This window comes from Vipera berus (assembly GCF_964194415.1).
Source record: "Vipera berus genome assembly, chromosome: 3".
Lineage (NCBI taxonomy): Eukaryota > Metazoa > Chordata > Lepidosauria > Squamata > Viperidae > Vipera > Vipera berus.
This window is the reverse complement of record NC_138204.1, coordinates 25,627,110-25,689,046: the sequence shown is the minus strand read 5'-3', so window position 1 is coordinate 25,689,046 and position 61,937 is coordinate 25,627,110. Positions and strand designations below refer to the sequence as shown.

At 40.2% G+C, this 61,937-nt stretch overlaps 1 protein-coding gene across 1 annotated transcript; it reads right to left on the bottom strand.

Moving 5' to 3' along the window:
- Positions 1 to 4,118: 4,118 nt before the first annotated feature.
- Positions 4,119 to 43,249, bottom strand: EMILIN3 (elastin microfibril interfacer 3; the record flags this gene model as incomplete). Its single annotated transcript, XM_081323129.1, has 4 exons — positions 4,119 to 6,013; positions 8,400 to 8,650; positions 27,028 to 27,150; positions 43,044 to 43,249. The coding sequence occupies 4 exons, from the start codon at positions 43,247 to 43,249 to the stop codon at positions 4,119 to 4,121; spliced, it is 2,475 nt and encodes an 824-aa protein (XP_081179255.1).
- Positions 43,250 to 61,937: the final 18,688 nt, after the last annotated feature.

The following is a 61,937-nucleotide window of genomic DNA, read 5'->3' as shown; positions in this document are numbered from 1 at the left end:
TAAACCACTTTACCCAGAATATCCCTGTAATATTTAATGCAAGAGACTGTATAGGACAAATTGACAAATGGAAATATATCATGTACTGTAATAAGGGGCCTCTATTACTGTACTCTAATAGAAGCCACTTCCAACAGCATGTGACAGAAACTAATGTAATAATACTTCCAAGAAAAGGGGAGAGGTTATATAATAGTCAAATAGGTCTATTCATTGGCTTTAACGATAACAAACCAAATGCAGCCTCCACATTAGAATTGTTGTACTTCCAACATCTGGAAGTAAACAACTATAATTTCATCAGTGCCTCTAAATTTTTTGATAGAATGTGGATGCTTGAACTCAGAATGCTGAACTATACTTCATGTTCAAAATCTTAGATAACTTATGCGTAAGTTTAATTGAAACCAGTTACAGTTACGTCTGGTAAATGTATGTACAATAAGATCAATTGCCAGGCCCCAAAACATTGATTATGAAACCCACTAATAAGTTCCAACCTCTCCACAAAGCCACCCCGTGAGAATTCGTTACAATAAAGAGCGGGGGGGGGGAGTGAAACCCGTGCCTTTTTCACAGGGAACGCAGAATGTTCAGAAAAAGTGGATTGAGTTGAGGATATCACTCATAACAACTAATGCCACTAAATTCAAACACAAGAGAAGATTGGAGAAGTTGTCAGTGCCATTTGAGGGGAGGCCCAGAACATACTGCCCTTGTTCAATTGCTGGCTTGCCAATTTCTCCCTCCCATCTTATCAACACACTGTGCACTCTTCAACATCTTAGATTGCTGCCATAGTGATGTCACTCACATGCTACCTTCTGAATGTCCACTTTAATGTATGGGTCTGGCATATGCTCTGCAGGATTGCTGCTGCTGGAGGAAAGCCATTAGATGCCATATTGGGGCTTCTTAGAGCAAGGAACCAAGGCAACAAACCACACCATTGGATTGCAGTCTCACCTTTATCTGAGAAGCCCTCAGAAGAAAACACTGAGATAGTGGATTTCTCCTAGATTTGCATCAGGAGGGCATTGAATGAAGTCCTGAGATCAATACACTAATGCCCTGATCGGCTGTTTGAAGCAGCCATTGAATCTTCCTTGGAGATCCTGTTCTGTTTGCAGAATAACCTTGCAATGCGACACTTTTAATTGCTCTGTTGGGGGACTTGGAATTTGAGGACAAAGAACATAAAGGTTTCAAATCTCTTTCTGGGTGGGATATCTTTCAATACATATGTTTATACTGTCTGACATAATGTGATATATTTACCCAGTTTAATAAAAGCAACATTTACATAACTGATTTCAAGTATTCAAACCATTTCATGCACATTATCTTTACAACAACCCTGCAAGGTAAAAGAAAGAGAAAGATGAATATACTCTGGTTTAGAGCGAAGGTTTGGCTGGAAAGATTTTTTTTCTGATAAACATAAATTCCTATAGAGAAATACAAGATGCACTAGGATAATTTCTTCTCTTTCATTAAGAGTATTGGCTTTCTCCGATTTTTAATTTTGCTCTGATTCATTATTGAGAAGTGGCATAAAATTTTGTTATGGAATAAAATTACTAATTTGGATTAATTTCTTGGGTACTACTCATCAGTAAGAGTACGGTAGATCATTCCTGAGTGCCCACTGGGCTGCTAGACCAATAAAGAAAAATGTGCCACAACTATCATTTTGTTCCAGGGAAGAACAAGAAAAGGAACTGGCAGCTCAGCCATGAAGAATGATACAGCTATACTAGGAAAGCATCTCTTGATGCTCTTCATTAGCAGTTGACTAGGTTAAAGGTTATGAATTAGCTAAGAAAAGGGTTAGGAGGTGAGCAGGAAATGAAACGTTTTGCCCTGTTGTAGTAACTATGTACATTCTTGTTTACATTTTCATTTCTTCATATAAATTTAAGCATAGTATTCCATCCAGAGTTCTCACCTGAGGCACAAATGACCAGGTTCAAATGATATTTTGTACACTTTATGCAAGGACCTAGCTCACTTCAGAAATCTCTAATGGTGGGAAAAGTGGAAGGAAAGAGAACAACCAGTGATAAAGTGGGTGGACTTGATTATAGGTGTGATGTGTGAAAACCTTGAAGGACCAGGTCAGTGACAGCTCATTCTAGAGAATGTTAATTTATGTGTCTACTAACAGTTGAGGGCAGATTGATTTCACAAAATCAACCCACCAGATAGTTGCATATTGTGTGAAGAAGGTACATCTAGGAATTAGCTCTTTAGGAGTCACAAGTAGAAGAACAGCTTTTTGGATCCAAAGGAGGAAGGGCCCTTCAGACCTAGTGTGGGCTGTATGTATGCCATCAATTTCTTTAAAAAGTCACAATCACAGATACTATTTGAAAACCCCTGCTGGACCCAGAGTACTTTCCTACTCTGCATCCAATGTCCTGTAACTATCACATGCTCTATCTAACTTGCTCTTAATTACTGCATGGTGAGTCCTTCATATGTGCACCTGAAACATTTTCTCTAGCCACTATGTAAAGTTATGCGAATTGCCCAGTAATTTAATGTGGGAACAAAAATGTCAAAGTGGGTCCAATCATAGGAGAAAAGCATAGAAGAGACCTTCAGTTGCAGAACAGAATATTCTTATTGAGGTTTATCTGCAGCTAAGTTCTTCTGACATTCTCTTGAGCATCTAATGGTAGTCATACATACCAATGGATTAATACACTAAGTTTAACTTTTCTTATTTCTCAGTCTTAGATTTAGTTCAACATGATTCTGCTTCAGTTTGGGTCAAAACAAATTCCTTTTAAAATTAAATGTATTTTCATCAGTATTGCTTATAATTTTATATGACATTATGCATTAGAACTTAAAATATATTTGTGTGATAGTTTCACTAATGTATGCATTTTTATGCATGTTTCCCAAATACATATGTGTAGGTGATTACACACACACACACACACACACACACACACACACACACACACACACTGTATTGCTGAGTGGGGAATAATATGAATTTTGAAGTATATTTGCTTCTACTTGTAGACTGACTTGAAATAAATTAAATGTGAATTAAACAAATTTGGATTATTACATGCCATTTCTGTTATACTACCTTAAGAGCAATTCCCTTGAAAAGAAGGCTATCATTCTCAAAAATAAATAAGTGAGAATAAATAGAAGAATTGGTTGTTCAAGAGTGCCCAAGAAGTAATCAGATTAAAATATGTTGGGTACAATAATAATTATCTTGTGCAATTGAACTTCTTCCATTTTTACAAAAATAGGAAGCAACAGTATAGTAATGCTACAACGCTATATTATGCATGCTTTCTTTTCTTCTGTTCCTAGAATTGCAATAAGCTATCTGTTGGATCTAGCCCAGTGACCTGCTCCTTACCATCCTTCATGCAAAAGTCAGATTGCACAGTTTTTGAGAATATCAGCTTGAAAAATTCAGCTTGATCTCTGTGTAGGACAATGCAATAGGGAAAATAACTATGTTCTGTACTAGGGGATTCTTTTATTGGGTTCAGCTCTTATCATGCTGCTGAACTACATGAATACCCCATAAATTTGTATCAGTTGATGCTATCAGGTAGAATTCAAACTTGTATTTTGGAGATTTTATATAAAATGGGTGGAGGAAGTCTTATCTTAAATCAGAGCCATCATATGACTCTGACTATTGTATTATGGCCTCTGAAAATAATTTCCCTTCTAGTAGATGAATAAATCTGGCAGATATTGGGTTTCTTTGTTTCAGTCCTTAATTATTAGATTTTGATTTATTCCCAAAGCAAAGAACCATTTAAAAAAGATTGTCTCCAGTTTCCACTTGAACTGAACTATGTATTAGAAATGTAACCTAAATATGACCTGAAATTGGGAAGGCACTCTGCTATGTAAGTACAGTTGTTAAATATCTGTAGAAAGAACACTTAATGACAAACATACTTACATTGTAATAAAAAAAAATCATATCAAAGAAATCAGGGAAAGGACAATAGCAGCTTTTAAAGTTCAGTGCCCTTCCCCCTCTCAAAACCAAAATAAAACCAAATTCCTGGTACCATCTCTTTGGAGTCTGTACGACATAAGTTAGGTATACTTTGGACCCAATATAACTAATGTTGGTTGTTTTTCAGCTTGCCTTCTAGGAGACCAACATCTTCGGCTAGTTCTGTAATTTTTGCTTGGCAATCCAACAAGTTATTCTTGAGCACAGTTATTTCCTCAGAGTGTGTAGTTAAAGTTTTGTTAATATGATTCATGTAACCCCACATACTTCCTGCATTGTTCTCCAGTTCATTTCGGATGTGTTCTAGGCTTCCCGTTACTGTGCCCAGTCTGCCACACATATCTTCTATTTGGGCCACACGGTCATCGAATTGGAGCACTTCTTTCTGCAGGCCGAGAGCCAGACTTTTGCAGTTGCTCAAGTCATTGATGATCCTGGATCTCAGCCTTTCAAGGTCTCCCTTTAAATTCAAGACACGCTTGTTACTGAAGAGAAGCTGGGAGTCTTGATTACTGATCTTTTCTTGAAGTGAATGGACTTCATCTTCTATCTTGCGCTCATGATCATCCAAGGATGAGTTAACATGCACTACTGAGTCAGAGTACTGGGAAACAGAATCCTTCAGCCCAGTCAGAGATTTAGTCATGGTGTTCAAATTGATTTTTAATAATGTGATCTCACCTTGCAAGGTTCCAGCTGTTTCCTCCTCAATCCGTCTCTGCATCTCCAAGATAGTAATATTGAGTTTTTGCAGCAGATCTGAGTTGCTGTCCATTCTTAGCAGTAAATCTTGGTTCTTGTTTTGGCAGTCTTCTATCTCTGCACGGAAAATTTCTACATCTTTGGATTTGGAAGTGCAACCCAACAAGCAAGTGCTCTCCAAGTTAGTCAGTTGGCTCTGTAGTACTTCCAACTTCTCATCTGTTTCTCTTGTTATGGTAGCAAGCTCTCCTTCCAAGAAGGGCATTACAGCTCCATCTAGCCCCATTGCAGAACTGACATTATTCACATCTCCTACAATAGTTATGAGTCTCTCCTCCAAGGTTCTCATTTTGTTTTCAAAAAGAGCTTTTGTACCATCTAGCTCTGATCCCATCAAACCTCTCATGCTGTCCTCTATATTAGAACAACAACTTCCTATTTCCCTCTCTGTAAAATTCAGCCTAGCCTCAAGGTCCACAAAGTGTTCTTCAAAGAGACTCCCCAAAGTGTCGGGGGACAATTCAATATCTACCCTAGAGTTTAGATTTTTCTGAGACTCAGAAATACTATGTAGGCCTTTTTCCAAAATATCCATCCGTTCAGTGAGGTAGTTCAAGTTGCTACAGCAGTTTTCTACAACTGTCAGTCCTTGAATCTGTGTTTCCAGTTGAGAAATGTCTTTCTTGATTTCCAGTTCTTTGCCATCCAGGATCTGCTGAAGTCGGAGGTTGGCTGCTTTCTCTTCCTCACATTGCTGTTTTACTTCCTTGATCTGGTAATCACATGTTCCCTGAATATTTATCAGTTTTTTCTCAAAGCCATCCAAAAGCTCCACCCTTAGGTTGCTAAGCCTGTTGTCTATATATTCTTCTAACATATCAATTGAGGTGAGTGGTGAAGGCCGAGCTGATTCCATTAAGTGTTTGATCTGCCCGTCATGATCTAGGACCATGCCATGCACTTCTTCCAGTAGGTTATTCTTGATTTTCAGTGAATCACTCATTTCAGTCACTTTGCTTAATATCTCACCCACAGGTGGAAAAGGGGAGAGCTCAGCTTTGTCTGCAGCATCCACAATTCCATCAGGAATGATTCCGAATCCCATCGCTGAATCAGGAACAGTTGGACTATTCATGAGGGATCCAATCATTTTACTAGTATCTTCCTGGATGGCAAGTCGCAAGTGATCCCCCAAGCCACTCACCATATTGTATAAGGTATCATAAGACTGTGAGAGACGTCTGACCTCCTCTTCTAGGTGGTTCAGTCTGTCTCCAAACACATCAGGCATTTTTCGACCTAGGAGCAGGATATAAACAGAAATAATGTGACTATTACTCCTTTGTAGATACACTCAGATGATTATCGTCTGGATTCAGACCATGCTATCCATCAGGGGACCAAAGCTATGTGTGTGTAATGGTATGTTGGAATGACCTTGTAAGACAGATAGAAGAACCATAGATTAGACAATTGTTAAATAAGTGGCAACTGAGTATGCAGAAAAACTGGAAGTATGCTAAACAACTGAGAAGAGACTCTCTCTAGCTTTTAGGATTATAAAGATGGGAGGGGAGAGATGTACTTTCAGACTTGCAAGATTCTGTTAATGTAACCTTATCGTAATTTTAGAGCTAGTATTTCTGAGTGTGCTTCTTGCCTCGACTATCTCACAAGGCTGAGGAGGACTTTGAGTAGCTTTTACAACGCATATCTTATCACTGCATAATCTCAAGTAATAATCCAAAACAGGCTTCTGTGCATATGCCACATTCTTCTACCTTTCAATGATACCAGAAGAGGTTGAAATGAATGAGTAATGCAACATGCCCATTTCACTTTTAGAAGTAAGAGGGCACAGCTGCTTTACCAGCAGCTTTGGGGGCTTCCTTTGTTCAAGTCTTTGTCAAAATAACTCATCCATTTGCAGATCTGCACAGCATCCTGTGAAGAGACAGAGCAGCCAGCCCATTGTTATCAAGAGCAAAAGCAGCTAAAATGACTTTTTCTGTTGCTCTACAAACAATGCTCTGCCTGACTCCCAGTATAAGCCTCTTGAATTTATTTAGAGGTGGGTGAATCTGGCAATTTCAATTTATTTTACTTTTCCATTTTAATTTTGGTTTACTCCATTTCTGCTTTTCTTAGTTTTGTAAAAACAAAAATCGTATCAACATTTGAGCATATTTTCATTGACATTATTTCTAGTTAACACATTTGGTAGCCTCATATATGCATTCCCCCATTTCACCACATTCAGCATTCTTGCACATATTTCATTAATTCATCTACTGGAAAACCTTCCTGGAGTCAAATATTTGCATTGCTGAAGAGAGAGAAGTCTGCATTTTGAAGAATAATTGCATTTCAGTTTGTACAGTGATCTGAATATGTACTGAACAAATTTCTCTCTGTTTCTATGTATTGAATAGTCTGACTGGGTTCATACCACACAATGTTATAATATAGCTTGTTTGGGCTTTCAGAATGTGCAAAATATTTCATTTTGTTCTTTCTCCCAGCTGTGCTGTTTAGTTTTTTTCAGGGCTAGTATTTTTTCACTAGTAAATCGTTTATAAAAGAAAAAAAGTTGTGATAACCTGGATGTTATATGAGCATACAACAGAACGTTTATCTAAGGGTTTTAATTTAATATGATACATGAACCCAACTATAATTAAACCATATCATATCTTTGCACACTCCATGACTTCATAAAACTTATGGTTTTTTTCAGAGTTTGGAGAACAGCCATTACCTGGGTACTAAATGTTCAGCAAAACCTGACATTAATTAACTGTATTTAGCACCTAGTCTCTATACTGAGATTAACTTTACATTATAGATATTCTGTAATTTTTTAGATGTAATTATTTGCCCCCCATTCTTGCTTTTTCCTTTGATCTTATCTGGTGATTTCTGCAAAAATCAAAAGCTCAGCATTATTTTGAGTCATATCAGTGGAAGTTTTTAAAAAGACACAACTATCCAAATATGCTTTTTTTAAGTTTTAACCACAACTATGATTACTTTTATAAAAATATAATATAATAGTGTATGGGCACTATTGGGGGCATGATGGCTCAGATGTTAAAATGCTGGGCTTGCTGGTTTAAAGTCACCAGCCGAGGTTCGAGACCTGAGCGCTGCCCAATGGGTTGAGCTCCCGGTACTTGCCCCAGCTCCTGCACACCTAGAAGTTTGAAAGCATGCAAATGTGAGTAGTAAATAGGTACCAATTTCGTGGAAAGGTAACAGCATTCTGTGCGCCTTCACATATAGTCATGCTGGCCACAGGACCAGGGAAGTGTCTTCAGACAATGCTGGCTCCCTCAGCTAAAAATAGAGATGAGCACCACCCCTTGAGTTGGACACAATTGGACAGGGAAACCTTTACCCTTACATTTATGGGCACTATAGAGGCATCACATAGAATGAATTACTATGCATGATAGATGTCCTGTCTTAATTTTTCTCGTCAGCCAGACTTTGACTTATGTAGCCATGTATGAACATGTGAATGTGTAATGTGTTTCGTTTAGAGGGTGAGCGATAAAAGTTGTAAGCCTGTGCTTGTTTCTGCATGTCCAACAGATCTGGATAAAAAAGAACAAGGAGCTCTGGCAAGATAATAAAGGCCGTCTTTATGATCCTTGGTGTGACAAAGTCAGATTTGGATCCTCACCATAATTATTCTTTTTTGGTATAGGAAATGAGTCCACAGGGATTTTGGGATGAGGCGGAGCTCTGGGACCTGGAAACAGCTTCTGAGTTTGAGGTATCTTGGGGATGGGATGCTGGGATGGAATTCCTGGTTGACTAGTGGGATTATCATGATGGCATCCTTCTCCCACAAGACCCGGGCAGCATTTCCATGCTATTTCAGTGATTGTCTTGTATCCAATCTTGTACCTGGGTCTGAAGAATGTGTGATACCTAATAGGCAGGAATAAAGAAAGGTAGAGAATTAAGAAATTAAGAATTAAAAATCTGGATACCAATGTCTGTAACACAGGGGTCATGGAAACCTAAAAGGGAAGGGTGATGGATTATGGAATCACATATAATTTTAGACTGAATTAATATTTTATGATATGTTAAGACTTCCAAGGAGGATTGGAAATGAATTCACATACTGAACATTTGCACAGTGTATAGAATAGTTTTAAAGTACATAATTATGTCTTGGAACACTTGACGAACTTCTGACTGGAAACAAGTGAAATGATGAGGCAAGAAGAATATCATGAAGGCGAGATACAAACAAACAAATCAATCAGTCCCAACTATAATTGTAAGAAGAAGGTAGGAAAACCCCAAAGGTGCTTTTCCAAAAGGCACCTGGACTTTCTTGGGTTTTTTCCCCTTGAAAATGTTTCACTTCTTATCCAAGAAGCTTCTTCAGTTCTCTTGGAAATTTGCTTCTTGGATGAGAAGCAAAATGTTTCAAGGAAAAAAAAATCAAGAAACTCCAGTTACCTTTTGGAAAAGCACCTTTGGCACAACCATGCTCTGGGTGATTAAGAATCTGCATACACTAGGTAAGAAAATCAATATGAATATTTTTTTACTATAACTTCAAAATGTATTTTAACACTAGAGGGCAGCAACTTCCATACATAGAGTGTGCAACCTTGATTTGCTCCTGTTGGAATACAGGTTCTCAAAGCCTCCCAGCTGACCCCATTCTCACCCCAGCTCTGCTACAACGGTATCAGGATAGTTAAACCATCTGTAGCTCATATTATACCAGAATTTGAAAAAAAAATATTTAAATGATCAAATGATCATATAGCGGTTAGGGGCTATTTATGTCTTTGTCCAGTGCAGAAATCCAAATTAAAGCACCCTAAGTGATGGCTAGCCAACCTTTACTTGAACACAGCAGGTAAAGAAGAGCCTGCCATCTTTCTGGTTAATTGATTCAGTTTTTGAACTGCTTGTACTTTTGGAGTTTTTCCTAAACTTCGAACAGAACAAATGAATTATGAAATGAACTTTATGCGGAAGTTATCCATGTTCCATATTACCTAATGACTGCAATGGTTAATCAGATTGCACAGATAAACACTTCCAAATCACCTGACATGACTTCAGCCAGCATTGTATTTTCCTCTAGAGACAGCTCGTGCAGTCTGCTACCAGCCATTGCGTGACAGATCACTGAGCACAATAATCCAGATATTTTGCTCAGAAATTCTGACGTAGCCAGGGAGACTTTGATAGAAACACTTAAAATTGCTATATCAGTGAGTTATATGAATGTATAAACGGATCCTTGGAGATGCTCAAATCTTTACATGCATCCATTATCATCCATATAATGACGCTCAGTCTTGAAATCCTTCAGACTGGTTGTAATAATATGTACCGAGGCCAATTATAGAAAGTCCTGGTGAGGTATAGACATGCCGGTTGAACACCACAGAGAAAGCCACAAGACTTTGGAATTAAGTGATTGTGTGAGCAGATGCCTGTAGCCATAATTCTCAATGCACAGCCTGATTATGCCATACTGTACCCCTTATTGTCACGTATACATACTTTACGCTATTAAGCTAATGTTCTACATATCTGCCAGGCTAAAGATAATCCTCAAGCAAATGCTATGGATTAGTTTAGATGTAGCCCTGATCTGAGGCACAGCCTGTCATTCTGTTCTGAAAGTTTCCTGTTGTTTTACGAAATAGCTAATAGTGTCATGAGTTGACTCCTGTTATTATATCTCATTGTCAGTTCTGTCATAAGACTCATCGGGCAAGCATCCTCTCTAATCAATGGGCTGGGTTACACTAAATATAATGAGGTTCCTGTACGCATGTACCTCTGATGAACAAATGTTTTTGGCAATTCCCCGGCTATTTTCTGGCATAGAGGATACTGGAAAAATCCTCAGCTTCTGGCAGCCTCTGTTTGGGATTCTGCCCTAAGTCTATGTGCTATTTGAACTTGCCATAAGCTTCTGTTTGCCTTTTATTTTGTTGAATGATATGTGGAAGATCTAAGAATGTAAGGCCTTGGGGAGATTTGCTCCCCAAAGGAATCTCTAGGTTGCTGTGATGAACAACTCTGGTGTGTGCACACGAACGTACACATGTGTGTGTACACACACACACACACACACACACACACACACACACACACCACAAAATAGCCTGGATGGGTTGGAGAATGTAGAAAAAAGCTGCTGTATTGAACCACTGCCAACTGCTTGCCTGGCACACAACCATAACTCTGGCTCCCCGCAGACATCTGGGCCACTGCCTGACTTTTTGTTTTGGCCAAAGGTCAGAGTTGTAAAAAGAGCAAATCATTGCACAGACCAAAGGAGGAAAACAGCTGGCATCAGATCTCTTCTAACAGGCTATGCTGCTCTTACTGCTGTTTCCAGTTAGAAGTGAGACTCTCCTTTTCAGGAGAAAAACAAAAAAAAAAACTTCTCAAAGTGCAAAACACCTCCACTTCACATAACAATAACAGGAAGGATTTATGGCAGCTGCAAAAACAGTTATCAGTGGCCCCCCATGTTGAAAAGAAAGCTCTATCTATTTCTTCATTTCCCAAGCTAGGTAGATATTGTGGTAGGGTTGCTTTGGCCCAGAAAACATTCCCTTTTTCTAGCCTTATTCTTAGTCTGAAGGACAGAAAAGGTAAGACTGCTACTTTCTCATTAAGCCTTGGATTATTAATTGAGAAGGTAACACTACTCAATCAAAAGTATCAGCAGTAGCCAGCCAAAATGTCTGCTTTTGACCAATGGCAGAATCAGGGGTGTCCTTGAAGGGGCTCAAAAAAGTTGAGAAGGCACCTGTGACCTCATGACTAAGGCTTGGGTTTTTGATCCCCTTTACCCTGAGAGATTGCTGAGCATAGCCTCATTTAGCCTGGCCTTCTACCCTACTCGAAAGAGGATAATCCTTGATTTGAAGGGATTTCCTGATGAAATTTAAGATTTATTTATTTATTTCAAGTTAAATTCCACCCAAGTACAAAATCCAAACTCATTTATTAGTTATTATGGTTGTTGTTGCTATTTTCTTGACAGCTTTAACTAAAAAGAATGAAAAAGGCATGAGAAGCAGCTGAATAATGCTGTACCATTCACTGTCTCTCAGCCCAACCCACTTCAGAAGATTGTTCTGGAGAAAATGGAAGGAGGAAAGGGGATTATGTATATCAGACATGTCAAACACAAGGCCCGGGGGCCAGATCCGGCCCACGAAGTGGTTTTATGTGGCCTGTGAAGCCATCCTGGAAACAGTGATGGAACGGCCCCTGCTGCCTTGGCTCTGGCCCAGGCCGGCCAGGAGCCAATGTACAATTTTGTGGTGGTCATCTATGCTGAAATACATTCAGTCTTAGCTCCACAAGGCCATCTGGAAACAGTGAGGGACTGGCCCCTGCCACATTGGCCCTGCCCCTTTGGTGCACGCTGGGGAGGTATCACCCTTTGTGAGGAATGAAGAAATGCACCATCACATGGAAGTGGCCAGCACATGGCCCTGCCTACTTCGGGCAGGCTAGGGGCTGGGCAGCGTTGTGCTTCTCTTCAGGTTTGTGCCACTGGCTCAGCCTCGGTGCTGTGAGGAGAGGGCCATGTGCTGGCCACTTCCAGGAGATGGTGCATTTCTTCATTCCTCATGAAGGATGACACTTCCCCAGCTGCGTTTCTTTCCTGTTTTTCTCCCTCCCTCATCTCAAATATTTTCCCATCACTGTTCTTAGGAAGGAAGGAAGGAAGGAAGGAAGGAAGGAAGGAAGGAAGGAAGGAAGGAAGGAAGGAAGGAGAGGGAGGGTCTGAGGGAAGTCCTGCCTTAGTCCTTCCCTGCTGCCCTTTCACCATCCCCTTGCCCCCTCCTCCTGGCCTAACCTGGGTGGTCTCCCATCCTATTGCTAAGGAAGCTTTGGATACAAAGCCAGGTCTCCTCACATGGAGAGGACCCATCATGAGCAACCTGGCTAAGGAGAGCAAGCACAGCAGCTGGGCACTCTCTTGGGGAAGTGGGGGTGGGCTTAGTGCTGTGGGTGCTTGAGGGCTAGGCTGAGCATTTGACCTCTGCACCACCACCGTCCAGCCTCCCCCCACGCATGGCCTGAGAGGATCAGTGAGGCTCCTCCAGTGGACCATGCCTTGGCACTTGCCCCAGTCCCATCTCCTTCTGCCAGAGATCCTCAGATCTGTCCCACTCCTGCCCAGCCCCCATAGGCACCCTTGATGCGAACGATGTAGAACTGGCCATGCCCACCCAGTAGGCCACGCCCAACCAGTAGGCCGCACCCACCCTGGCCACACCCATCTGGCCCCTCAAGGGTAACTGCAATGCTGATGTGGTCCTCAATGAAATTGAGTTTGACACCCCTGATGTATATTATGTTTGTTGCCTTAAGTTACTTACAGAGTAATAAAGGCAGAATGAAAAATCTAATTATTAAAATCTATAATAAACAAATATAAATTATGATTGATTACAGTCAGCCAAATATTTAGACTGGATTTGACATCTTTGTCCACTTACTGAGTCCTTTCCAAGGACTAGGGATAGGCAGGTGTTACTTAATGGTGTTAAAGGTACGGTACATTTGCAGGATGTAAGCTATTCCAGGTAGTGCTGCGTTTTGCAATTGAATGATGGTGATTTTGTCAAAGCTGATGGTGTTCCAATTGAGCTCCAGATGTTTTGGGATTGCATGCAAGGTGCCTATTATTATTGATATTGCCTTTGCTTTCTTTTGCCACAGACATTTTACTTTTATTTGAAGGTCTTTGTATTTCATGCTTTCCCAGTTCTTTCTTTTCTATTCTGCTGTCTCCAGATACTGCAACATCTTCTCCAGACTTCCTCCTCCTCCTCAAAACTCAAGGATGTCCTCCCAAAGAACACCCCTGTAAGGTGGATTGGGTTGAGAGAAAGACTAGCCAGCTTCCTAAGGGAAGCCTAGAACTCATTGTTTCCTGGTTTCTAGGCCAGTACCTTCACCACAACACAAAACTGATTTTCAGCAATAAACATGAGATGGAAATTGATTGCACCAGTTAAAAGCACTGCTGTTTATTATTATTATAAACAACTTGGTGCTGGCACCAATGATTCAGGCAAGGACTTAAGAATTATGGAGATACTGCAATAATAAGTGTGGCTTTTCCAAATAGATTTTTACAAAATGAGTGGTGTGACATCCAGTACTTATACAGTAATAATTTCTAACTATTTGATGAACCAAAATATTCAATTAGAATTGATATGGTGATCATAATCTTTCAACCCAAATTGCAAGTCACATTTTGTATTATTGCTGTTATTATTATTTATATACTGTATCCTTAACAAGGTGCAGAAACACAGAAAAACCACTATAGATACAAAGTGTTGTACAATAATAATAGCTGACAACTTGACAGCCACCTAGTAATAATATTTAAAACACATTAAACACATATCTGTCTAGAGGAATACCCTATGATAGTGTCCATACACCTATAATATACTTGCATATAATAGTTACTTTCTGTATACTAGGACAGACTCACCAGTTGGATTCAGTCATATTTAAAACTATGATTCATGGCATATTTACTTGGAATAAATCTTTTATATCTTTCTTCCAAAGAATCTTTTCAAGAGCCAAGCAAACATACTGAGGAAGTCATTAGTGAGGCTGCTGACAATAGTAAAATGTGCAAAGTTGGGTCAAATCTCATCAAGTGGTCACAAAATTCTGGTTGAAATTGGAATCTAGTTATTTTTCTAACAATAGTGCCAGAAATAAATGCACTCATCATAATTTGGGACATGCTCTGCCTGAATATGTTAAAGGTAGAATGATTTATAACAGGGGTCCCCAACCTGTGGGCACGGGACAAGCTGGCCAGTGTGTGCACATGTGTGCGCACCCCCCCACTTGCACTAGTGCCATGGCTATGGGGCTCAAAAACAGGACACTGTGCCACGGGGCACAAAAATGGGACGCTGTTGTGCCTCAGGGTGTGAAAATGGGATGCTATGGAAGAATGGGGCAGGGCTAGAAAGTATCACGTGGATACTAGCACCACCCCATTTGCATCACATGCATGCTTGTGGCCCTATTTGTGTCCGTATCCATGTGCACATGTAAAATGCTGTCCCCTCCCTTTCCCTCCAGTCTGCCAACTGAGAAAGGTTGGTAACCTCTGATTTATAAGAAAGATGTGATCAAGCCAGAGGTTACCTGGATTATAAGATCTATTAACAGCTTTAGCTCTCTCACTGAAATCTGTAAAATTTAGCAATAGCAATAGCACTTAGACTTATATACCGCTCCATTGTCTTTTACAGCACCCTATGAGCAGTTTACAAATGTCATCATATTGCCACCAACAATCTGGGTTTTCATTTTACCAACCTCGGAAGGATGGAAGGCTGAGTCAACCTTGAGCTGGTCAGGATTGAACTCCTGGCAGTGGACAGGGTTAGTTTGCAATATTGCATTCTAATCCCAGGACCAGCACAGCTCCCAAGATTTAGAACTGATTTTTTTTTCTATACTAAAGTAAGGAACAGTTTTATCTGAACTTTTATATCATCTTAAGAAGTCAGTGGCTAGAGAAGCAATTTATAAAGATGTCAGATAAATTAATGAACAGCTTTTCACTATGGTAATAAAAATAAGTCGATTTCCTAACTTTCCAAAGCTACATAAAAATTGCTTTATGGAAAACCCTCTTCCACATCAGGCTTTGTCATGGTTGATAACCACTCCAAACCAGTGTGGCTATACACTGGGTATTCTTGAAAACATTTTTTCCTGGATCTAAAGTGGCTTATTTGAACCTAGAACAAAGCTACTGTTATATGAAATGGCGCAGCAGTATAGAATTTGTAAGTAATCTGTTTTTCCCTTGGTCACAAACTCTTGGCTCTCCCCACTTTATGGCTCTTGAACTTAATCATTCTATTCTTACAACTTCCCACCCCCAAAATATACACCTCACTACAGAGCTTCAGCTTATTTTTTCTTTGGAATGGTAAGACTTAGAGGTCAGGGTTTTGACTCAATGTACAATATGTCTTGCATTTTTTCTCTTCCTCAGCTAGAGCAAACACGCACGGTGTCTCGTGGTCACTACACATTCTAAACATTTTAAGGTTGGCTAAACTGATGACAATCACAAATTTTTTGCAAAGTACTTTCTATGGTAAAGACTGGAAATACAAACAATAGACTGGAAATACAAACAATAATGTGGAACTAATTTTTAAATGTGGATAGGGCTCGCAACTTGGGAGTCCTCCTAGATTCACGGCTTACTCTGGAAGATCATATAGTGGCCGTGACTAGGGGGGCTTTCGCCCAGGTTCGCCTGGTGCGCCAGTTGCGGCCCTATCTGGACCGGGATGCTCTGTGTACAGTCACTCATGCGCTCGTGACCTCTCGCCTTGACTACTGTAATGCTCTCTACATGGGGCTTCCCTTGAAGACCACTCGGAGGCTCCAACTGGTACAGAATGCGGCCGCGAGAGTTGTCTTGGGAGTTTCCCGGTACTCCCATGTTACACCTTTGCTCCGCGAGCTGCATTGGCTACCAGTTGTCTTCCGTGTGAGGTTCAAGGTCCTGGTTATGATCTTTAAGTCCTTACATGGCATGGGTCCGGGCTACCTCGGGGACCACCTGCTGCCGGCGTCAACTTCCCTCCGCCCAGTACGTGCCCACAGAGAGGGCCTCCTCAGGGTGCCTCCGGTCAGGGAATGTCGACTGGTGGCCCTCAGGGGGAGGGCCTTCTCTGTGGGCGCTCCGGCATTATGTAACCAACTGCCGGTTGAGCTCCGGACGGCATCAGACCTCCGATCCTTCCGCCGCGGGCTGAAGACCCACTTATTTGAATTAGCTGGTCTGGCCTGATGGGGGAATATGGGTTTTTAAATTGATTTTTAGTATTATTATTGTTGTTTTTAACTGGGCACTGGTTTAATTTCCTTTTAACTTTTGTATCGTTATTTATATATGCCCTGTGAACCGCCCTGAGTCCCTAGGGAGAAGGGCGGTATAGAAATCAAATAAAACTAAACTAAACTAAAACTAAATAGTACTTACCATTTTTTTCAAGAAAGCTAGCAGAAGATCAAAATAGGGCTGATATCCATGGCCAGGAAACCAATATATCTTACAAGAGTGTATTGTCTGGCAATTTTCAAGTAAGCAAGCAGCTTACTTGAAAATCAGTTTCCCCATAAGGGAAAACTGATCATGGTTCATCACTGTGTGAATGATGAAAGTCAAACTAAAATACCCTACAAAAGTTGATTTTCTATTTTTTCCACCCTATCAAATTCATACATAAGCCTATTTTTTAGCCCAGGTTTTGCACTTCTCAACTTAGCAATACACTTTCAAAAGCCTCTCATTTACCCTCTCATCTTTATTTAGAAGGGGGGAAAAATCACACCTCTGCAAATCAGCTATTCTGCTACCAGATTTCAGAAGCATATTCTCAAGATTCTGGGTGAGCCTGTGTGATCTAAACAGGCCTCATATAGAATCCACATAGTGACTTTATAGACAAGACACTTTTGATTGTAGGTAACAGAACTAGGATGGTCATAGCAAACACTCTTTTCCAACAACCCAAGAGACGGCTCTACACATGGACATCACCAGACGGTCATCACAGAAATCAGATTGACTATATGCTCTGCAGCCAAAGATGGAGAAGCTCTATACAGTCAGTAAAAACAAGACCAGGAGCTGACTGTGGCTCAGACCATGAGCTTCTCCTTGCAAAGTTTAAGCTTAAACTGAAGAAAGTAGGGAAAAGCACTAGGCCACTCAGGTATGAATTAAATCATATCCCTGTTGAATATACAGTAGAGGTGACAAATAGATTTAAGGAATTAGATCTGATAGGCAGAGTGCCTGAAGAACTATGGACAGAGGTTCGCGACATTGTACAACAGGTAGCAACCAAAACCATCCCAAAGAAAAAGAAATGCAAGAAAGCAAAATGGCTGTCTGAGGAAGCTTTGCAAATAGCTAAGGAAAGGAGGGAAGCGAAAGGCAAGGGAGAAAAACATAGATATGCCCAATTGAATGCAGAATTCCAGAGAATAGCTAGAAGAGATAAGAATGCCTTCTTAAATGAACAGTGCAAAGAAATAGAAGAAAACAATAGAATAGGGAGGACCAGAGATCTTTTCAAGAAAATTGGAGAGATGAAGGGAACGTTCTGCCTAAAATCCTGTTTCTGTTTCAGAATATCCCAATTCAACTCGACTCTAAATTTTTTCGAAATTTGGATAAATTATCACTAAATTTTATTTGGCAGGGGAAAAAACCAAGAATTAAATTGAAATATTTACAAGACACGAAGGAAAATGGGGGTTTTGGATTGCCAGACTGGGAATTATATTACCACGCCGCGGCCCTGAGCTGGATTAGAGAATGGGTAATCTTGAGAAATAGAAGACTATTAACTTTAGAGGGTCACGATTTGCAATATGGCTGGCATGCTTTCCTATGGACGGAGAAACAAGGTCTTTTCTCGCATTTTCAAAGACACCGGATCAGGCAAGCGCTACTTAATACTTGGAAAAAAATTAGATCTCACAATTACACCAAAATACCGGTCTGGCTATCCACCCTTGAAGCGATAGTTTACCCAAATCTGTTTGATTTGGGTAACATAATCTCATACAAGGATATTCTGAATGAGGAGGGGGAATTGAAACTTAGGAATGAACTAGAATTACAAGGTATAAAACTCGATTGGTGGGCCTACTTACAAATCCAATCGAGATTTAGGAAGGATAAAAATGAATGGGGGATATATACCTCTGAAACAGCATTGGACAAAATATTATTGGGACCGGACTCTAAACAAATAAGGAATTTTTATAAATTACTTTTGGGATATAAGCTGTTTGAAGAGCAAGTGAAAGACCCCATGTTGACCTGGGCTAACAATTTAGGACATAACATCGACCTAGATACTTGGCAAACAATTTGGGATAGGAATAAAAGGATAACACTGGCCTCATCGTATAAAGAAAATTTATTTAAAATGTTTTACCGATGGCATCTTCCCCCAGCCCGCTTAGCAAAAATGTACACAACAGCATCTCCCAAATGTTGGAAGTGTTCTGAAGAGATAGGCACATACTTCCACACGTGGTGGTCTTGCAGTAAAACACAAAAATTTTGGAGAATGATTTGGATTTGGCTGAAAGAAATATTGAAACAAGATCTGGAGTTTAGTCCAGAACTTTTCTTGTTGGGAATCACGAAAGAGAAATATCCTAAAGATGTGCTATACTTAACGATCCATATTATCACAGCAGCTAGAATATCATTTGCGCAAAAATGGAAAAAGAATGAGATCCCAGGACAAAAAGAGGTTATTAGGAAAATTTGGGATTGCGCTGAAATGGACAAATTAACTTTGGAATTAAAGAATAAAGATCAATCAGACTATTATAGAATTTGGAACAAATTGTATCTTTGGATGGATAAAAAGAAAGGTCTCTATTAGGTTTTACAGACTAGCTCACTGTTTTAAATATTGTGGTATTTCACCGATTTGTAATCTAAGTGTATTTAAGTGTATTTTTGATGTACATATATACATGTATATATATATATTTAAACATTGTAGACAAAAAGGTTTGTCAGCTCGCTGGTACTGTGTCCAATGTTTTTAAATAATAAATTTAATAAAAAATTTAAAAAAAAAAAAAAAAAAAAAAAAGAAAATCAGTTTCCCCATAAGGGAAAACTGATCATGGTTCATCACTGTGTGAATGATGAAAGTCAAACTAAAATACCCTACAAAAGTTGATTTTCTATTTTTTCCACCCTATCAAATTCATACATAAGCCTATTTTTTAGCCCAGGTTTTGCACTTCTCAACTTAGCAATACACTTTCAAAAGCCTCTCATTTACCCTCTCATCTTTATTTAGAAGGGGGGAAAAATCACACCTCTGCAAATCAGCTATTCTGCTACCAGATTTCAGAAGCATATTCTCAAGATTCTGGGTGAGCCTGTGTGATCTAAACAGGCCTCATATAGAATCCACATAGTGACTTTATAGACAAGACACTTTTGATTGTAGGTAACAGAACTAGGATGGTCATAGCAAACACTCTTTTCCAACAACCCAAGAGACGGCTCTACACATGGACATCACCAGACGGTCATCACAGAAATCAGATTGACTATATGCTCTGCAGCCAAAGATGGAGAAGCTCTATACAGTCAGTAAAAACAAGACCAGGAGCTGACTGTGGCTCAGACCATGAGCTTCTCCTTGCAAAGTTTAAGCTTAAACTGAAGAAAGTAGGGAAAAGCACTAGGCCACTCAGGTATGAATTAAATCATATCCCTGTTGAATATACAGTAGAGGTGACAAATAGATTTAAGGAATTAGATCTGATAGGCAGAGTGCCTGAAGAACTATGGACAGAGGTTCGCGACATTGTACAACAGGTAGCAACCAAAACCATCCCAAAGAAAAAGAAATGCAAGAAAGCAAAATGGCTGTCTGAGGAAGCTTTGCAAATAGCTAAGGAAAGGAGGGAAGCGAAAGGCAAGGGAGAAAAACATAGATATGCCCAATTGAATGCAGAATTCCAGAGAATAGCTAGAAGAGATAAGAATGCCTTCTTAAATGAACAGTGCAAAGAAATAGAAGAAAACAATAGAATAGGGAGGACCAGAGATCTTTTCAAGAAAATTGGAGAGATGAAGGGAACGTTTAATGCAAAAATGGGCATGATAAAGGACCAAAATGGCAGGGACCTAACAGAGGCAGAAGAGATTAAGAAGAGGTGGCAAAATTACACAGAAGAACTATACAAGAATGAGCTTAATGTCCCTGATAATCACAATGAGGTGGTCACTGACCTCGAGCCAGACATCCTAGAATGTGAAGTGAAGTGGGCCTTAGAAAAGCTGAGCAACAACAAAGCTAGTGGAGGTGACAGTATTCCAGCTGAGCTATTCAAAATCTTAAAAGACAGTGCAGTAAAAGTGCTACACTCAATTTGCCAGCAAATTTGGAAAACTCAACAGTGGCCACAGGATTGGAAAAGATCAGTTTACATTCCAATTCCAAAGAAAGGCAGTGCCAAAGAATGTTCAAACTATCGCACCATTGCACTCATTTCTCATGCTAGTAAAGTCATGCTTAAAATCCTACAAGCTAGACTTCAGCAGTATGTGGATCGAGAACTACCAGAAGTACAGGCAGGATTTCGAAGAGGCAGAGGAACTAGAGATCAAATTGCCAACATACGCTGGATCATGGAGAAAGCTAGGGAGTTCCAGAAAAACATCTACTTCTGCTTCATTGACTATGCTAAAGCCTTTGATTGTGTGGATCATAACAAACTGTGGCAAGTTCTTAAAGAGATGGGAGTACCAGACCATCTTATTTGTCTCTTGAGAAACCTATATGCGGGCCAAGAAGCAACAGTGAGAACTGGACACGGAACCACTGATTGGTTCAAAATTGGGAAAGGAGTCCGGCAAGGCTGTATACTGTCGCCCTGCCTATTTAACTTATATGCAGAGCACATCATGAGAAAGGCAGGGCTAGATGAATCAAAAGTTGGAATTAAGATTGCTGGAAGAAATATCAACAACCTAAGATATGCAGATGATACCACTCTAATGGCAGAAAGTGAAGAAGAACTAAAGAGCCTCTTGTTGCGGGTGAAGAAGGAGAGTGCAAAAGTTGGGTTGAAACTTAACATTAAGAAAACCAAGATCATGGCATCTGGCCCTCTCAATTCCTGGCAAATAGATGGGGAAGAAATGGAGGTAGTGACAGATTTTATTTTCCTGGGCTCCAAGATCACTGCAGATGGGGACTGTAGCCAAGAAATTAAAAGACGCTTGCTCCTGGGGAGGAAAGCCATGACAAATCTAGACAGCACACTAAAAAGCAGAGACATCACCCTGTCAACAAAAGTGCGTATAGTCAAGGCTATGGTCTTCCCAGTTGCAATGTATGGCAGTGAAAGTTGGACCATAAGAAAGGCTGAGCGCCAAAGAATTGAGGCCTTTGAACTATGGTGCTGGAGAAGACTCCTGCGAGTCCCTTGGACTGCAAGGCGATCAAACCGGTCAGTCCTAGAGGAGATCAATCCTGACTGCTCTTTAGAAGGCCAGATCCTGAAGCTAAAACTCAAATACTTTGGCCACCTAATGAGAAGGAAGGACTCACTGGAGAAAAGCCTAATGCTGGGAAAGATCGAGGGCAATAGAAGAAGGGGACGACAGAGAATGAGGTGGCTGGATGGAGTCACTGAAGCAGTAGGCGTGAGCTTAAATGGACTCCAGAAGATGGTAGAGGACAGAAAGGCCTGGAGGAATGTTGTCCATAGGGTCGCGATGGGTCGGACACGACTTCGCAGCTAACAACAACAACAACAGAACTAGATTTGAAATTTAGGGAATCACCTTCTGTATACAAATTGGAAAAATGCAGAAATTCTACTGATCTTTTTTTAAAAAAAATTAACACATATTTTCTCTGGCATAGATTGCCTGGATTATATCCAAATCTTGTTCATTCATTATTCCGAGTGCACTTTTCTGCATAATCTTGGCACAATCGTCACCTTTCCCATTATTATATTGCAGAATTCCTTGATACTTTCTAGTATGTTAACTACAGCTCCCATCAGCTCCCGTGTAGTCTAATACAGGTAATCCCTGACATATGGCCACAATTGAGCCCCAAGTTTCTGTTGTTAAGTGAGATATTTGGTAAGTGAGGTTTGCCCCATTTTACAACATTTATTGCCACAGTTGTTAAGTGAATCACTGAAGTTGTTAAGTTAGTAACCCGATTGTTAAGTGAATCTGCCTTCTCCCATTGATTTTGCGTGTCAGAAGATCACAAAAGGTGATCACATGACCTTGGGACACAGCAATCATCATAAATATGAACCAGTTGCCAAGCATCTGAATTTTTGATCATATGACCATGGGAATGCTGCAAAGGTTGTAACTGTGAGAAAAGGTCATAAGTTACTTTATTCAGTGCTGTTGAAACCTTGAATGGTTACTAAATGAACTGTTGTAAGTCCCACATGTTTTTCCTTTTATCCCCTCTTTCTAAACTATAAGCTCTTTCTGCCTACATTTCTTCCTTCTTTCTAAAAATTGCATATATGGACAATATATAGTAAAGCAACATGAGCATCATGTATCTTTGTACCATTTCAGTGCCCAAATCACAAAGTACCATTGAAAAAATACAGAAAGTATCTAAAAACATTTGCTTTTCTGGCCCATAATGAAAGTAAAAGTTACCTCCAAAAATGTTAGCCTGGCTGCAGATCTACTGATTAGCTGTTATTGAATCCACTTCCAATAGCATCATATCAAAGGTCCTGTGCAAGCATCTATGGAATGGGGCTATTTTACTTTCACTCACAATTCTTTGGATCCAGTCCACAATACAAGAAAGATTTATGCTATATTTGGGTCAACTTCCAAAAAATACATGATCATGCTGAGCAGTTTTTGGACTCTTGGCTAGTGTGACTCTTTGTTGGAAGCAAGCAGGCATTACATCCATTCATTTTTTAAATACAACAGCACTTCTGTCACTTAAAATATGATGTAGGAAAGCAAAGGAGGCATGGGAAACTGATGCCTAAATTGTCCTCTAATAAGCATTACATTTATATATATGGAGAAAGTCTTATCTGTAAGGCCACACCTGGAATACTGCACCCAGTTTTGGTCACCACGATGTAAAAAAGATGTCAAGACACTAGAAAGGGTACAGAGAAGAGCAACAAAGATGATTGGGGGACTGGAGGCTAAAACATATAGGGAACGGTTGCTGGAATTGGGTATGTGTAGTTTAACGAAGAGAAGAGTGAGGGGTGACATGATAGCAGTGTTCCAATATCTCAGGGGCTGCCACTAAGAAGAGGGAGTCAAGCTATTCTCCAAAGCACCTGAGAGCAGGACAAGAAGCAACGGATGGAAACTAATCAAGGAGAGAAGCAACCTAGAACTAAGGAGAAACTTCCTGACAGTTAGAACAATTAACCAGTGGAACAACTTGCCTCCAGAGGTGGTGAATGCTCCAACACTGGAGGTTTTTAAGAAGAGACTGGACAGCCATTTGCCTGAAATGGTATAAGGTTTCCTGCCTGAGCAGGGGGTTGGACTAGATGACCTCCAAGGTCCCTTCCAACTTCAACTACTACTACTACTACTACTACTTCTTCTTCTTCTTCTTCTTCTTCTTCTTCTTCTTCTTCTTCTTCTTCTTCTTCTTCTTCTTCTTCTTCTTCTTCTTCTTCTTCTTCTTCTTCTTCTTCTTCTTATTATTATTATTATTATTATTATTATTATTATTATTATTATTATTATTATTATTATTATTATTATTATTATTATTATTATTATTATTATTATTATTATTTCTCTCTACTGAGTGGTTTTGCATCAGAAAACTCCCATTATTCATAGAGACAATATCTGGTGAAGTGAGAAGAACCAATCCCTGCAATTTTTTTTCAGGGGCATTAAGGTCAAATTGAGCATCTGGATGTACCAAAATTCTCTCTGGAAGGAAGAGAGAACTGGGGGTTGCCCACATGTACTTTGGACAGCTGATCTTTATGAGAAGACTACAGAAATGATTGTTTTTACAGCCACTCGGTTTGACCAAGCCTCATCTTTTTAATCACTTTGGAGTTTTATTTTTCTTGTTGTTTGTTTAAGACTGAAAAACTTTCAGAATCACAGGACTCCCAGTCACTAGGTAGGATTCTCTTCAATCCACTTAAAAAGAAAGAATATCACATCTTTCTAGGTTTATGAGATCATTATTTATTTATTTATTTGGTGATTTCTGCAGCAAAGAGGTGATTCCAGAGTTCTTTCTGGAAAACTTTACAAATGGTAAAGGCTTTATGAAATTGATTTAAAGAAAGGCTTTGAAGTTAATTAGAAAGGGCTTCTTGTGTGGGAAAAACATACTGTATCTTGTTTACAAACAAGACTTTAAAAATCTAGTGCACAAATTGGCTGCTTTAAAGGAATTGTTTGATCTATGGGCCTGTGAATTACTTGAACTCTATTGGAACAAATCCTTCTGGAGATAACTGAGGTGAATTCTAAGTTGGATTTAAAAATTACAATTTATAAGAAACAGATGTAAATATTAGATTTACAAATGCAATTGGAATCATTTAAACATTGAAAAAGACATTATGGACTACCCTTTTAAACTGAAATATAAGATATATACTGAAGTTACTTAATGAAAATTACAATTAGACTTGAAAGATGATAAGAATTTTGAGATACCAGGAAAAGATACTAGAAGAAAACAGGAGTTTCAAATTATATTTATGAGATTTAAGAAGGGCTAAGAGGAAGAAGGAAGAATCTAAAACTGGTTTATCTGACTATATTTAAAAGTGTTCTTATTTCTGGTCATGCTTATTGGTTATCTGGATTGGATAGTTTTTCTTTTCGAAATGTCTAATGTGTAATTTTTAAACTTGGCAACTTTATAATATGTGGACTACAGTTCCCAGAACTTTCTAACCAGTCACCCACTGAGTGCCAAGCAGTTTAACAACTGCAAGCAGCTGAAACTGAATATTGTTTAACATCTGACAAAATATACCTGATAATGAATGATCCAACAAAAGGGACAGCATCAGGCAACTACAAGCTAATTACTTGCTTACCAACAATTTTCAAATTGCTAAGTGGTATGATAGCTGATGCAGTCCAACAGCATCTAGTTAAAAACAAGCTCTTTCCACCTGAGGAAACTGCCCAAACAGAAGAGGAACAAAAGATCATTTCCTATAGGTAGTCATTGACTTATAATTGTTTAACAACAATTTGAAATTATAATGGCCTTGGAAAGAAGTGATTTATTATTTGTCCTCAAAGTTACAACCGTCATACAAACTCTGTGATGCAGTCATTTGGCAATCAGCTCGTATTTGTGATGGTTGCAGCATCTTGCAGCTACATAATCATGATTTGCAACCTTCCCAGTCAGCTTCTGACAAGCAAAGTCAATTGGGGAAGCTGGATTTCCTATGGTGATTCACTTAATGACCAGGGTAAATTGGTTGTAAAATTGGCTTTCATCACATCATTACTCGTTTTATGACCTCACCAACTTACAAAGGAATTTCCAGCCTATTGTGGTTGTAAGTTAAGGACTACCTACAATTGACAAGACGATTTTGGAAATCATCTTGCAAGACAAGGAAGATCAATTTGAGTGGAGTTTAGATTGATTACAAGAAGACATTTGAATACCTGCCACAATAATCAAGAGCCTAGAAATAATAGAATTCAGTAGAAATCTCAGAAGCTTTGTGCATGACCAATGGCAGAAGGAAAGATACAGTTGTAGTCAATGGTGATAGATTGAGAGAGGTTCATATCAAGAAAGAAGAGTCTTTCTTAACTCTACTATTTTTCATTGCATAGATTCCTCTGTGAACGATACTGAACACTGGCATTAACAAAATCACTACCAGTCAATTACTGCCTGGCAGATTTATTTGGAACACCTTACATATGACAATATCTTTAGCATCATCAAAAAATAATATCTGCCTATCCCAGGTTCTTGGGAAAAACGCAATAGATAAAAATGCCAAATTGAGTGTAAACATTTGGCCGACTTTGCATCAGCCATAGTAATAATAATATTTCACCTTTACTCTGTAAACTCAGAGCAGCTCTCAGGAATTGCAACTCCCTGTGGAATTGATTGGGCTGAGAGAAAGACAGATCTAGTCTTAAATCATCCAAGTGGCTCACTTCGTTAGGATGCTGAGTCAGAAGACCATGGAAAGGTTGACAGCTTGGCAGTTTGAAACCCAAGAGCGTGAGCCGCATAACAAAATGAGCTTCTGTTAAAATTTGTCCCAAAGTCTGCCAACCTAGCAGTTCGAAAGCATGCAAATGCAAGTAGATAAATAGGTACCAGTTTGGTGGGAAAATAACAGGAACATGAAAGGAGTCCCCTCAGGTGTCCCCTGGGCAATGGTGATGTCACCGGCTAATCCTTTCAACCCAGAAGCGCCTTGGTAAGTGCTTCCAACATGAACGTAGTAGTAGTCATCCATGGACTAAGTGTGGATTTAAGACTCCCTGGTCCTCACTTTTCAACTTAGCCAGTTTAAACCCACTGGCTCAGAAGACTAAGAAGAAGATGAAAGAAGGGTTTCATAGTTTTGGTACTATCTATGATAAAAACAATATTCAGGAGTGACTTTTCTCAGCTCAAAAGATGTTGATAGATCTCTACACCTTTATCTCTGGCTATACTTACATGACTTTGCCAGGACACTTGGGTCCCCAGCTGCACTTGTGATACTCGGCTTTCACATAGCTCTCCACTCCATCCTGAAGAATGCACGTAACATTCCTCTGCACCACATATGCACAATAGATCCTGCATGAAAGCAAAGTCATATTTGGTTAAACATCTGACAACCAGATTTATCTCCCAACCCCTCTCAAAGCTCCAGGCCAGACTTTGCAGTTTTCCAGTCGGGCAAACAGCTAATGGGTTCTCCTTTTGGTTTTTCATTAGCAGGGAATGATCAAATAGCTGAGGCCATCAACCAGAAAGTTTCAGACGAAGACAAAATTATTTGGAGAGACAACTATGAAAGTACAAACTAGTAACCCAAATGCTGTCTGGGTGACCCAGTAAATATTTAAATTTCAAATTCTACATTCCTTAAGTACCAATATTTGGATACATTGAAAGCTTCTTTAGATGAATGCCATTTTTTCCCCTAACAAAACCTATGTAGGAAAAAGTACTCAGAGTTATTCACAAGTTGAAACCAAATAAGTAGTTTAACACTTTGAGGTATGGGATTCATACATAAAACTGAATCAGTAACAAAACTATTATGAGAATAATTTCAGCTGGAGCTTTTTCAGCAATAACAGCCTAAGAGATGTCAGTATGTAAAAGGCACTTCTCTTCTAAAGCTGCATCTTAGCAAACTGCATCTCCACTCTGTAACCCACTTGGTGACCAAATTGTCTATCCCTCCCCATTCCCCAACAGTGTTGCACCCATACCAGAAAAAGCACCTCAATATATCTTTTCTAGAAAGACATAAATTGATGGGTAATTTTTAAAATTAATTTATGTACAGTTCTTCTGACATAGGACCTTTGGCACTTTGCAACATAAGATCAATACAGGCGAAAATAATAAATAATGAAGACGGATTAATGTCTATACACATTCATTTCCAGGGGTAACAAATACAGCTCAAAGACTCTTGGAACCAAGCCTGCTTTTACAATCTTTCTGATCGCCATCACACATGCACAAAAAGTAATTTACTATAGCCTTATTCAAATGTGTAATGTGAACAATGTGGGCAAGGAGTGAGGTAGGGTTTATTTGCAAGCACTGCCTCTTCTGTATACCTTAATGTCTAAGTTCAGAATAGTTACTCCACTGTGAATCAGAGGCTGATAGCCCTTAGAACACAGCTATTAACCTTAATATATCTTAGTAGATGGCAGTCTTTGTCTGACCTTGTCTGAGTTTAGAAGCTAGGCAAGAACTGGTCTGGTTAATAGTTGGAGGGAAAACTCCAGGGAATACTGAAACTATAGAATGTGAAAAATGGAATAACATTCCTGAAAAGGCAATGGCAAACAATTTCTATACTGTTACCAAGAAATGGCATGGATATATTTATGAAGTCTTGTGAAGTCAAGAGTTGAGATTGATGGAAAAAAATCTGTAATGTACATATCCATTTTTAACTTTGATGTATTTAAAGTGACTATAATGAACAGAATGTAAAACTTTTTGGATTGGAAGGAGTGCTTTCCTTCCACTCCAAAACAAAGGCACGTGTGTACCCTCCAGTCTTTTTGACTCCTGGCAACTGTCTGGGGAAGTTGCTGGTGTGTGTGTGTGTGTGTGTGTGTGTGTGTGTTGACAAGGTTTTTCAGCAGAGGTTTGCCATTATTTTTTCCCTAGGGCTGAGGGAGAGTGACTGGTCTAAGGCAGGCATGTCAAACTGCCGGCCCGCAGGCGGATGCATCATACTAAAACCGTGCCCACCCCATTGCCAGCAATGGGGGGAAAGTCGCGATACATCGTACGATGTCACAAGTTTGACGTGCCTGGTCTAAGGTGAGCCACCTGGCTTCACGTCTATAGTGGGGGAAAACTCAGCTTCTGATCTGACCACTACACCAAACTGGCTCTCCCAAAGGAAGCAAATATATCCGCATTATCTTTTTCCTGAATCTGCCCATTTTATCCACTGCATGAAAATCAAAGGCTACTGAAACTTTGTTGTTGTTGTTCAGTTGCGAAGTCATATGTGACTCTTCACATCCCCATGGAGCATAGCACACTAGGGGTCCCCTTCCTCCATTGACTCCAGGAGTTTTCTCAAATGCTGAAATTTACACTGAAATTTACATTATCCCTATTGTGTGTTAGCTATGAAATACCATCCCCACTGTCCTCTTTACTGGTATACTAAGTCTTTTCCCTTTTATAAATAAATATGAATATTCTTTAGAGTTAGACCTTCCATATATTCCTCAGTTCATATCTAGCATATGCCAGGATATCATCTGCTATACATGCCCTTGTCAAAGCCAAGGTTGTGGTATTTTCCTGTCCATCAAGTGCAGACGCATAAACTAGGTTACTATTTAATTTCCCTGAAATTTGAGTAAATGCTAGTTTGGGGTTTTTCAGTTGTTTTTCTGGCATTAAAGTCTGCAAGACATATTTGGAGGCTGACGAGTAAGAAACTTAACCCTGATACTGTATCTGTCTCTATGAAAACCGACACTGAGATAATTTCAGTTTCAGAATTTCTGGTATAGTACCTGATTTTGTTTTCTTTCTGTGTTGAGCTCATGGAATGAAAATAGAATAAATAGTTCATATCAGCTTAATGGTTAATCAGTATTTTAAAACATTTCAGATTGTTGAAATCTGCGGAATGGTAATATATTCAGATAATAGTGCATAATTTGGACCAGATACATAAAAAGCACATGAAACCTCTCAAATTTATTATCACTACTAAGAGCTTTTGGATGATTCCAAACCTACAATTTATTTTTTACAGACAATTGAGGAGTTTGATAAGATAAATATTGATTGGTAAGTTGTAAGAAATATAGAATAAAAAATTGGAAACTTCTGTTTTTTAAAAGAGCTATGGGTTAGGAGCTTAAAATTTCCACATGTTGCTATTAAGACACACTTCTGCAATTCAACAACAAATTCCATATTAAGTGATTTTGATAATTCAGAGGATGTTTAGTAAGAGCTAGAAATCAACCTTAGAATAATAGCGTAGATATTGACACATTTGTTCTGGGGCTATTCCAAGATTATTCTTTTCTGGTTTAATATTTATAGACTTATGGTGTTGGGAAAAGAAATAAGATTTAAATATATCAATATAATGTTGATCTATATTCAAAAGCCTATTATTGCATTGAGTGCTCTGGATTTATTCTGCATGGACTATCGCTAATTAGACTGCTTTACTATGATGAAAAGACCTTCCATACTTGACATAAAAATCTTGGAATTTATAATACGTTTATACAGTACTTTGAAGTTATAAAGCTGTGTTCCTCAAAAAAAACTTTCTTTTGGGGGGAAAGGAAGACCAATTCTCCTCTGTATGATCTAAGGTTGATCAGTTGTTTAAAATACTGAATTATTTTCATGGATATTATTTATTTCCTACCTACTGTATGTTTTAATATTATCATGCTGTTTTTTTCTGTTTCTGTTCCCTTTGAGCTTTCCTTATTCTTCTTCTTTTGGCACTGCATGTTAAAAGCACTGGGTGTTTTTTTCCTTTTTAACAAACTGCATGGATGAGTGGAGTTGAGAAACTTACAATATTCCTACAGTTTTCCATCAGATGCCATTTCAAATTATATTCCCTCTGATCCTCTAAGTATCACAGCATGGAGAGTCTTAATATCTATGAATTTATTTAATTCCATTCTAAAGCTATTTACTTTGTTAGCTGATACCATATCTTAAAATAATTATTTTTGACATTCAGCTAGGCATCAAGTTCTTTCACTGTTTATTATGAATTTCTCATAGAGATGGGAAAAGATGAAAAAAATAAATAAAGCGGCAAACACTATAGGAGTTGCTCTGTTCCTCCTGGTTGTTTGAGATACTCCTTTCTTGCAACTGTTGTTATTCCAGATCTAGATTCATTATTGATTTGTATAAACACTTACAGTATTGACTTTCAGTCTAGTTCCTACTGAAAGCCAACATGGCATTCACCTTTTCACAGTTGCCTTACCCTCATGAAATTTTAACTGACTCTCCACCCCTATCTGTGATATTTTTTATGATGAATTTTTTTATTATTTTCTTTTTTCTCCCATTGGTTCACATTTATACTGAACTGCACTTGCCTTTTTCCCCTCATGCATCTCATTTGCTTTTTCCCACCCTGAATGATTTATTCTATCTCAAAATTTGGATGTCTCATTCCTCAACTATATCTTCTGATCATTTATAAATAAACTGAAAAGCAACTATTCCAGGTCCTTGGAGGACTGAGCAAAGGCCCACCCTACATCTGGAAGTATTTATAGCTGGAATTGTTCATGAGAAACCAATAGCAGCCTTGAGATGACTGCATACAAAGATAATACAGCCCTTTTCTCCTTTATTTGAAGGCTTCTGGTAATGGTCAAGAAGGGGCACCAAATCACAGAAGAAGAAATGCATTACTCTACTTGCCATTGATGATGGTCAACTTGCTGTCTGGGTTTAGTGTGAATACTTGGTCTGTAATAGCCTCCTCAGTTGCAGGAGAGTGAGATTAAGTTACCATTAAATCTTTGAATTGATTGCTTTAAAAATGCCCGTCCTTAAGGAAAACTGTAGGGATGCTTACAGCTGCATAGCACTAGAATCCAGGATCCAGATCCAGATCAGGAATCTTTGACTGAAGATATAAAATATACAGAATATGTGGTAGATAAGGGAAGGTAATTTAGTAAAAGCAGATTAAGGGTAATCGGGACCATATATGTCCACTACAAAACCACAATGATGAAAAAGGATGAAATGTGCATTTGGAGGAAGAGGAGGAGGAGGAGGAGGAAAGCATCTCCATCAGACAACTCAGTGCTAAGGTCTGGCATCCCAGAAGACCCCTCCCAAAGTCTGATTACAATAGCCAAGCCAGACTTAATACTGCCTTTCTAGACAAAGAGCAAATGGCTAGGCATACAACACAATGAACAACATCTTGCTGGTAAAGCAAAGAATACCAGTCACTTCCCGGAGAAAGTGGATGAGGACTCGGCATTCCCAAAACAGTGACTTTTGGCCCAGTTAGTGTGATCACGTCTTGCCAGAATCACTGGTAAGGAGGTATGCCTGGATGTCTGGGAGACTTTCTTAAGGGTGTTGTGAAAGGCTGATTTTGTTTCTTTTATGCAACAAGAAATAAAGGAAGACGCTGCAGATGTCATGTTTGAGATCAATTAAATGGCAATGTTAGCATTATCTTTACCAAAGCTGCTACATATCACATTTGAAACTTGAGGCTTTGAACTATGAACTTTGAGAGTTTGTCTCCTCCAAAATCCACTACAGCATAGTTGGAATTCTGAAATAATGGTTGCATTAATTTGCAAGTGGAATGCCATATGTTTGCAATTTGATAATAATGAAAATCACTTAGTCCAAAAAAAATATATCAAAATGCACTTAAACACCCCAAACATTTTGAACATTTCTCTGACATTACAAAGTGTTGAAAATATTAAACCTTACATTATCATCATCAAAAGCTGCCTCCCCTGAATGAAACACATCAGAATGAAAAATCAATTGTGGGGTTTGAAGGCTACTTGTTAAGCTCTTTGGATCATAACAGGTTCAAATCTAACTTTAGCTAAAAAGTTGAAGACTTAAGAAGAATGGCTTGCCTCTAGCAATCACTGGAGTTTTTTAAGAAGAGATTGGACCACCATTTGTCTGGAATGGTATAGGGTCTCCTGCTTGAGCCTGGGGGATGTACTAAAAGACCTCCACGGTCCCTTCCCGCTCTGTTATTATGTATACTGTAAAAATTAAATTTAGCTCCACTTCTGAAAGAAGTAATAATTTCTTTGAATTAGGCTTAACCCCTGGTGACTTATGGACACCTCCATGGGGTTTTCTTGGAAATACTATAGAAATAGTACAATATATTCTTTCTGAGATGCTTTTCCAATTTTCTAATTGGAACCTACTGCCCGGAATGGCCTGATAGTATCTCATCTAAGTACAACTGAGTTAGTAACTGTGAACCACAGTGACATAGAAAGATGTATATCATGTATGCAATAAAGAGAATATGTACACTGGTGATGCCACTTAAAGACAGGAATGTGACAAGAGAGAGAGAGATGCAACAAAAGCTGCTATGTATCCTCACCTCCAATAGAAGAATTTCTCTTCATAGCTTCAGGGTTTTCTATGCATTTTTCCATGATACTCTATTCTATTCCATCTTGTTTTCTATCCCCCCCCACCTCCTTTTTTTCTCCCAACAGAGACTCATTGGGGTTTGGGGCCATGATCTAACTCCCTCAGAATTTCTAAAACATTTTGTGTAGGTTGTTCTGGTTCTTCTGAGATTCTTCATACTTCCCTTCATTTCTCAGAGGTTCTTTTCAAACATAATCAGTCCTCACCACCTCAGTTTGCCATTAGAAAGAGAAAGAGACAGAATACTGGAGAAATAGTGCAGTGGGGGCATCTCTAGGCAGGTGATGAAGCAGCAGTGACAGTCCCCTAGCCACTCCCTCTGAGCATCCTGGCGAGTCCCCTCTCTTGGACAGCCCTGCAACCACTAGTTTTGTGGTCCAGTAAGATGTACACATGGACTCCAGAAGATGGTAGAGGACAGGAAGGCCTGGAGGAATGTTGTCCATGGGGTCACGATGGGTCAGACACGACTTCACAGCTAACAACAACAAGATGGACACTTCTGGGTCAGGTCAATTATACAATGTCATCTCACAGGACCAGGAAGTGTATTCCTGCAGATCTTGCCCTCTGGAATGATTTCCCCCCGAGATTTGTATGAATCCCATCATGATGGCTTTTAGGAATTCATTAAGGACCTAGTTGTTCTTCTAGGTTTTGGGGACTGGGTGATCATGGGAACCTATTTCATTTTGGTTCTGAGAGGTTTATGATTGATATTTTGTTTTTCTGGTCATTGGTATACTTTAAAGGTAAAGTAAAGGTAAAGGTTCCCCCGCACATGCGTGCTAGTCGTTTCCGACTCTAGGGGCCGGTGCTCATCTCCGTTTCAAAGCCAAAGAGCCAGCGCTTGTCCGAGGACATCTCCGTGGTCATGTGGCCGGCATGACTAGACGCCAAAGGCGCACGGAACGCTGTTACCTTCCCACCGTAGTGGTCCCTATTTTTCTACTTGCATTTTTACGTGCTTTCGAACTGCTAGGTTGGCAGAAGCTGGGACGAGTAACAGGCGCTCACTCTGCTACGCGGCACTCGGGATTCGACCCGCCAAACTGCCGACCTTCCGATCGACAAGTTCAGCGTCCCAACCCACTGAGCCACCGCGTCCCCTTGGTATACTTTAGCATATTGTAAATAAAAGGTTTTTTTCATTGTAAGCCACCCAAAATTGTATAGAAACTCTCAAATTTAACAAACAAATAAATAAATGTGGTATAAGATTAATAATTGGTTATTTTTTGTTTTAGTTTATTTTATTCCTTATATTGTGTTTATATTGTTTTTATAATGGAACTGCCCAGAGTTGGTCTGGAGTCAGACAGCACCCAAGTCAGTCAGTCAGACAGACAGACAGACAGTCCTGCTGCCCTTGAACATGGCAAGGTGAAATTGCTAATCCAGATGGGTCTGGGGAAGAAGGATTGTTTTATATTTTATTCAGGCAAAGAAATGTTTTCAGCTGGCTGATTTTGGCTTCCATGGAGTGGCTTACTAAACTATTCAGACAAGACAAGAGGTTTTATTCTGAAGAGTTTCCTTTGCTGCATTAACTTTGAATGAATGGGAAACATTCCAAATTGTAAGATGAGTTCCCATCTGCAGTCAGAGATGTATCATTGCCTACTTCAGTTTATCCATGAATAATACATATTGAATATTTCCCTGAATCAGCATGACAGATTGCCCATGTTAACACAACGCGCTTAATCGAGCTACTGAATTAATCAAATTTCTGGTTTTGCAGAATGCGTTGACCTATAAACAAACAAAACGGATTGAGTTTACACAGTGCAGTAAGCCACAAAACAACAGAGTAAACTTAAAACTAACCAAGCTTCACTCATTATGCAAATGGAGCCACTCAGCCTTTAACAGACCTGGTGAAGCATGTTCTGCAAATGCAGCCAGCTTCCCTTTAGTTCTGCCATGCGGTAGGTCTCTGGGATGCTTAATTTCCACCCTCTGGATGTTGGGAGCCTAAAATTCCCTCCAGATTATCAGTCAGTTATTCTATTCATCCATCCAAACAATCAGCCCAAGCACTGAAATCTCTTTCTGTGTTTACACATTCTCCCAGGAGAAAGAATAGCAGATTCTCACACTGCAGACTTACTTTTTGTGTCAATCCAAGCACTTTCAGCCGAAACAGCAGCTATGGATGAGAGGAAGGAGAGAGAGGAGAGAGCACGAATGGACCTGTGTTTTACATGCCTGTACTTAAATAGATTCTTTCCCCTTTTTATGTGAGTTTCTTTCCAAATACTTAAGCAGCCACATTACTTTGAATGGATGTAGTAAAGCATGCTGCAGAACTCACCTTCTGCCTATCAAGAAGAAAGAAGATACATAGCAGTGTTTAGTACAGGTAGTCCTCAACTTATGACCAGCTGCTCATCAATTCCTCAAAGTTACAATAGACCCCAAAAAGGTACTTATGATTCGGTTCTGAAGTTCTGACATCGGCCCTCCCCATAGTCATATAGGCACTCTGCAACCAGCCTGCTCTTATACTCATTTGCAATGTCCTGCAGTCATGTGATCATTATTTATTTATTTATTTATTTATTTATTTATTTATTTATTTATTTTATTTAATTTGTATACTGCCCTTCTCCCGAAGGACTCAGGGCGGTGAACAGGGCAATAAATACCAAAATACAAAAATTAAGAACAGATTAAACCCTAGTGCCCAAATACAATAAATAAATTACTTAAAAACAATAATTAAAACCCAAACCCATCAGACCAGGCTGGCTTGTTCAAACAAATAGGTTTTTAGATCACGTCGGAAGGAGCGAAGGTCAGGGGCCATCCGGAGCTCAACCGGTAAACGGTTCCACAGGTCAGGCGCACCCACAGAGAACACCCTCCCCCTGGGGGCCACCAGTCGGCATTTTCTGACTGGTGGCACCCTGAGGAGGCCCTCTCTGTGGGAGCGCACTGGGCGGAGGGAAGTTGATGCCGGCCGCAGGTGCTCCCTAAGGTACTCCGGACCCATGCCATGTAGGGCTTTGTAGGTCATTACCAGCACCTTGATTTATGGTGTTTTTGCCAGAAACCGGCAAAAACACCATAAGAGTTTGCTTAATGACTGCAGCATTCACTCTGTCACTGTGATGTTCACTTTACGACTGCAGCATTTTGCCACCGCAAAAAAAGTTATAAAATGGGGTCTGGTCATTTGATCATCTGCTTTACAACCATCACAACTTACGACTCTAATTTCCAGGCTCAATTATAATCATAAATTGAGGATTACCTCTATGCAAGATTGATGACTGTGTCTCTGCTTACTTTCATGCATTTTGTGTGTGTTTACTATCCTCAAATTTTATATTTTTCCCCAGTAACATGCCTATTTCTGTTAATATTAGTTCTAAGGGCCAAATAATCTCATAAAAGGTCAGCTTTAGTCATAGCAGATGAGTTAGAAAATTGCAAATGTTATTCTCAGTTGCATCTATAAAAAACATATGTTTCTCATCCTAATTTTTCATAGTAGCTAACCAGATGCCACCATAAAAGCTGTGTGGAATATGGAACAGTTATGTTCCTTTCATTCATTGCCTTTAGGGACAAGAAACCCTCAAAACTAGTGTCTTCCACGTGTTGATGGAATTCCCAAACATTGTTCTGGAAACTATCTGAAGGGTAAAGTTATAGTAAACCTTTCTGAGTTTTTCTGATATGCTTCTAAGACCTTCTATACCAAGGCCAGAGAATTCCACTGACAAAGATCGGACAGCCAAAGGATGACCTTCTTTAGATTGAATGAAGAGCTCTTTTAAAGAATGGCTTTTAAGAAATAATATTTTAAAACTCTCTTATAAGAAGAAGCTTTTGCGCTACAAGAAGCACGTACAATGTCATTTTCAGGGACTGAAGAAATAGCCCCTGTATAACTCATCAACAGCATTTGGCAGGTTGGACCATAAGAAAGGCTGAGCGCCAAAGAATTGAGGCCTTTGAACTATGCTGCTGGAGAAGACTCCTGCGAGTCCCTTGGACTGCAAGGCATTCAAACTGGTCCGTCCTAGAGGAGATCAGCCCTGTCTGCTCTTTAGAAAGCCAGATCCTGAAGTTGAAACTCAAATACTTTGGCCACCTAATGAGAAGGAAGGACTCACTGGAGAAGAGCCTAATGCTGGGAAAGGTTGACGGCAGTAGAAGAAGGGGATGACAGAGAACGAGGTGGCTGGATGGAGTCACTGAAGCAGTAGGCGTGAGCCTAAATGGACTCCAGAAGATGGCATAGGACAGGAAGGCCTGGAGGAACGTTGTCCGTGGGGTCGCGATGGGTCGGACATGACTTTGCAACTAAAAACAACAACAACAACAAAAAGAAACCTGATTTAGGCAAATGTTTAGGCAAATGTTTGCAAGGAGCTTTGTGGATTTTTTGTAGCTACAAACCAGGTTGGGTTGAAATACATAGGCTGGAATACATGCATGACAGTACAGAGTTTCGTGTAATGCACAATAATTATTGCTACTTCGGATCCTGAAGAAAAGGCTTGTGAGGAGGGTCCCTCTGCCTCTGATCCCTCCTTGAAAGCTTTCAAACTGTTTTATTAATTTACTTCAACCATCACTTCTCTCAGCCCAGGCCTGAGAATCTTTGGACGACAGCAAATGATTCTTGATTAAAATATCAGAGGTTTTAACCTTACTTGTATCAGGAGCATAGCATGTTGAAACATGCCTGCAGACCTCTCCCATGGCATCAGCCAAGTTCCTTACCCCACCTGACGTCATCTGGCTTGATTTCATTCAATCTGTGTCACTCTTGCCCATGAAGAACCAGTTGTTCTCTCTCAGTCCAGCCTATCTTGAAGAACATAAAATGAATGGAGATTCCAAGGTAATGTACTTCCAGCTCTTGGAGGGAAGATAGATTATAAATCTAATAAAAGCCAGTGTCAAAATCCCTGCAATATTCTTAAAATTTAAAATGAACCCACCAGTTCAAACATGTTGCCTGTCTTTCCTCTCTACTTTAGTCCATTTTTGGAAAGGCCCCATAACTCAGCAGGAGGACATAGCCTTCAATTTTCATCCAGTGTATTTCTCAAGAGTATATGAAACACATATTCCAGATGCTTTTACCAGCATCTGCTTAGGATATGTTATTTTGTCTTTCATTAAAAATTTTGCTTTCCATTCAGCCTTACACACTCTGAGCTGTGCTAAGAAACAGTTCCCTGCAACTCCTTCCTCCATAATATCCTACAGTCCTACTGGTAGCAAGAGTTATTATGCACTACATTCAGAAGACACTTGGCTTATGGCAGGGGTGCCAAAGGTTTGGCTCACATGTTCCAAGTTTCTCTAACATCCGTTTTATGGGCCATCCAACATGGATAGAGCTGATAATACAGGTAGTCTTCAACTTATGACCACAATCGAGCCCAACATTTATGGTGTTAAGTGACAAGTTTGTTAGTGAGTTTTGCCCCATTTTATGACTTTTCTTGCCACATATGTTAAGTGTATCACTGCACTTGTTAAATTAGTAATACGGTTGTTAAATGAATTTGGTTCTGACCTTGTCAGAAGGTCGCAAAAGGGGATTACATGACTCTAGGACACTGCAACCATCACAAATGTAAGTCAGTTTCATGCATCCAAATGTAAATCATGTGACCATGGAGATGCTACAACGATCATAAGTGTGAAAAATGTTCATAAGTCAGTGCCATTGAGACTTTGAACAGTCACTAAACTACCTGTATTTTGTTTCTTTTGCATTTGGGGCTTTGTTTGACCCCTTAAATCTTCTGAAACCCTCTCCCAAAATAGGCCTTGGTTGTGCCCACTTTTTATATATGACACTTGGCATGTGATGTAAAACTGGCCTTTGAGCCAACAGAAGATGCTTTGTGGCTGGTTTATGGGGATGGAGGGGGATGGTTCACACAATTTAATGCATGGTGAAGCCTTTCTTCATTAAGAAAGCTCATATTTTGAAGCAAATCAACCTGATTTGAACTTTCTAGCCTAATAGACAGGTTGGAATACAGTCCAATAATGTTCCTTGGCAGTACATTCCATGAATTAATTATGGATCATGTGACACTGTTTCTTTTGTCCATCCTGAATCTCCTGTCACTGGGTGACCCCAAGTTCATGGTATTATGGAAAGAGGAGAATCTGCTCTATCTACTTGCTCCACATCATTTTTTAATTTTCAGTTTTATTGTGTGGCCTCTCTCTCAGGAGTGCCATTTCTGGATGAAATTGTTGACCCCAATTTCACTTCAGCCAATTTGTGATTATTCTGCAGGAGCACAAGAATATGTCCCACTTCATTTATTCTTCATACTAGTAGTAGATTGTTATTTAAACTTAACTGGCTTTGTATGCCAAACAGATAAAGGGGGGGAGAGGGAGGAGGAGGAGGAGGAGGAGGAGGAGGAGGAGGAGGATACTTAGGTTCTTGGAACACAAATCATTGGAAAATACCGGTCTAGAAATTATGTAATTTGTTGAATGAATAGATCGTAATAATAATGTAACTATAACAATGCAGAACAAATAATGCTGCTACATTAAAATTAAAAAATAAAACCTGCTGACTCAAGATTTAGGGATGTTTGGAATCTTTCTTCTCACTCTAATCCTACACAAGCAAAGGACTCTGCTGGAGTGCAGTAACCAGAGAAATGGGATCACTGAAAAATAAGTTCATCAATGAAGATTCACACATAAAAGTTGTCTTCATCCAATTTTTGGACAATGTCCCCTTGTCTTTCAGCCTCCATGCACCCACACAATAGCCTGCCTCTTTCAAAGATCTCTGTGTAGCACTTCAGAAGGATAGAGGTGAGGCTGTAAAAAAGTGGATCAATCTCATTCAGGGGTTGGTATAAAATGCAAAGGGAGTAAATGCACCTAAATAAACAACTATTTGCAATTCACACTTGAATGCATCTGTCAGCAGCCCTTCAAACTTTGCTAAAGAAAAAAAGACCCTCCTCTTCCATCTACCCCTCCCCATTTTTCGGCTTTCATGGAAATCTGGACAAGCCTTTTGTTTGCCTTTTTGAAAAAAAAGAAGACTGTAAATAATGATATGCTTCACGTTTGAGAACAAGAATAGATTTTTGGAACAAATGAAAAGTGCAAGCCTATGTAAAACCCTACATAGTAATATGTATCAATGAGTTCAAGGGATTGACTCCTAGTAAATAAGTTGATGTAGAAATGTAACCTAAGCTTGAAATAAATATCAATAGTATCAACTGAACAGAAATAAGCATTTATTGAGCAAGTATGATGCAGGGGTTAAGGTGTCAGGCTAGAAAGTGGGTGAATCTGGACCAGTAACTATATCTCAGCACTAGAAAGATGGCAAACTATATCTGAAATCTTGCCAAGAGAACTACAGGTCCAGGCAATGAGCAGTATTCAACAAAGAGTCAAAGGCGCACACACACACACACACACACAAATCATTCATTAATATGTGCTATCTGTTAACGTTAGACTGTAATTCTGAGCAACGTTATTTATTAAATGTGTATGTTGCCCATCTCACAAGCCAAATCAACTCTGGACAGCATATAAAATAAATAAATAAACCTTCTCAGAATTACAATATAACAGCACTAATACTGTAGCAGGATCCCAAGTAGTTGCAGGAACGGGGCCTGTGCTTTTCATTCATGCCTCCAATCTTGGTTGAAATTTTCATGCAGCATCCTCAGAAATAGGGAAGGCAAGTTACACAGAGAAATGTGGGGGAGGGGGGGAAACACATGAACCGATTAGTCTGATGCTAGGGTTGCAGACTAGCTCCCAAGAATCACTCAGCCAGTTCCTGCCAAATGCTTAAAGCATGGGAATGGAAGCAGGGAGACTAGCTAACATAGGCCTAATTACTCTCTTTCATTCATCCTATCCTTAAGAGTGCAGTGTGCAGTGGTTAGAATGCAGTATTGCAGGCTAATTCTGCTGATTGCCAGCAGTTTGATTCTCAAGGGCTCAGTGTTGACTCAGGCTTCCATCCTTCCCAGGTCGGTAAAATGAGGACCCAGATTGTTGGGGGCAATATGCTGACTTTGTAAACTGCTTAGAGAGGGCTGTAAAGCACTCTGAAGCGGTATATAAGTCTAAGTGCTATTGCTATTTCCAGAGGGTAATTTTGGTGTGCAAGAATAGGAGGGGGAAGTGCTTCACACCCTTTCTCTAGCTCTATTGCAAGACAGAAGGGACTGAACAATGAAATAGGCATGCAGGAGTCCACTTATCACAGTTTCTTTTTTTCTTTTTACTTTGCAATTTGTACAAAGTCTTTAACTTCAGCTGCACCCTGTCCTGTTCTTCTAGATCAGGGGTAGGCAACCTTGGCTCTTTTATGACTGGTGGACTTCAACTCCCAGAATTCCTGAGCCAGCTGGCTCAGGAATTCTGGGAGTTGAAGTCCAGGGCTTTTTTTGTCATAGAACGCTCAGAACGGAGTTCCAGCACCTTTTTCTCTACCCTACCTTGTAGGGTAGGCAAGGCGGGTTGTATGACATGTGTGAGTTCCGGCACCTTTTTCTTTTTCAAAAAAAGCACTGCCACGAGTCATAAAAGAGCCAAGGTTGCCTACCCGTGTTCTAGATAGAATATGGGGGTTCAACTGCCGGCCGGCGGGCCGGTTGCATCAGGTGGAGGCTGCGCCCACTCCAGCTCCAGCAATGCTCACGTGACGCGGCGAGTTTGACACCCGTGTTTTAGATGCTTTATTTTGAGGATTTGTTTCACTCTTTACAATGCATCGTTCCTTCTGTAGCCAGCCTTTTTTTTTACGATTCTCCCCAAGCAGTTTCTCCGCGTGGGCTCTCTATGTGGCCATCCACCATCTACCTGCCTGGAATCCCCATTTTCTCTCCTTCCCCCCCCCACCCTTGTCCGGGAGCCAAAGCAGGTGATGTCCGTCTCTAGCTGAAAGAGCTGCGGTTCCTCCCCCTTCGGGCACGCCCTCGCCTCTCCGCCCTTTCTCCAGCGAGCGAGGAGGCGCGCTCAGCCCGAGGAATTCAGAGGGAAAATTCCTTGCTCCTGAACTGGAGACAGGGTACCCGGGTGGGGGAGCGGGCTGGCCTGGGAACGAATAACCCGCACCCTCCCTCCTTCCCTCTACGCCGGCGTGCTCATCATCCCGACCTGTTCCGAGTGTCTCGGGAGAGGAAATAAATCCCTTTTTATGGATTGGATCTCTGGTATGCAAAGCCTAGAACTTTGTAGGGCAGGCGAGTTTCTCCCCCCCCCACCTCTCTCGCAGTGTTGCATCTTCTCGGTTTTCTTGCCTTAAATTCGTCCAGAATTTACTCAATACGCTTGGAGCAAACGAAAATAAAATGAAATGCACGCTTATTCAATAAACCAAGCCGTTCTTCCAGCCCTTTCGCGGAGCATTCCGGATTGCTAAAATCCCTATTAATTCTGCAGATCTGTGATCCTGGGAAAAAGGCAAGGAGGAGCAGTATGGGAGCGGGCAGTGGGCTGGGGAGAGAAGTAAGTCCCAGAAGAAACCCACGTAAGGGAGTTTAAAACATCTACTCCTCTTTCTACCCGTCGTCCTTTTAATGTGGAATTCGCTCCCTAATTCATATACCTCAGTAGTAATACGGGGATCTGGGTAGGGGTGGGGAAATCCTCTGGGTCAAACGAAATTGACCCGCGAGTGGAAATTGACAAACCGCCAGAAACGAAAGAAGGAGAAATGGATAAGAAACACCAAAGCTGCCTTGGAAAATTGATGGGAAGGTAAACATAACACCCGATTACCGAGTGAAGAACGAAGAAAAAAAATTAAAATGCCTTACTTATGTTTCGCCAGGGGCTTCTCTGGAGTCAGCTGAGGGCTAGATCCTGAGGTATAGAGGTTGTATCTGTTGCCATAAGAGACAGGCAGAGGATGGCGGTAATACGTCCCTTTCGCCTCGGTAAGACAAACCAGTGTCCCAGCGCAGAGCAAAGAAATCGACGTGCCAAAGAAAACTTCTCTGGAGAATCCCTTCGCCCGATTCATGATCCCCAATTTTCTCCCAAAGATCTGCTGAAGGAGATCTGTCTGAGGCTAGTTCGCCTTCGGCTTTCCAGTCTGGAGGGGCGAAAAAGAGAGAAGGTGGGCTGCAATTGGCTCTTCCCAAAGCCCTTTACGAAATGAGGAGGAATTCTTCGCCGAAAAGAGAGAGAGGGAGAGACCCAGGCTACGATTGCTCTGCCCGGGGCCGAGGGAAACGCGCTCTCCGCCGGCGCTTGAGCTGCTCGTTCCAGTTCAACGCTCTTTTGTACCTTTCCTTGCCATTCACTTCTCTCCAGGCAGCTACGGTCCCTAGTACGGCAGGGAAGAGGGGCGGGACCCTCTCGCTGTATTAGCATAATACTCCTTCCATCTTTTCCTCCAGCCGATTGGCCTTTGAAATGCTGGCCCAGCCAATCCGGGTACAATCCCCCCGCAGCGCTGCATCAGACACTATCTTTAAAACCGGAGGAGAAGGAGAAAGGGAAAGAGAGGAAAGAAAAGATGAAGGAAAATGGGTGGGTGGGTGACCGGGAGGGAGGAGAAGGAGGAAAGCAAAACCAGGGATGAGAGAACTAGACCGAGAAAAAGGCCAAGGGGAGAGAGAGGAGGAGAGCCACAGTGTGCCAAAGTCAAGAATGCCATCTTCCTGGAAAGTTGGCAGGAGGTGACCTGCCGTTTCTCAGACCTCTCCACTGTCCTCATAAGACTCTTGGTATCCATGTACCTCCTGCAGTTTACAGACCCATCGAGTTATGATAGCTGCCATCCACAAAAATGTACATAACTGCATATTTCACTTTTGGATACTCACATTTTAAAGGGGGGGGGGGGTTGGTGAGAAAAGCAGCAGAGCTCCAAGGCAAGGTAACAGAACGAAGTTTATCATCTGCTGCAGGCATGTATAGTATATAGCTTATCATATGATCTTGCAGGTTAGAAGATCTGGTTTGTTCAGATTGTTTTATGGAACTTAAATAGTACTTTACCCAAGTTGAAAAGCTCTACTAAAGGAGCATTCACTGCTTATAAATGGCAGCTGAAGATTTAAGCTCTTTGAGCCCCTCTTCCCATTTGTAAATCATTGTGATATTTAAGGAATGACAGTAACAACATATTTTGTATATCCAAAGGTGACTTACAGTGGAACTAGTAAACTCAAAACAACTCCTGTGTAATGCAGTAGAGCAAGTTTCCAAGTCAAAAAGTATCATTTTTAAGCAGGCAGGGTCCTGAAAGCTTTTATTTTGAAACACACCTGCTTAGTCATTCTGACAGATGACAACTGTTGATTTAAAAACAGCAAGATTGTTTGCAAGGCATACTGACCTGGTCTTCCATTCTTCTCCCCCTTAATCCCTCAGAAACAATTTGGCCTTGCCTAAAGACCATTGGATATCCTTGATCCAAGAGTGATCTATGGTGGCTCAGTGGGTTAGGACGCTGAGCTTGTCGATCAAAAGGTCAGCAGTTTGGCGGGTCGAATCCCGAGTGCCGCGTAACAGAGTGAGCGCCTGTTACTCATCCCAGCTTCTGCCAACCTAGCAGTTCGAAAGCACGTAAAAATGCAAGTAGAAAAATAAGGACCACTACAGTGGGAAGGTAACAGCGTTCCATGCGCCTTTGGTGTCTAGTCATGCCAGCCACATGACCAGGGAGACGTCCTCGGACAAGCGCTGGCTCTTCGGCTTTGAAACGGAGATGAGCACCGGCCCCTAGAGTCGGAAACGACTAGCACGCATGTGCGGGGGAACCTTTACCTTTACCTATCTTACAATAATGTGAATGCAGTTCATAGCCCCAGTTAACACTTTTGATCTATCTAGCCAATACTGAGAGAAGCTTTTTGGGATTTCAAAATAGTGTCTTATAACTGAAGCTGTTGCTGTTAGAATTTCCATGTGAAGCATGAACTCTGTTTACATGGGTTTATTGCCCATACTTTCATCCCTAATAAAATGAGCAAAATCTTAGAAGAACTTGTTGAGCTTTCTAGCATCCTTTTTTATAATATACAGTTGGACATATCTGACAGTTCCTAAGCAGCTATGCTCTATCTCTGTTTTCCATACAATGTAATCTGGTGCACCCCACAGATGTATTCCACTTGCAGGATAGTTTGGGAATTCTGCATGGGTATGGGAAGAACATTCCACTGAAGTTTAAGTCTTAATGCTTCAATCCTTTGTGTAACTCTTTCATCAGGACATTTCTCTCTCTCTCTCTCTCTCTCTCTCTCTCTCTCTCTCTCTCTCTCTCTCTCTCTCTCTCTCTCTCTCTCTCTCTCTCTCTCTCTCTCACACACACACACACACACTCATGACTTGTAGCCAAATTCATTTACAAATTTCCTACCAATAGTGGTTTATCATGCTGGAAATGGCATTTTACTGCACTAGAGGATGGGAAACAATATGCTTTTGCTTCAAACTTGTATTCCTGAACCTCATGTATTCACCCTTCCCCCCAAATGTCAGGAAAAACAGAGTGGAAGACAATGGCTTATACAAACGTGGGCTACTTTTCCACCTGCCCCATTAAAGCGGCTCTTAGTGTCAGTAACGTCATGAGATACCAGGTGAGGTCTTGATCTTCTACATACCAAATCTGTATCCCATCACTGATGGCCTCTCCTGTAAGAAAGAGATTTATGGAACCCACATCCTTTTCCTTTTCCCCAGAACCATGTTTTCTTTAGCCACAAAGAATAATCTGCATTTGTCTCCTTAGCTTTTTGAAATTTCTGGACCAGGGACAAATAACTTGTAACACTTCAGATGCTGATGGACAACAACTCTTAGCAACTCTAGCATTATGAATGCTGGAAGTTGTAGCTCAGCAGTATCTGGGAAAGAGACACATGTTTCTGGTCCCTGCTCTAGATTCTAGGATCCTATATGCATTCCCACAGACTTCTGGGTGTCTTAAATCTTATGATGATTTAGAAGTGCAGATCCCTTCACTGTCATGGCCATCAAGCCATTGCTTCTATTTCTTTCTGCTTCATGATAGTTATATGCAACAGAACAGCAGTCCTACTCTTTCTGCTTTATTATCTAATGATGGCTCCAGCAATTCATGCTCCCATGGGAAGCAGCAACCATTCTCACAGCTAGTTTTCTACCTGTTTAACTTTCATAGCATCCCTCAAAGAACTCCGGAAGCTCTGTTTGATAAGAATATAAAGAAATGTGCATTTGAGAACCCTAGGCCACTTCTCAGAGAAACTATTGGATATTTAAGAATAATATTTATTAGTTTATGTCTTTGCTGAAGATTTCCAACTATGGTACATCTAATACTTCCTGAAAACAGCAGGTTGGAGAATACCACTTAGAGTTTCAGCACATGAAACTGAAACATTAAATTATATTTCAGTTTCCTCCATTGAAAATGTTTCTCAGCTTTTTCCAACAGGATGCCCTCTGAGTGTGTTAGGATTAGAATCCTAAAATTTCCGTTCACTTGGAGGACAGCAAACTGGTGAAGGCTGCTGTATTAAATGTTAAAAATCTAATTGTTTCAGCAGGTGGCAGCACCAGCCAACCTTGTCAAGACTCAGAAGCTAAGCTGGATCAGGTGTGCTTCGTACTTGGGTGGGCAAATGCCAGGGCATAAGAGGGCTGTAGGCTAGATTGAGAAGAAGGAAGAAAAAAACCCACCTCAGAAGACGGTAACAGCAAACCACTTTGGTACAACTGCCAAGAAAATGACAAGAAAGCATCTGTTTCCTTGCTGATTGGGTAATCCTAGGAAATGAAGTGCACACATCTTAATGTTCCTGAAATTGAGAAATACTGTTTTATAAAGTCACAAGGAGATCAGCTCAACTGAAAGAGCTTTTTAATGGTGTTACTTTTATCTCATCCTTTCCTAAAATATGCACACATGTGCATTCTGCTCATGGCTTCCATATCAAGTTGCATTAACGAACCTCATCTAATTTTGAGGCACAAAGTAAGTACAAAGTATGTGATAAGGCACCATAATTCTAAAAACATGAATCTGGATCTAAAATGTAATTAAGATTTCCGGTGGATATTGGAAACAAGTCACAAACCCAAGATGATAACCAATCAAGATCAATGAACATAGTTAAAAGAAAATTAATTCAAGGTATTACAATAAATAAAAATCATAGTACAAAACAGCTAGAAAACACTTGACGTTTCTGTTACTCTCTCCTTGCCATATTTGTTAAATATTCTATGAATGGCTCTGAAATCAGTACAGGATGGGTTTTAGCTCTCTGTTGATTGACTGATTGATTGATTGATTGATTGATTGACTGATTATGTGCCATTAAATCATTTTTTGACTCCTGTAGGTGTGTGTACCTTCAAGTCAATGTTAACTTTTGGAAACTTTCTGGACAAGTTCCTGCTGTTTTCTTGGCAAGGTTTTTCAAAAGTGCCATTGCCTCCTTCCTAGGGCTGAAAGAGAGTGACTGGCTCAAGATCAGCCAGCTGTTTTGTGCCTAAAGCTGGTTTCTAGCCATAACCACTATAATCACAATGGTTCTTATTTCGACTGCTGTAGACCACATAGATAGATCTTTTCCATAACAATCTTTCCCTAACTTATTCTTTCATGTCTCCCAATAGTGTATTCATTGACACTGTAAGTGGATACTCCTCTTTGCTACTGGTCAGCCTCCTCTTCTTTTTACTTTCAACTTGCCCAGCAAGTTGCTAATATAGCCATTCAGTCATAGTTCGTTAAAGAGATCCATTCTTCATTGTGGGACAAATTTTAATTTTGCAACTAAATAGCTAGAAAATATATGCAGCCGAAAATCTTTCTGTACATCGATTTTCCTCCTATACATGGATTTTCCTAATCAGCCATTTGCTGACTCCCTCCTTATTATGAATTTTACAATCATAGCAATTACAAATATTTCACACAATATAGAAGTACACATAGGGAATTCAAACTGGAGATCATTGGAATCCCTTGATAAATCCCAGTCTAGAATAGCAATAAACAGAAGAGAGCGAATACAATTCGTAAAATGATCCAGAATATATTTACTTCATTTCTCCAGATATAGGCTATAGAAGAGCCAATAGACTGATTGTGTCCTTTCATGATGACAGTATGGAAGGCATGGAATCACACATTTTGCAATGGAATGCTTTAAAAAAAACAATTGTGAGAATTTACCTTAAAAACTGCAACTGTGACTATATATCTATATTGGTGGCAGTGCTGTGGTTAGAATGCAGTACTGCAGGCTAACTCTGCCCACAGCCAGAAGGTTGATACTGACCAGCTCAGGGTTGGTTCAAACTTCCATTCTTCTGATGTCAGTAAAATGAGGACCCAGATTGTTGGGGGCAGTATGCAAATAATGCTGATATTTTTTTTTAAATTCCATTTATATCCCGCCCTTCTCCGAAGACTCAGGGCGGCTTACAAGCTTAGCAGTAGCCTTCATTCTATGTATATGCCTGCTTATTAGGGCTTTCACACACACCCCAAGCGGCATTATTACAAAGTCAGCTTAATTGCCCCCAACAATCTGGGTCCTCATTTTACCTACCTCGGAAGGATGGAAGGCTGAGTCAACCTTGAGCCTGGTGGGATGCGAACCTGCACTAATTGCAGGCAGCTGGTGTTACTTAAGGAGGCATTAGCCCACTGCTCCACCAAGGCTCAATTGTAACTTTCCCAGAGAATACTGTAAAGCACAATAGAGTGGTATATAAATCTAATGTTATGGCTATAGTACTATTACTACCACTCCATCCTTCTTAGTATGGGATACTCAGAAATTAATGGGGGCAGTCATCTGCTTATAGGTTTGCTTGTCTACTATCGAGAGACAAAATTTAAAAATGCCATCTTAATAATTTTATGTTTTTTAAATTGTATGATTAAGTAAACAATAAATTAAGATGACATATTCTTTGAAAAGTTGACTTTGTTCTAATATAGTTGCTACAAGCAGAAAAAATATAAAATGCTACAGTGAAATGTTGCATCACTCTTTGCTTAAGCAGTTATCTTATTATTCTTCATTTCAGTTGAAGTTGAACATTGATTATAGTTGTTTGGAAGACTGTCAGATTTATTCCAATGAAATACAGAGACCTTTGTTACTTCTCTAAGAACTGATAATCATGCTCAGTAAATATTTAATAACTCTATGAATGTAGTTACTACATTACATGCATAGTTTAAGGTTTATTATTTAATATTTTGCTCCCAGAAATACCACAGACAGATAACCATCACCACCTTTGTCCAGCAGAGGTCACTCCATATCTCCAGAAAGGTGAGCCCTTTTGTGAAAAGCAGGGTCAAAAATTCTCCTGTGCCAAGAAAGGGGAAATTTCTCAGCTTCCGCCAGGTACAACATGGAACCTCAACACTGCTACTCAGAATGAACCATAGAAGACAATTATAAACAATTCTCATCTTAAAAAAATATCATGGGAAAAACTCCAAATCACGTGAAAAGGCACATGTCACAACTTATTTACATTTCATGCAATGCTTTTCGTCATTAGACAGAAACTGCCATATAGCCAAGTCATTCTGCAAACCTGAAGAATGAGAGATCAGGCCTGAAAATTGTCTCCAGATTGTTTCCAGTAGAGTGAGGCTCGGTGGAATTACCTGTAACTGTAATAACAGCCCTCTGATAAAAAAAAATCTATTCTGTTCCAAGATCTCTCTAGACTATATTGTTTAGGTCAGTGTTTCTCAACCTTGACAACTTGAATAAGTGTGGACTTCAACTACCCAAGGCTGGCTGGGAAATTCAAGTTGCCAAGATTGGGAAATGTTGGTTTAGATACTAGGTAGTGGCCTTCCTTCCTTCCTTCCTTCCTTCCTTCCTTCCTTCCTTCCTTCCTTCCTTCCTTCCTTCCTTCTCTCCTTCCTTTTCTTATTTGCTGGAGAAGTGGGCCAGCCTTGTAGATCCTGTTTAATTCAACTTTACTATGATTTTGTTTCCTAATTCTTATTTAGCCAGTTTTGATTTATAGATAGTTTCTTGGGTATTGAATTAATGTTTATTTTATTTTCTTTCCAGCTGCTGATTGTTGGTTATTAAAAAAAAATCTTGAACCATTTCTGTGCTATTCAGAGTCCTCTTGAGCCATTTTTGAACTGTAAAGCAATGTATATGTTCATCTTTTAAACAACTAGTCTTTTAACTAACCAACTGAATATAAACTTTCAGTGGAAACATATGTGCGGAACACTATAAAATGTGATTATTTGAATTTCAAGCTAATTCCTACTGCAGGGAAGCTTTTGATGTATGAATTCTGTATTATATGAAGAAGACAGATGTGGCAACCAGACAAGATGAAGGCCATGGGGAGGAAAAGTTATATTTTTCTTGCCTAGCTCTCTACAAGCAGGTCTGTCATGGTCAGAAGAATCGAGAGAAGAAAAGGAAAGGAAAAAAAACCCACTTCTTTGAGCAGCACAGAAAAATCTCACCGTTTAAGAATATAAATCACGCACATTGTTGAGGCTTTGCTTTGGATTAAAGCACACATTGAAAGTAAGCTGAAACAGATCAAGTGATTGGCTGTCCATCAAGCAGGGCTGCAGAATTTTACCAGACTAATGAATTGAAGGGCTGCGGTATTTGATTCAAAGCAGTAGTTTAGTCCTTGTGTTCACCAATCTTTATCCTTGGCATACTGTATAGTAGCTGCAGAATGGCTCCATAGATTAGTGAAATGTCATAAGGTGATAGTTGCATTTTGATCTTATAATCATTTCCCACTTATAATCATTTTCCCTTTTTTGTATTTGTTGTTTTAGGGGAGATCATCCCCGTTTGCTTTATTGCTGAATGCAATCTTAGTGTTTCTTCTAGATTCAGGCTTTGGAAAGAGATTGCTCATGGTTCACACTGGTGCAACAAGACATCCAAATTTAATACAGTCTCCGAATTTACCCCCTTCATGGATTGCTGCCTTGTCGTGGCGAAGGGGCTTGCGTAATTCAATGAAGCTATGAGCTATGCCGTGCAGGGCCACCCAAGACGGACAGGTCATAGCAGAGAGTTCTGACAAAACGTGATCCACTGGAAAAGGAAATGGCAACCCACTCCAGTATCTTTGCCATGAAAACCCTATGGACAGTACCAAAAGGCAAAACGATATGACGCTGGAAGATGAGCCCCTCAGGTCGGAAGGCGTCCAATATGCTACTGGGGAAGAGCAGAGGGCTAGTACTAGTAGCGCCAGAAAGAATGAAGCGACTGGGCCAAAGCCGAAAGGACGCTCAGCTGTGGATATGTCTGGTGGTGAAAGGAAAGTCTGATGCTGTAAAGATTTTTTCTCCATAGGAACCTGGAATGTAAGATCCATGAATCAAGGAAAGCTGGACGTGGTCAAACAAGAGATGACAAGACTGAACTTCGACATCTTAGGTATCAGCGAACTAAAATGGACAGGAATGGGTGAATTTAATTCAGATGACCATCAGGTATACTACTGCGGGCAAGAATCCCTCAGAAGAAATGGAGTAGCCTTCATAGTCAATAAAAGAGTAGGAAAAGCAATACTGGGATACAATCCTCAAAATGACAGAATGATCTTAGTTCGAATCCAAGGCAAACCATTCAATATCACAGTAGTCCAAGTCTATGCCCCAACCACCGGTGCTGAAGAGGATGAAATTGACCGGTTCTATGAAGCCCTACAGCACCTTATAGAACTAACACCAAAAAATGATGTCCTTATCATCATGGGGGATTGGAATGCTAAAGTAGGAAGCCAAAAGATAACCGGAATAACAGGCAAGTTTGGCCTTGGAGTACAAAATGAAGCAGGGCACAGGCTGATAGAATTTTGTCAAGAGAATACGATGGACATAGCAAACACTCTTTTCCAACAACCCAAGAGACGGCTCTACACATGGACATCACCAGACGGTCAACACAGAAATCAGATTGACTATGTGCTCTGCAGCCAAAGATGGAGAAGCTCTATACAGTCAGTAAAAACAAGACCAGGAGCTGACTGTGGCTCAGACCATGAGCTTCTCGTTGCAAAATTTAGGCTTAAACTGAAGAAAGTAGGGAAAAGCACTAGGCCAGTCAGGTATGAATTAAATCATATCCCTGTTGAATATACAGTAGAGGTGACAAATAGATTTAAGGAATTAGATCTGATAGACAGGGTGCCCGAAGAACTATGGACAGAGGTTCGCAACATTGTACAAGAGGTAGCAACCAAAACCATCCCAAAGAAAAAGAAATGCAAGAAAGCAAAATGGCTGTCTGAGGAAGCTTTGCAAATAGCTGAGGAAAGGAGGGAAGCGAAAGGCAAGGGAGAAAAAGAAAGATACGCCCAATTGAATGCAGAATTCCAGAGAATAGCTAGAAGAGATAAGAATGCCTTCTTAAATGAACAGTGCAAAGAAATAGAAGAAAACAATAGATTAGGGAGGACCAGAGATCTTTTCAAGAAAATTGGAGAGATGAAGGGAACGTTCAATGCAAAAATGGGCATGATAAAGGACCAAAATGGCAGGGACCTAACAGAGGCAGAAGAGATTAAGAAAAGATGGCAAAATTACACAGAAGAACTATACAAGAATGAGCTTAACGTCCCTGATAATCACAATGAGGTGGTCACTGACCTCGAGCCAGACTTCCTAGAATGTGAAGTGAAGTGGGCCTTAGAAAAGCTGAGCAACAACAAAGCTAGTGGAGGTGACAGTATTCCAGCTGAGCTATTAAAAATATTTAAAGACGATGCAGTAAAAGTGCTACACTCAATTTGCCAGCAAATTTGGAAAACTCAACAGTGGCCACAGGATTGGAAAAGATCAGTTTACATTCCAATTCCAAAGAAAGGCAGTGCCAAAGAATGTTCAAACTATCACACCATTGCACTCATTTCTCATGCTAGTAAAGTTATGCTTAAAATCCTACAAGCTAGACTTCAGCAGTATGTGGATCGAGAACTACCAGAAGTACAGGCAGGATTTCAAAGAGGCAGAGGAACTAGAGATCAAATTGCCAACATACGCTGGATCATGGAGAAAGCTAGAGAGTTCCAGAAAAACATCTACTTCTGCTTCATTGACTATGCTAAAGCCTTTGATTGTGCGGATCATAACAAACTGTGGCAAGTCCTTAAAGAGATGGGCGTACCAGACCATCTTATTTGTCTCTTGAGAAACCTATATGCGGGCCAAGAAGCAACAGTGAGAACTGGACACGGAACCACTGATTGGTTCAAAATTGGGAAAGGAGTCCGGCAAGGCTGTATACTGTCGCCTTGCCTATTTAACTTATATGCAGAGCACATCATGAGAAAGGCAGGGCTAGATGAATCAAAAGTTGGAATTAAGATTGCTGGAAGAAATATCAACAACCTAAGATATGCAGATGATACCACTCTAATGGCAGAAAGTGAAGAGGAACTGAAGAGTCTCTTGTTGCGAGTGAAGAAGGAGAGTGCAAAAGTTGGGTTGAAACTAAACATTAAGAAAACCAAGATCATGGCATCCGGCCCTCTCAATTCCTGGCAAATAGATGGGGAAGAAATGGAGGTAGTGACAGATTTTATTTTCCTGGGCTCCAAGATCACTGCAGATGGGGACTGTAGCCAAGAAATTAAAAGACGCTTGTTCCTTGGGAGGAAAGCCATGGCAAATCTAGACAGCACACTAAAAAGCAGAGACATCACCCTGTCAACAAAAGTGCGTATAGTCAAGGCTATGGTCTTCCCAGTTGCAATGTATGGCAGTGAAAGTTGGACCATAAGAAAGGCTGAGCGCCAAAGAATTGAGGCCTTTGAACTATGCTGCTGGAGAAGACTCCTGCGAGTCCCTTGGACTGCAAGGCGATCAAACCGGTCAGTCCTAGAGGAGATCAACCCTGACTGCTCTTTAGAAGGCCAGATCCTGAAGCTAAAAGTCAAATACTTTGGCCACCTAATGAGAAGGAAGGACTCACTGGAGAAGAGCCTAATGCTGGGAAAGATTGAGGGCAAGAGAAGAAGGGGACGACAGAGAATGAGGTGGCTGGATGGAGTTACTAAAGCAGTAGGCGTGAGCTTAAATGGACTCCAGAAGATGGTAGAGGACAGGAAAGCCTGGAGGAACGTTGTCCATAGGGTCGCGATGGGTCGGACACGACTTCGCAACTAACAACAACAACAACTGAATTTACACTTACAAAAAACAAGCTTTAGACACCTTCATCTGCCCATCATTTCTGCTTCATTTGAGACTATCAGCAGAGTCTCCAGCTTCGACCTTCCTCCTTGAAAATATTTCCTGAGCTTACAAAAGTCAGATGGGAGATATTATCTCATAGGGGAAGAATTAGAATGCAAAAACTGCATTGACTAGAGGTAACACAGAGTCAGTTTAAGCCAGGATCCCCTCCTTCTGACCATTCAGTAACATTTCAGATTAAATGGCATACTTTTAGAGATGTTCATAGAGAATCCCTTTAAAGGGAAAGATGTAAATCTACGAGGGCAATTCAGAAATAAACCTCCACTTGGTTATCAATGACAGACACTCGCAGATACAGAATTTTTATTATACACATTAGAAAACTACAGCATTACCACACCGAAGTGGTGCCATAGAAAATCCTGCCAAATGTGAAGATGACAAAGTAGTACTGCTAGCGAAGTTCATGGAGTGTGGTTCAACCATCAATTCAGAAGTCTACTGTGAAACATTAAGAAAACTCAGATGAGCCATCCATAGGAAGCACTGGGACATGCTGACTTCCAGTGTGATGTTGGTTCACTATAATGCTCTCCCGCATACTGCTAGACACAGCCAAGAACTTTTGAAGCAGTTCTATTGGGATGTTTTTGATTACCCCCCCCCCCATAGCCCAGATTTGGCGCTGAGCGACTATTACTAAGGAATTTCAAACTTTGTAAGACATTATGACAAGTGCCTCAGTTTGAATGGCATCCTTCAGTCTCGAGAGACTATGGTATCGTGCTCTGGAAAGAGGTCCTAAAGCAGCATCTGGTGTGGCTAAAAACGCCAATTCAAGAGTGGCGGTCCCTTCCACACTGAGGGCAGATACAATCTGTCTCCTGTCCAGCCCCCAGATTTTGCTGGTTCCGGGACTGCCTCTTTGCCTCAGCCTGCCGCACAAGTGTCTCTTCGAATTGGAGAAGGCCATGCTGCATCTTTAGCCTCCAAGTTGAGCGATTAGAGGTCAGGTTTTCCCAGCTGTTTATGTCCATTCCCAAGGCCTTTAGATCCCTCTTGCAGATATCCTTATATCGCAACTCTGGTCTCCCTCTGGGGCACTTTCCCTGCACTAGTTCTCCATACAGGAGATCTTTTGGAATCCGACCATCAGCCATTCTCACGACATGCCCAAGCCAGAGTTTCAATAGTGTATACATGCTAGAAATTCCAGCACATTCTAGGACTGCGCTATTTGGAACTTTGTCATGCAAGGTAATGCCAAGAATATATCAGAGACAGCGCCTATGAAAGGTGTTTAACTTTCTCTCCTGCCGTGCGTAAAGGGTCCAAGACTCACTGCAGTACAAGTGTGTGCTCAGGACGCAGGCTCTATAGACCTGGATCTTTGTATGTTCTGTCAGCTTCTTATTAAGCCATACTCTGTAAGTCTGGAAAATGAGGTGGCCGCTTTACCAATACGTTTATTACATTTGAATGGCGATTATGTCAAAAAGTAATGTAATGTTGTAGTTTTCTAATATGTATAATAAAAGTTCTGTATCCGTGAGGGTTTGTCATAGATAACCAAACAGAGGTTTATTGCTGAATTGCCCTCATATATGGCTCAAAAATCTTTCTTGATTTTCCAAAAGGGAAAATCATAGAAAACCTACTGCTTACCTTGTTGGAATATAAGTGAAACAACAGCCAGAAATGATAGCACTGTACACACTTGTTCATTTATATGTCAGTGCCTTTTATTCTATGATAAATGATGTGACCTAAAGTCTGTGTCAATTTTTAGCAGGCACATAGATAGACCTTCTCTGCTACAAATAAAAAGAGGATTACTTCAGTATTGATGCAACCCATGAAACATAGTTGACATGGGCTAAGAATACATGTGATAAAATGCACTCCTAGGTTAGAGGCTGTATTCCCAAAAGTTGTCTGGATTAGTTAGTTTCACTTCGGAAATATGCAAAGGGGAGAAAAAAGTAGACAAATGAACTTAGAATTTTAGTTTAGGTATCCAGTGATGGTATTGAGATCCATTTATGTACAGTACACATGCACACACACTCACACTCACACCTAAGCCATACAAACCATTAAATATCCGTTCTCAAGCTTTATTAATAAAGTGCCAGTTTGGTGTAGTGGCTAGGAACTGGGACACTGTAAATTCTAGTCCTGCCTTAGGCATAAAACCAGTTGGGTGATCTTGTGCCAGTCACTTTCTCTTAGCTCTTGGAAAGAGGCAATGGCAAACCATTTCTGGAAAAAACTTGCCCCACCCCTTTTGCAGGGATTTGCCTACGCAGTCTCTGAGAATTGGACTCGAATGGAAGGGGGGGGGGGAGAAAGTAAAACATGATAGAAACCATAGTAAAGTAGATATGTGGATTTTATTTAAAAATCAATTTCTACATCTTGATCAAATAACAAATGAACTGGAGTCAGGATCAGCCCTACAGGTGTGAAAAATGAGGAAATTGAAAGAAGAGCCAAGGTGGTAGACCCTACCTATTCTCCTGAGGCCTTGCTCCCATGATTTAATTCTTTATTCAAGTTATTGAAATAACTCAGTAAATCAACTTTAAGTGCTTAATCATTTTCCATTTTCATATGTTTTCTTATATTATGCATTTTAGGCAGTTTTCGGCAACTGATATTCTTCTGATAATTATGTGGAGACTAAGCTTTTAAAATCTCCTTGACTTAGTTATCCCTTAGTTAGAGGGATGATTATGAGAGCTAGTAAAAGTTTCAATATGTCCATCCCTTCCAGGTTCTTGGGATGTGGTAGAATATCAGCCTGGTCCCTAAAGACACTTGGCCATTAAAACCCATTATACGTAACTTCACATAATTATGATCTGGTCTATAGTTAGTGATGGTTAACCAAGTGCAAGGATTTGACAGGGAGTTTTTACTTTCTCTGAAATAAGACCCATCCACTTAGAGATTAAAATTAAACACGATTGACACCAAACAGTGACCTCTTCTCTTTTGCCTTCTTAATTTGCACTTGTGTAGAGTAATTGGCAGATTTCTACATCTTGATCAAATAACAAATGAACTGGAGTCAGGATCAGCCCTACAGGTGTGAAAAATGAGGAAATTGAAAGAAGAGCCAAGGTGGTAGACCCTACCTATTCTCCTGAGGCCTTGCTCCCATGATTTAATTCTTTATTCAAGTTATTGAAATAACTCAGTAAATCAACTTTAAGTGCTTAATCATTTTCCATTTTCATATGTTTTCTTATATTATGCATTTTAGGCAGTTTTCGGCAACTGATATTCTTCTGATAATTATGTGGAGACTAAGCTTTTAAAATCTCCTTGACTTAGTTATCCCTTAGTTAGAGGGATGATTATGAGAGCTAGTAAAAGTTTCAATATGTCCATCCCTTCCAGGTTCTTGGGATGTGGTAGAATATCAGCCTGGTCCCTAAAGACACTTGGCCATTAAAACCCATTATACGTAACTTCACATAATTATGATCTGGTCTATAGTTAGTGATGGTTAACCAAGTGCAAGGATTTGACAGGGAGTTTTTACTTTCTCTGAAATAAGACCCATCCACTTAGAGATTAAAATTAAACACGATTGACACCAAACAGTGACCTCTTCTCTTTTGCCTTCTTAATTTGCACTTGTGTAGAGTAATTGGCAGAATAAATACCTTTTTCAAGAGTCAACAAATCAGCAAATTCTGGCCTGGATTCCCATCTGGGTAAGAGATTTACTTGCATGTCTATGCTGAAGGTGAAGAGTTATTTGTCTTACACCAGATGTAGAACAAGAAAAAAGACACTATTCTGGTTCCCCTAAATCCTCCTCCTCCTTCAGTCCCTCAACAGGGTTTCTTATTTGTCAGTGAAGGAACATTATGTTTCATGTTTTCATCCAAAGTTGAAGCTGAAGCATGCACAGTAGTTCCAACTTCCCACAGGATCAAAATCTGGATTTCATTGAACAATTATAAAAATAGTGAATTATGATGACAGACGTAACAGCAAGCAAAGTTTAATTCAATTAAATATTTTGTTACCCATTTCTTATAAGTAGGGAAAATTACTTGTAGTGATTTTTTGTGAGTTTTGTATATAATCAATCATAAGAGAATATTATGTGCAAAAATCCTCTCCTTTTAAAATGCTGCTCATTCCACGGGGAAATTTCCATTACCACTTTGTTGTAAGTGCAACAAAGAATGATCTCAGTGTGTTGTATTTATGGTCAAGCGTTAAATTTTGCATTTAAGCTCTGGATACCTACTTCTTAATTAGGTCTCATTAATTTTGATAGAAAGATAACTACATTTAAATTGAAATTAATATTATTATGTAAATTTCATTAATGCGATTTGGTTTCTCCCGAATTACAACAGCTAAAATTTCAAGACAGATATTAGTTTTACATTCTTGGAAGAACCTTTAGGAACTATATTGTATCCTCCTCCTTCAAGGGTCCATATTTTCATGAACAGTGACATTTGGTAAATAAAAACAATAATTCTTATGAGATACTCTTTGGACAGATAGAACTTAATATACTCATAGAAAGTAGATGTATATATTTAAAAAAAGGATTGCATGTGAATAAAGCTATTACTGATGCCCAGCTTTGCAACTAAGTGTTGGGTGACATGCAGAGATGCTTATTCTCCTTAGAACTTCTATGGATGCAAGTAAAGTTATAGGTAGTGGGAAAGAAAAATTTCTTCCAAGCCATCTGCACCTCTGGTTTGAAAACATGGAAGACACATTCTTAAGTTCTAGACAAAAGAAGGATTAAAACAGAAGCTGGAAGAAGAATTTCTGGCCAATTTCTGAATGTCTTGTTTTGTTTTACAAGAATGTACACAGTCACAGTCATCCACAAAGCTTTCCTTAGTAGCTGAGGGCAGAATGTCTGCCTCTCCCAAGAGGAACATTCATCTTGTGTCATTTGCAATGGCATGTAAGTTGGTCCAAGAATTATCACAGTAGTAACTCATCAGAGAAGTGAAGTCACTTGTCCCTCAAGAACTTGTTCGTGGGAAAACTATGCCTGCTTAAAGTGGTCCCACATCCTTATCTCTGGCTTGTCAAACTCTCACTCTGTTCTTTTGTCAAGATTAATTGTGTGTCTTAATAGGGACTGAGCTTTTCCAAAGCAATATTAAAATCCACTTGCAGTTCTTCTGGTATTTTAAAAAAAACCTCTGGGGTAACAGCAGGCAGCAATTGAATTGATGAAGTGGATGCAAAAGATCACACCAAATACTGATTTGGAAGACTTCCCCTCTTATCTCATATCTATTTTGGTTCCTTGGGAATGTCTTATAATTGTGTGGGTATGTGTAATTTGTTAGATTTTCTATGTATCCTTTCCAAACTTGCTGAGATGTGTGTCTTGTCTCTTAAGTACATCCAGAAAATTACATTTTGGCTGCAACTGTAGCCACAAAAGTCTCAGCATAGACCAATGATGGTGAACCTTTTAGAGACCGAGTGCAGAAACTGCAATGCAAAACCCACTTTTGTATTGTCAGGTGCCAGGTGGGAGTGGCCCATTGGGTGGGTGTGGCCCATTGGGCGGGTTTAGCTGCAGTGGTAACGGCAGACTGGGTCAGACTAACAAATTCAATCAATTAATTCCAAATTTGCGAGATTTTTTCCCCCACAAGTTGAAATTGATTGATTGATTGAACCTTTTTTGCAAACGGCGGCGGAGGCCTAAAGCGAAAAAGTTTTATAAAAGCCAGCTGAAGGCCTACGACTGGGGTGAAAGCCCACAGAGAGGGCTCTGCATGCCACCTGTGGCACGTATTCCATATGTTCGCCACAATGGACTTAGGGTTAGGGTTAGGTCACCATGAACTCGGAGAGCAAAATAGACATTGCCAACAAATTCAGATTGCTTGGGTATGGTTAGAAAGGCACTGACTTTTCTATCCTGCCCTATCTATCTTTTATGGTAAAATAAATGGGAAAATCCTATTGGAGGAAAATTCCACTTAGGGTTAGGGTTAGGTCATGTGAACTCATAAAGGAAAAGGGACATTGCCAACAAACATGGAGTGCTTGGGTATGGTGAGTAGGGCACTTATTTTCTAGGCTGCCCTATCTATGTTTCCTGGTAAAATACATGGGAAAATCCCATTGGAGGAAAATTCAAATTAAGGTTAGGGTTATGTCACCATGAACTCATACAACAAAATGGACATTGCCAACAAATTCGGAGTGCTTGGGTATGGTTAGGAGGGCACTTACTTTTCTAGCCTGCCCTATCTATGTTTCATGGTAAAATACATGGGAAAATCCCATTGGAGGAAAATTTCACTTAGGGTTAGGGTTAGGTCACTATGAACTCATACAGCAAAAGGGACATTGCCAACAAACTCCTTTTGCTTGGGTATGGTTAGGAGGGTGCTTACTTTTCTAGCCTGCCCTATCTATTTGTTGTTAGTTGCGAAGTCGTGTCCGACCCATCGCGACCCTATGGACAACGTTCCTCCAGGCTTTCCTGTCCTCTACCATCTTCTGGAGTCCATTTAAGCTCACGCCTACTGCTTCAGTAACTCCATCCAGCCACCTCATTCTCTGTCGTCCCATTCTTCTATTGCCCTCAATCTTTCCAAGCATTAGGGGCTTCCGGATGGCAAGGCGATGCCGGGGGCAGCCATTTCTTGGCTGTCAGCCTCGCAGCTCCGTAGAGCCGCCGAAAACAGCGTCGATCAGCTGTTCGGTGGCTTGGAAGCCCCCACCTCGGGAGAAGAGGAGGGGGTGAGCGTCCAGGTAGGGGTAGAGCTCTCCGGGGCTGCCAGAACTTAGAGTTTTGGTGGCAGAAGGATTGAGCCCCCCCGAAGCCTGGGCATGCTCCGGACTGGGAGGCGTCTCTGCTCCGGGTTTTTTGGAGCAGAACAGGGTGTTCGCAACCATCCCTGCTAGCAAGGAAGAGCTTATGAGAATGAGGACGCAGGCAGAGCGATGCAGGAGATTTTGGTGAAGATGATGTTTTGATCTTTAACTCAATGGACTTTGCTGAATCTGCATGTGAAAGTGAGTAGTTAACAATAGAGGGTGAAAATGGCGACTATATCTTCTAAAGTTCCTGCCCTGAGGCAGCAGTCTTCGGCGAAAACTTTATTGTCCTCTGCATCTGAATCTGTATCAGCTTTTACAGTAAAAGATTTGCAGAGTTTGCTCCAAGAAACTATGGAAAAGCAAATGCAACAATTTGTTGAGATAATGGAGAAAAAGTTGGAGGAGAAGTTTACAGAGAAATTAGCAGAAATGAGAGCAGACATCACATCTGCAACGTTAAATATGGCTAAAAGCATTGAGATTTTGGATGAAAAAGTGGAAGATCTTGTTCAAAATGATACTAGAATGGAAGCCAAAATGACAGAAACTGAAAATATGATAGCAAAAATGGATTATGATTTGATTTCGACACAGTATTTTCAGATGGAGCTTGCTTTGAGAATCAGAGGCCTAAAAGAAAATCCTAAGGAAAATTTGATGAAAATGGTTTCTGAGGTTTTGGAAG